The following is a 72,089-nucleotide window of genomic DNA, read 5'->3' on the forward strand; positions in this document are numbered from 1 at the left end:
CCTGCCCACATGTTATTTTCTAGGGGATGTAGGCAGGATCCTCAGAGCACTGAGGAATGGCTGAGACCCTCAGGTGAAACCTTATCCACTCCATCGTCTCTCACACCCAACTCTCATCACCACTGCAGCTGTCAGAGGCTGCCCAGCTCAGAGCTGCAGGATGAATGTCCAAAGGTACCTGGCTTTTCATATGAGATTGTTCTTTTCTTGAGCAACCACCTGGCAAAAATGGGTTCCAATGTTTACCTGGCTTCTGTGTTACTTTAATTCTTACACAACCTGGGAGGAGGAGCGGAGGACTCATGGACGTGCCTTTGTTATTGCATGAATAAAACCCTGCTTCTGTCAGTGACACAAAGGGGACTGCTGCCACCCTTATAACAGCTGCTAAGGCCAGAGGCAACATGGTTATGGGCAACCCATTTGGTTTGTTCCATGTATGGGAAGAGAAGTGGTAGCTGCCCCATCCCTGGAGGTGTCAAGGCCAGAGCCCCATCACTCAATGGGGATTCAGACAGTCTGATTTGGTGGGGGGCATCCAGCCCATGGCAGGGGGTTGGAACTGGGTGATCTTTGATGCCCCTTCCAACCCAAGCCATTCTATGATTCATCCTAAACTCCAGCTTCACTTTTTGCGGACTACTGTGGCCAAGGAGGATCAAACCCAGTCCTCATGCACAGAACCAGACACCACAGGTCAAATCTCAGCAAAAAACACTTTGTCACCAAGCCTGCCTGAAACAGCTTTTGTGGATTTAACCACTGCATAATTCCTGCTAATTAACCATATCCCTTTTGTCCTCAGGAGAGACATACCTGTACAGAAGGCATCTGGTTCAGCCACTCTGGAGCAGGATGGCAGCAACTAACTCCTATACCTTATCCTCACCCCACCTGCCCCAGCAGCAAAGATAAGTAGAGCCAACAGGATGAGGTGGTGCCAACAGGAGAGGGGCTCTTGCAAGCTGGACACTTCCAGCTGCTTTCCCCAAAGCAAAGCAGGATGTTTGCTCATACCCTCAATGCTTGGCTGTCCCAGGGCATTACACAAGACCCCTTTTCTTTTTGTGGATCGCAGCTGCTCCCCAGCAGCAAGGAATCAAATTGCCTCATTATGGTTTTAGGATTGCTAATTGCCAGTTACAAGAAACCCAGCCATAGAAGACAATGTCTCTCTCTACTCCCTGAAAGACAACACCGGCCCTGGGGATGATCTCTGGGTGCAGCAGCCCATACGCACAGCACTGAGTGAGTGATTTTTCCTGGCTTCTCCTCCTTGTGCATAGATTTGTGATGACATGGTAATTCAAGAGGCAGCAGCCTCAGTGAGAGCTGAAGAAGCCCAACTTGCACCCTGGTTTTTACATCCATTCTCACATAGCAACCAGCTCTGCTCTTTTGGGATGCTGAACCACCGCTGTTCCACAGGGCCAGCCTGGAGGAGTTGCCTCAGCCTGAACTTCTAGCCTGGTTTTGTTTGCCCTGCAGATTGCTTTCTTCACACTGTATTTGATTACCTGCCATATATTTGTGGGAGATTTCACCTTTTATAACTTCCTCATATCACGTATTCAGGATTAACACAGCTACTGCTAGAACACCCTTACGCTCGTGTTCTTCATCCTGTTTACTTTACAGGCAACCCATATATGTTTCCCATGCTCCGCTCCTGGGCAGTGCTGGAGATCAGACTGGTTTAGAAGTGAAACCACCCAACTCCTCATTGTGCACAATGAATGGCTTTGAGCAGCAGAATAAGTCACACAGCCCCTTCTTCTTTAAGACCCACACTCCTCTGTGTGCCAATTGCATGCCTCAAGCACTCCCTGTGCACAGGTCAATGGGCAATCCCAGTGAGCCCACCCTGAGCTGCAGATAGCTCAGACTGATCTCCCTTTGTGCTGTAGTGATATTACTAAATCATATTTTTATTGCTGTCATATTGGTAAAAAAAATATGCACTTCAGTACAACCATTAACCACAATTACCACTCATTTGCACAGAATCTGAAACTAGATGTGCATTTGCTCTTCTGCTATCAACCAATAAATCTCAAGTGCACGTGGACCAGACAGCAAGGCAAGCAATCATTTCGCCTGTAGCTACTTTTAGTTGTCCCAGCAAAGAGCTTTGCAAACAGCATTTTCTCCATTTTTGTTGACTGGTGGGTGCACCATCACGGCAGACAGCCAAGGTCAGCCTGGATGGGGCTCTGAGCACCCGATGGAGCTGTAGGTATCCCTGTTCACTGCAGGGAAGTTGGACCAGATGACTTTTAAGGGCTCCTTCCAACTCAAACAGTTCTATGATCCTGGAGCCCACAGCTTGTCCTTGGGCTCTGACCATTTGTAATCTCCTAGCCATGTAAGTCCTTTATGGGGCCCTGGTGTCTGCTCAGAGCTCCCCTGTGCAGTTTGCCTGTCCTCCAGGACAATGGGCATTTGGATTAAAATATCTGTTAACTTGCTGAATTTTTTACTCTCCCCTGGGCTCTGGAGTCCAAGTAGTGCAGAATTGTTTTGCAGCTTCATGCAGCTCTTTACGGGTCTGTGAGCATTCAGGCTTGGCAGGATCCAGTACGGTGCCAGCTAGCCTAAATTCAGCAGCACTCCAGCCTTGAGGCTTGAGGAAGAGGCTCTTGGAAGCATCCTACCTGCACAGAGAAAAAACCAAAAAATAAAAAACAAAAAACCTACACCCTAAGGCCATAAGAAAGGCATTAAACTGAACAAACCCTACACAAAATTCAGCATGGGCAGAGCTCAGAAAAGGGATGCTGCACAGCTCTGAGCTCCTGAGCACGAAGATACGGACCCAGGTGGGGCTGCTTGGGGGAACCGAGGTCTATAAAGCCCCGACACCCACCCATGCCGATAGGCGTGTTTCTTCCTTAGGCTTAATCACCTCATGCACACACAGCAGGCGGTGATGGTGCGGGACCGGCGTCCCCCACCCGCATCCACCGCTCCGCCCCAACGCCGGCAGCGGTCCGCGGACGCTTAGCGCCCCCTGACGGTACGGGGTGAGCCGCACAGCGCAGCGGGGCGGGGGCGGGCTGAGCTCGCGGAGATGTTTCTGTCGTGATTCAAGTTCATTAGTTCCGATGATGCCTCCGAAGGGAAACGTTCCTCCTTTCGATTCCAGCCGACTTGGGCCCGAGCCTGTTTTTCATAAGGGCCGGTAAATGCAAACAGATAGGGCTCTTCCATTGGAAACAGGCGTGAGACATAATTAAAGAAGTATGCACTGGCGTTTCAAAGAACCGTTTTCAATTACTGCTATTTCGAGAGTATGAAGGGGAAATATTTTAAACAAGACCGCTTCAGAAACAGATGATGTTTGTCATTAGTTTTGAAATAATATTTGATTATGGGATCGAGGTTTTCATTTGCCAGATCTCCCTTACATGGGCACAATGAGGCTGATGCACTATGGTGTGGGAGCAGGAGTGCAGGTCCTAGGGAGAGGGCTTTTTTTCCCATAGGAAATGTCCTCCTTCTCCCATCTCCCATTTTTCAGTTATAGGATCATTCAGATTGAAAAAGAGCACTAAAAAGAGCACTAGGATTACCAAGGCCAACCCCAATCCCCCCAACATCATGCCCACTGACCACATCCCTCAGTGCCACATCTCCACTGTTCTTGAACACCTCCACAGATGGTGACTCCACTGCATTCCATACTGACACCCATAGGTTCAGCACCACATTACCCAGTAGCTAGAGGTCAACGAACCTCTCCAAGCTTCCTTTGGCCACATGCAAAGTGGGCACATCCACATTCCCTTTCATCTTCTGGATTCTTCCAGCACTTCAGTCACTGGGGCTCCTGGGAGACCCCAAAGCCTTCATGAAGTCAGCAGCATGGGAATTGCCTGGCCATGGAGGAGGGCTCTCCACTGACATCTGCCCAGCGAGCTTGTGAGGCTAGAGCAGCAGAAATGCTGGTCCTCGACAGACCATGAGAAATCATTTCCTTGTGCTATTTACAGCAGCCAAGGACATTTTTTCCTTCTGGAAACACCGCAAGGAGGATGTTTCTCATGGCTACTGAGAAAGGGGAGGGTCTGCTCTGGGGAATAGTGTGAGCTGGGGCAGCACCACAGCACATCAAAGTGAGCCCAGGAGGCCAAACCCAGTATTTCGCTGCTCCTGTGTCAGAGTGCAGCATTGCTGGCGTCAGCACAGGCTCTCGTATGTAGGATGAGCATCAGCAGGCTGCAGGGACATCCAGCAAGTGGAGGCATCAACAGACAGCTCCTGTCCATGTTCCTGGGCCCACAGCTATTCCCAAATCCACGGCTGCTGGACCTGAGGCGCACATGATGGCTTCCCTGTCTCACCGAGGGTCAGATGATTCCTGCAGATTCTGTGCTCACCTGGTGGAGCTGGACATGGGTGGCAATGCCTCCTTTTCCATGCATGGATTTTACAGGGGCTGTAAGTGGTGGGTAAGTCAACATTTTCTCACTGAGTCACCATTGCCATTCCCAGTGCAGTTTCCCACTCCTGCTGCCCACTTCGAGGCATGCAGGGGCCCAGGCCCTTTCTCCCCATCTCCACTCCCATCCCCTTTCCCAGCTCCATCACTATTACCACCCCCAATCCCATCCCATCACTCCCCTTCAGCCTTTGGTGACAGAGAGCTATGGCTCCACCACTGGCCTATGGCCTCCCAGGTCCAGGTATGAGCAGAACACTGTGATGATCCAGCAAATCCTCCCTTTCCACACCCACCTCCCTCCCTTCTTACACCACAGCCCCTCAGAAAGGGACCATCCACCTGCATCACCGTCAGACACCATCCTTTGGCATGGTCCCAAGCTAATCCTGGTGCTTTCCAACCACTTGTAAGACCATGACAACACCACCAGCCCTGATTTCTGCTTGCCTCCTGCCTCCATGAGCCTGCAGAAAGCATCCTGCAGAGAGCAGCCACTGTGTCAAAGAGCAGAAGGGTTTCAGCTTTGGCCAAGCTCTGGCAGGTTCCCAAAGCTGGGAAGGAGAAAAGAGTTATGAAAACACTCATCAGAAGGCAGTGAGAAATTAGATGTAGGTCACTTGAACTCCAGCCCCGAGAAAAGGGGTCAAGCCCACGGGGTAAAGCACAGCTGGATGGGAAGAAGCCAGCAGAGTTTTGGAGGAGAAATGGCTTGATCTGTTAATTTGCTGACATTCCCCAGGCTGGGCTTTTCCTCCCCTCGGGGATGCAGGTCTGGCCTCACGTGCACACAACGGGATGTGGATAATGCCTCAGGGATGGGGTCTGGCCCAGGTGACTGGGACCATACATCTGCTGCGAGAAAGCCACAGTGCAGTGTGATTCTCCTTTTAACACACATTTTAGGGATCGTGTGATGCTTTTCTTACCATTTGAAGACATTTAAAAGAGCACAGGGCCTTGCTTTCACATCCTCTAAATCTGAGTGAACAAGCCTGAAATTTGTATTAACACTGACATCAAAAAACATGACTTGCAAAATTAACTTAGTGCAGTTCTACCAGTGAAGTTCTTTCCTTCTCGTTTGCACACATTTACCAGTAATTATTGCAAACACCAGTTCCAACACCTCCACTGCTGCCCCTTGCCTAACATCAGGCAGCTCTTCACAGATGCCAAACCTCCAATTTCAAAAGCAATTTGTACTTGAGAACAATTATCTCCCAAGAACAACAACTTTTGCTTTGGGCACTTTGTATATTGCAATTTTTAAATTGCTGCTACTCAGCAGTCTGAAAATTTAGTGGAGAGCTGGAGAACATAACTTCATCCGATTTCTGTCTGTAGGGAAGAGCTGAAACCAGGCATAAGGGCTGCAGTGAGGCTGGAGATCCGAGCTGGGGAGGAGCTACCGAGATATAGAATCATAGAATCATAGAATCACCAAGGTTGGAAAAGACCTAAAAGATCATCCAGTCCAACCGTTCACCTATTCCCAGTAGCTCCCACTAAACCATGTCCCTCAACACAACATCCAGCCTTTCCTTGAACACCCCCAGGCTCGGTGACTCCACCACCTCCCAGGGCAGTCCATTCCAGTGCCTGACCACCCTTTCTGAAAAGTAATACTTCCTAATGTCCAGCCTGAATCTCCCCTGCCGTAGCTTGAAGCCATTCCCTCTGGTCCATTGAAGCCATTCCTCTGTCATCACTAATGACACGAGAGAAGAGGCAGACCCCAGCTCACTACAACCTCCCTTCAGGAAGTTATAGAGAGCAATGAGGTCTCCCCTGAGCCTCCTCTTCTCTAGGCTGAACATTCCCAGCTCCTTCAGCCTCTCCTCATATGGCCTGTGTTCCAGACCCCTCACCAGCTTTGTTGCCAAGCAGATGTTGCTTTAGCCATGAGCTGAAAGAGGCAAAGGGGAGCAAATCCTCTGTGCCAGCCCAAAGTATGGCTCAGCCATTCAGATGTACAATTATAGAACCAGCTTGGTTAGAAAAAACCTTCAAGATCATTGACTCCAATCACTGACTTGACCTACAGAGTCCTGTCAGCAGCCCAAATCCCTTAGTGCCATGCCCTCACATCTGGGGACACAAGATAGAACTTCCCTCTGAAGAGCCCAAGACCCTCTACAGAACAGAGGAACCACAAGGAGCAGGTGACCCTTGGAAAGCACAGGGCAGGGCCAGATACCCAGATCTCCAGCCAGCTAGGTGGTGGAGGTTCTCCAAAGACGGCATCCCCTTGGATGCTGCATTCAGGGCCATAGGGAGCCAAGAGACACATTCAGCCTCCCTCTGCTTCCAACTTCATCTTGCCCTGGAAGGCTTTGCAACCTTGCTCCTTCTGGGAGATTTATAGCTTGGCCCCACAGCTGCACTCAGTTCAGAGTTTACATAAATGTTGGGCAAAGTCCATCGTTGACATTTCACGCCATCAAGGACTGTAACAGCTGCTGAAACAGCCGAATCATAGGGGTTCATGCCCTGGAGAAAAGGGGCTTTAAATCTTCCCCTGCCCAGCCACTGACCTCATGTCATTGGGCTGCTCCAGCTGCCGGCAGGGCTGATTCATTCTCCTGCAGGGAGATTTCCCTGGGCAGTTGCACAGAGGCTCAGCTCAGGCACCACCAGCACAAGATGCTGCCACCATGATGGAGGCTCCAAGGGATGGAGCACAATCACAGCCTCACCTGCACTTCAGGAAGCAAAGAATACCCTTCAATGTAAGGAAAAGCAGAGCCTGAGAATCAAGGAGATTCCTGCACATTGCTGTTCCCTGATGCTCAGGACAGAGACAGAAGCCATAGAACCTGTTTATGACTTGTACAAACATGATGAATGGCTGCTCCCAAAGCATTTCAGATGGGCTGCTCCTTGTCTGCATCTTCATAAGCTGATGTTTGGGAATAGTTAAAGAGCTGTCTTGACTTGGTTAACTTGATAGCCACAATGTTTCACCAAGCTGATGCAGGATTTATGTCTCAATCAGGCGATAATGTTTGGTAAGCATTTGGTTTTGGTGGAGATTTACGTCCTATCAGACATCTGACAGATTTACATGTCTGCCAGAGGTAGAGTTTCAAGAGGAGCCTACTGTGAAACACTGAGCATAGGGTCTTACTGCTGGAGGGCAAGTCCCTGTGGACACCGTGTCCTGGCCCCTGCTGTTGCATTGCCCTGCTAATGTTTTCAAGTAATAAAATGAAACAAAGTCTAAGGGAGCTGCCTGGTGACAGAAAGCATTTGCAATGTGGTTTTCTTCCTCCATCTTTTTGATGAGAACCCATCATAATCCAGCCTCAGGAGGGAGGTGATGCCCATCTCCTTCTCTTGTTCTCCCAGCAGAGCTGCAACTGAGAGGAAATATCCCTGTGATGCAAGCAATGGCCACAACAGCTTCATGCTTCAAGCAGGTACATCAGCATCTTGAACATCTACAGGTATGGCCAAAAAGTAGCTGGAGCTGATGGCTGGTTTTTGATTGATGGTTCTGAGCATGCTTTGGCACTGGAAGGAACCAGAGGTCCCCACATCACTGATTTGGCATGCTGAGCTTCAAATCCTGGCTCCTTCTCCATGGTGTTCATCATTAATGTGATTAGAATAATTAGATTAGAATCACTACTAATCAGCAAGTGCTCATTTCCTCATTACTCACCCATAACGGGACACGGCCAGCGTGCCGGCACCTTCAAGCAGTGGTTGTTTAATGACTCGTACCTTGAAGGCATCCCAGGAAAAACAAGCACGAGCAGAGTCACTCGGTGTCAAATAAACCACACATTTTAGAATTTGCTGAAACAGTGACGTTTAAGTGCATAAAAGTTCTGGAGGGGGTCATCAGATTTCAGATTTGGTTGCACAAGGTAGCATTTGGCCAGGACAAATAAAGACTTGGGTTTTTTTTCCTCTTCTACTTTAAACAGCTTCCTCCAATCCTTTCTTTGGAAAAGGAGGAAAGGTGAAATGTGGCAAGAAGGGTGCAGGGGAAACAGCTTTTCAGCCACGTTGTGCAAACTCCTTCTTTCCCAACAAACAATACTAGGGACAGGAGCCCCACAACAGTAGCTGGGCAGAGGGACACGAGGGCTTGTCTCAGTCCCAAAGCATTGCAGACCCTTCCTCAGCACCCCCCAGCACCTACCTCCTGTCCATGTCCTTCTCTTCCTTTTTCTTCATCACTTTTGCTGCCCATGGGGAGTCTGTGTTACCTGTTCACATTTAGTGGAAAACATGGCACGTGCAGTAGCTGGATGGGGGAGCAGAGCCTGGACCCACCACTGCTCTCCTGACTAGAGATACTCAAAACCGGGATGTTTTCCTGCTCAATCTACTGTAGAGAACCTGCTTTAGCAGGGAGTTGGGCTTAGTGATCTCCAGAGGTCCTTTTCAGCCCCTACACTTACAGCTGTATCTCAAGAATATAGCTGCGTGCATTAGCACAGAGCAAACAAATATCAGTTGCATGTGTACAGCACATGCAACACGCATTTCCCAAATGATTTTGGGCACAGGAACCTTCCTGCTCCTGTACAGCCCACGCTTCTCTCTGTTTGCTTCAATAAACTCAACACATGTGATGAAATCGACTTACACGCATGCAGCAACGCTGCCTTCAAAGAGAAAATCTGCAGAATGAGCCATCCTCAGGCATGCAGCCTGTGGGGCTGTGCAGGTGGGGACACACATAGCTGCATGGAGACATCTGTGATTGTCCCCTTTGTGTCGCTCCTGTCCCCACGTGGGGGCTGGAGGTTGAGATCTGCACAAAAGTGCTGCCAGGGCTCCTATCCAACAGAAGGAGTGTGAGTGTTCTGGCACAGTTAGAGGTTTAGGATGCGTTTTTTTAATTAGGAAAATAACAACTTTGCTGACTTTTCTATTCTGGTCTTGTTCTGCTCTCGTTAACTGCTCTTTTTGTATCAAGCAGCACCCTAGCCCAGGCTCAAGCCCTTATGACTGCTGATGGGAAGCATTTTGTTTCGTAACAGTGGTCTCAGCCAGCAGAGCACATGAGAACATTTTTTCATGAACATGAAAGATGCTATTTTAGAAACTGTTCTCCCCCATGTTTATGGTGCTTAGAGATGCGCCAGCTCAAACACTTCGCAGCCACGTGCACCATTTAACCCACTGGGGCCAGGCAATGGGGCGTGCAGAATTTCCATGTGCCAGATGTGTAGTGGCTGTCCCCTTGATATGTTGGATTTCTGCTGCTTATTCATTTACAGCTTAACAGTCTTTCCTCCTCTTTTGGCATCCTTTATCCTCAACAGGAAGGTCTTCTCTTTCCTGATGAGCAGACCTCATGCTCACTGCCTTTTCCACCTTGTCTCCTTTGTGGTTACAAAGCCCCATTCAGCATTGTGATTTCACATCTTCATATCTCCCCAGAAACCAGGCCTGCTGAGGTCAGCTTCAACACAAGGCTCCAGGTAGGTCTTAAAGCTCCCATGCAGTGCTGGGGATGCCACAAACCCAACAGCATTAAGGCAGCAGGAGGGTTCCAGCAAAAGCTCCACTGAGATCACTATCCACCACGTCCAACAAAAATACACACTCCCCTGTCACAGAGCTAAGCGGAGTCACCCAGAGTTATGATTTCCTTTCAGCAGATATTTCATCTTCAGGCTGTCACTTTCGCTCAGGCCATGATTAAAACAATAAACCCCAGAGAAGCCACCCTGCTCTCCGTCAACAGCTGCTTCTCCTCGCTGTGAGCCATTCATCACCAAGAGGAGAGAGGGGAAATTAAAGACAGATTATTATTATTATTATCTATAATTTGAGGCTGCCACGCTGGGTGAGTGAGCTCTCCTTGGCTAAGCCTAAGGTGGATCTGTTGGTGTGAGGGATGTGCCACATGCCAAGCACCTTCAGCAAGTCATCAACCTGGGTGGATTACTGCTGCTTACCTCTGAAATCCTTCTTGGCCATTTGTGTTAGATCCAAAACCTCATCTTGAGGAACAAAATGCCCAGTAAGTGCACCACTTTGACTACCAATGTGGTCCTCGACATCCTAACCCAACCCATTCTTCTTCATGTCTGCCATGTCTTAGCTGGGATGGCAGCATGGGACCTTCATGGCCCTAAACAAACTGGGTTATGAGGATGAAGTGGGAACCTGGTTGTCCTCTGAGCCTGCAATCACAGAATCATAAAGATTGGAAAAGATCATCAGGTCCAACCATCCACTTACCAACAATATTGCCCACTGATTGCGTCCCTCAGTGTCACATTCCCACGGTTCTTGAGCACCTCCAGGGACAGTGATACCACCACCGCCTCCCTGGGAAGCCTGTGCCAATCCACCGCCACTCTTTTTGAGAAGAGATGTTTTCTAATATCCAACTTGAGCCTCCTCTGGCACAACTTAAAGCCATCCTCATCCTATTGCTATTACCTGGGAAAAGAAGTCAAACCCCACCTCACCACAAAACATCCATGTGCCATTATGTAGACATGAAGAACCATCCAGCCAGGCTGACTGCAGGGCTCATGAAGGAGATACCTACAACTGTCTGCTTAAGAGATGCTGAAGAAAAGAACCTTCATCCTGCCAAGTTCTGGACACAAAACATCCTGCTCAGATGCCTCACTTGAGCCATGGTGATGTGTGGCTGTGGCAGACACATAGCAGCTTTCCTGGGAGTTTATTTTTCAAAGGCTCAGTGTGTTCCATTTCAGTACGGCTGGAAAATCTATTGTGTCAGTGCCCCGGCCATGCCTGTGCATACTTGCATTTTCATTACAGTATTTTTAGAGATTTCCACTCCTCGGCCTGATTTGGGAAGAAGTCAAAAATGTGAAATCTTGGACACTACCACAGGAAAAGAAACTCAATTTTTCAGTCAGCATTAGATACAGCCCTCAGACGTGGTGATGGATGTGCTGCCAGCCTGGAGAGCAGCACTCACTCCAAAGATAAGGGCCTGATGTGTCCCAGGAGGACTCTGTCCCCCAAGGAGCTGCTCCCAGCCCATCCTGCCCAAAAGCCACCCCGAAGCCCAGCGGTGCTAAGGAGCCACGCCAGCAACATGGTTTGACTGCCTGTGCACTGAGAACTCACCTACTTCTAATCTGGTTGCATTTTGGGCAGATAGAACCAGCCTTTCTGTCCACTTCCATTGCACATGGTGCACTTTGGGGTGAAAACCTCCTGGACCAGCAGCTGCAGCCAGAAACCTATTGAGCACATTTATCTAGTGACTTCCTGTAAGAGCAAAGCTCTACAGTCACTCAGCTTTCCTCCATCAGGTTGATGTTTCAAGCATTTCCACACACCCAGTAGCACTGAGTAAAGCAACAGCCTAGATTCTCACTAAAGGGTGCCTCAGTCCATGGGCCTCACCCCTAGCCAAGCATCTCATATCAGATGAAGGTCAGCCCAACACTCTGTGATGAGGCCATGAGGGGTGGATGTACTGGGATCCCAATGAGAGGTGATGTTGAGCTGAGCTCTGCTGGTGTTTCTCCTGAAAGCAGGGTCCCACATCTTGCTGAGGCGCTCAAACAACTCCAGCCCTGTGGTTGGTTTGGAAGCTACGCCACTTGCAATGTTTTGCATTTGCATCTGTTTCTTTTGATAACCAGACAATCATATGGTAGGAGCTGATGTTATCATTTCAGTATCAAGGAGCAGCTTAGCTCAAGGCAGGTTAACTGCAGATGCTCAGCAGGTACCTGCCCTCTTTAGAGGGTTCCCAGACATCAATCGCTCCTAACTTTCAGTCCAGTTGCCTTAATTCAGTAGTTAGGAGTCCATCACAGGGAAGCAGGAAGGTAGCCAATACACACTCAGGAATCCCCCCAACAACAACTGCTGTATCCCTGAAACACAACTCACCAACTCCAACCAAGCCTGATACCTTCCCCCACAAAGAAAAAAGCTCCTCCTTAGCACCTGCCCACTCCTATTTTAACAGCTGACTCCACTAATTAACCTTCATTAGCCTCTGTGCCCCTCCTTTGTTTGGCAGTGAAGCCTCTTCCCTATTGAGGTGATCCCATTTTGTCCCCCACCCAGGCAGTGAGACCAAGCACTTTTCTGGTTTCCTTACCTCCCACCCTCCTTGCCAGCCCCCCAGCCCCACCATAACAATGCCCAAGCTTTAGCCTCACCACACTCAGGGATCTTCCCATCGCCAGCCCATGCTGTGGGACCTCAGGGCAGTAACACGTCACACGTGGGGCAGCTGATGGGGACTGGGGAGCTTTACCCCCACCTTTTATTGAAAATCATTTCTATTCTAGTGCAAACACTGTACATTTTACATCACAAAGCCAGAGATAATTTACAGGATCCGCTTCCATCTGGGAGTCCCTCCCATGGCATCATGTGTCAAACCCCCCCAGCTTCATCCATCATCCATGCCATGACTGCAAATCCCATTCACAGAGAATCGGTGCCTGTTCCTGTGTCGGGAAGGGGGTAAGGCTGAGAAATCAGTGCTTGTACAGAACAAGCAAGTGTGACTCAAGATCATTTTTTCCCCTGAACCGTACTAAAATATGGCAATAATAGGGGTAACCATGGCAACGTCCTTGGAGCTGCAACCAAACGCCTCCTAAAACCCCTCAGCACTCCATGCCTTCAGAACAAGGCTCTGAATTTGCAAATCTATTTACACAGTTCAGTAACATACAGAGAAAATGTACATGATGGTAACGTTTGGCTTGACAGATGACACTGCATGTTGGCTGAGGCCATTGGCAACTGAGTACAAACAAAACCTGCCCATTGATCCAGCTGCACTCGTTTAGCAGATATATGTGAACAAAGCACTACTGATATTATGTGAACCCCTTTGTGTAAACATCCTAGCATGGGCCGTGTTTCTCTGTCCAGGAATTAGTAACACTGGTGGGGTGCAGCAGAGGGCAGAAAGGCAAGGAGGGGGTGAGCCAGGCACTGGGCAGACAGCTGAGGAGCTGCCTGTTGCACCAGTCCCTTTTCCTTCTGATGTTGCAGGACACAGTTTTCAATCATGGCTCTGTTTGTGTAGGCACAGGAACCAAGAGTGAGTTTCTAAATGAAGGCTGAGATTTCCAATAGCATAACCTGGTCCCAGCAGCTGGAACTGCATACTTGTGATAGAAATAGTTTGGTTTAGAAATGCCAGCTCCTCTGCACTATAGAAGGCCAAAAAAAAAAAAAAAAAAAAAAAAAGGGATCAAAAAGGAACATCAGGGATTTCTTAAAATCCCTGTTCAGTCTTGCTTTCTTTGCTTTGTGTTCTGTTCTGTATAGCTTTAAGTCCTGATCACACGTACATTTCTTCTTTTGTCAAAAAGGAAGAAAAAAAAGTCCACAAGCAATCACACATGCAATCACCAGCACAACTTACACCAGTTTGGATTTAGGGCTTTGTTTCCAGTGTAGCTCAAATACCTTATCTGGACTTCCGTTCATACTCAGCCAGTATAAATTTCACCTTCACTTTAAAGAGATTTATTTCTCATTTCCTGTAACGTGCTATTTTAGACTATCAAACCCCTGTGGCAGACATCTGCACATGCCCAAGGCAGCAAACACCAAGATTGGAGACCTAAGAAGTATCCCTCATGGCCGAGCTTCGTTCTCCTCCCCACATCCCTGTGTGGACCACAGATAAGCTCTGTTGAATTCAGTAGGGCAACTCCAGGGTTAGCATGGGACATGTCTCTTAGAGAAGCACTATTTGCCATAATTAAGCCCCTTCCTCACCCAAGGTTTCCAAGAGGCAGGCACAACAAGCAACACAAAAGCTTCTAAGATCTTTGCTTGCATGGAAGACACACCTTTTGGGTTGCATCTCCTCTGCTTTTCAAGGAGAGAAGGAAATACGGTTCTAATTGGCTCTTCAGATGAGGGAGGGCAGGTGGGAAGAGTAAAGGAGAGTGGTGAAGGCTACAGGGCAGGTGGTAATGATAGGTCTGTGTGTTCTCCCTGCTGAGACATTACCCATCCTCTGAGGGATTGGTGGAAACTTTCCACCAGGATGTCCCTGTGTGTTCCCAGTCACACGAACCTACCTAGTCAGTTAGATGACAAGATCCTCATCTTATTCTATCAGGATGCAAATACCCAAAAGAAAAATCTGCGTAGAATTGTGGCTTCCCTCCTGCCCCACTGCTGTAGGGTTTCCCATGGGAGGAGGAGAGCCACTGTGAGTGCTGCAGGAGGCTGTGGGGAAGGGCTCTGACAAGGGTGAAAGATGTTGTGGCTGGAATCTCAACGCACGGCTCCAGGAACCTGGATGCAGCACAAACATCCCAAGCATTTTCAATGGATTTTATTTCGTTTAATAAAAAACACCAACCAAGCTTGCATGTATATCTTATATATATAAATATATACAGTATATATAAAACAAATGCATCTGGACAACGCCTCTCCCTGTGGCACAAGCCGTAAGGCATGGAAAGGAGTGTCCTAACAGTCCTATTCTTGGCACTACAGAGCAAACCCTTCTCCATCCTCCCCCCACTCACAAACACACACTGGCTTTTCTCTCTTCTTTGGCTTTTCGAGGCGCTGACAACGTGTGTGAAGCCCACAGAGATCTTCCTTGTGTCGTGGTCCAGGCAACCTGGCAAGGATGCTCCCAGCCCATCGCGCCAATGGGCTTCTTGCAGTCAACATCAACGGCATTGCCTCTGTGGAACAAGGGATGTGGGAGGGGACGGAAGGTCAGGTGGATACAACGGAAAGCAGTGACCAAACAATTTCTTCTTCTAGGGTGAGCTGGGGTGGGGGAGCAAGCTTTGCACCTCAGCGCGGTGTTGGGTGGGAAGCAGCCGCGGGCTGAGATCAGCGAAGGTTTCTTTTTGCAGTCCCATACAAAAATGGAAAACAACAAGGGTGAGACTGTCCTTAACTGAAGAAGCTCATAGTATATTGAGCAGAAGCAATAAACCTGACAATAACAAGAAAAAAAATGGTGGCATTATCCCAAAAGGAAGGAGGAACCTTGTCACTCGAGCGGTTCAGTTTGCTCCCGCTTTGGTCCCAATATTCAGTTCTGGGTTGGGGTTGGCTTTTTTTTTTTCCTTTTTTCTTTTTTTAATATTTTTTAATATATATATATTTTTTATTTCAGCACAGAAGTTGCAAAGCAGGACGGGTGTTGTCGTATTTTCTCCTTCTGCGAAGCAGCTGCCTCCAGTCATTAATTGACTGTGGGCACTTGATTCCTCTGTAAACTATATTCTTTTGCCTTCAGTCTCAGGTTGGCAATACTGTTGGCCATATTCATGCCCTGTGCCGGGCTGGCGTTGGTACACGTGGTGGAGTAGGTGGCCATGGCACTGCAGGGTGGGGGAGAAAGAGAGAAACACTGGGTCACAGCGAGGTCCCTGCACTGCGGCACAATTCTGCATTACTGAGGTTAAACCCTGGGGTTTCCATCCCTGTGGGATGCGATTCTTACATGAGCATGGGATTGTCACAGCCCTTCACAGAACACCCTTGGAAATCTCTGCGCTGCAGCCCACTTGCTGAGGGACAGCCAAGGCCAGAGTTGTTCAAGGCAAGAGGAAATTTTCCACTTCCTATTCACTAACCCAAGAGATTTGCAATGAGGTCAGGGTGCCCAGCCTGCCAACTAGACCATTGTCCTTAAAACTATTCCCACTGGAAGCAATGTCCTTTTGATGAGACCAAGTTTTGTTTTTACTGCTTGAGAAAACACGTCACTTCTGAAACACATGTTACTTCAAAGAAGCGCTCCGGGAAAAACCCATTTCAACAGTTGTGATGCCTGTAGGTTGCAGAATCTTGGAAGGCAAAATTCCACATTTTTTTTCCCTCAAAACTTCAGCTGATCCTATAGAACAAGCCTTAAAGGCTGAGAGGAAAAAAAACAAAACAAAAACACATTTTTGCTGCTTTCAAATCACGTATTTGTTCGTGAAAAACAGTACTTTTGGCAGCAGAGGCTGAACAAAGATGTCAGAGTCCTTTCTTATCCTACAAAAAATTTGCAAGTCTGCTTTCCAGACCACTAGAAAACTTCTTTAACTCATGCGTCCCAGGATTCTGCAAAAAGAACCCATCCCAAAAGCCACCAAACTATCTGATGTGGTGCATTTCTTTATGGGGGTCCACAAATAAACACCAAATGAACCAGAGATGCCAATTTAATATGGTCAGTGCATTTAGGAGGAAACTCCAAGTGGTGTTGGTGGTGCTCAGCCTACCAAATCACCTTCCTGGGTAGCTCATGTCTGGGAAATATTCTCCTCTACCCATAGAACCATGGAATCATAGAATCTTGAAGATTGGAAAAGTCCTCTGAGATCATTTAGACCAACCATCAACCCATTCCATCATGCCCATGGACTCCCTCAGTGCCACATCTCCACGGTTCTTTAACACCTCCAGGGATGCTGATCCCCACACCTCCTTTCTTTCCAGCACCAACTTCCATGACTGGAAGAATTTTTGCAACAGCAAAGCTTCCCAGAGGTCCATGAGGTTTGCTGCATACACAGATCCAAGCTGTGGCTGCATGCTTATCCCAATGCACTGGCACAGCCTCAGACACCATGGGGGAGACCTCCCAGCAGTTTAAACCCAATTCAGCACTGCCTGAATTCTTTGACTGCCAGGAGATCCAGACCAGTGCTATTGGAAGGTCCCACCTTAGGTGATATTTCTCATTTTATAAGCAGGGAAAAGAACTTCAGGGAGGAATGCTACATCTGCATGGAAACAGAACAGCTCACACCCATGGAAATGATACTGAGGGCCATGGATATACAACTGCTTACAACTTTTGAACAGCACAAAACCTCTTGCAGGAGAGAAAACACTGAAGACACTTCCAGAGTTTCCAACATGGAGGTAAGACACTGAAATACACATATTAAAGCACACCTTTTGTTCCTATATTCCTCTAGAACAACCCAAGAAATGTCAGCCCCTCCAGCAGCCCTGAGGGCAGGAACTGTGGGGTGAGCTGCTGAGTCCCCGCATACCCCTGGGGCTCAGGGATGCTCTAGTTCTTCCATGAACTTCCATCAGCTCCTTCCCCATGTCCACCTCTGAACTGCTGACCATCCTCTGCCCCGTACTGCAGCAGCAGTAAGAGGAGGCCTATGCTGCTTGGGGCTTCCTAAGATGTATGGAGAGCTGGTAGGCACAGAGCAGCCTTTCCCACAGGTACATCTTCCCTTAGCTTAGTGCTGGAAGAAATGAGGAGAGGCAGAAGGATGCTCCAGCTTAGATAAAAGAGGAATTTTCAGCCTCGGGTGAAAACCGTCCCCATTCTTTTGCTGACATTCATAAATTTGGCTGTATTTATGACTGCTCCACTATCTCCCTTATTGAGACTCAGGTTTCCTCCTCTCCTCCCTCTCCCACAAGATTATTATTATTTTTTTTGGCGTCCAAAAACCGTATGTAGCTGCTGCCCAAGTCCTGCCTACAACTCCGAGGAGCCTCCTGCTCCCCAAAGGCCTGGGGGAAATTGCTGCTGGCCCATGAAAACCCTGCCAAAGCAAAAATTCACAGAAACACTCTCCTTTAGCAAGTTACTCCATCAGGAGCAGCACACGCAAAGGCTTCTCTTAACACTGCTTTGCTTTGAGCAGTTGTTCTAGAGACTCTCCAAGGTCTAAAGGTTGATATCACCCTGAAGTCCCCCCATTGCTCAGTCCAGATACAGAAGCCAGGCTTTGTCCTCTCCTCAGCTGCCTATTTTCATGAAACACGGAGGAACATCATGTTTCTGAGTCCCAAAATCCTCCTTTCAAATACGGCTTTCAATGGACCACAGAGTCAAAGGTTGCTGGAGTGGGAAGTGCAGGCTGACAGCACGACTGCTAGTCTTGTTTTCTTAGGAACGTATGCTAAAATATGTCTAACCAAAACATTTCAGCTTCAAAAAATAATAGTATCTACTTGGCTATCTATGCAACGCAGATCTGCAAATAGCTTTGGTTGACCTGTAGCAGAATGTATTTGGAGAATAAACACACTGATTGAAAACTTGTCCCAGATCTAACAGTAAAAACAGCACCGGCCACGCAGCTCTCAGTCCTATCTTGAAACAGCTGTGAATCAGAGGCTGCTGGGGCAGCCCAAGGAGGTGGGGAGGGGGCAGAGGGCCATGCAAACACTCTGCACGGCTGTTTTTTCACCAAACGTCCGATATTTTAATAACCCTACCGAGTTCAAAGCTTTTATGAGGCTCTGACAGCCTGGCCCAGGTGCCCATTAAAATGAATATGACTCAAGTGATGCCCGGCAGAATTAGAAAGCGGGGGAGCAGAAAGTGTCTAAAGGGTCACGACCACCTCATGCTGGGGAAACAAACTGCTCTGTTGCTCTGCCAATGCCACCCACCCCACTGCAGGGGCAGTGGGAGAAGACAGCCTGTCCTAGTTTGGTGTGTTAGTGGGAATGGCTGCAAGCTGCAAATGCCTTTGGCTGAAATGCTTTGGCTATAAATGAGAGGAAGAAGTCAAGACATTGGGAAAGTGTCGTCTTCTCACCATGGAAAGGCACTGCCAGGTCTGGACCTCACCTCAGGGGGAAAAAAAGTTTCCCAAGACTCTCCCTTCTCCCTTGCTCTACTTGTTTGCACACCCCTGATGTGCTGGGCTTCCCCTTGCCCAGAACAGCCCCTGACAGCCCTTCCCCATGTACCCCTGAAGTTACCTTTGCAGGGTCTTCTCTTAGAAGCCGTTATGAAGCCCCTCGTGTAAACAACATCTTGGGAGGGACGATCTATTTTTAAAAGTGTGAGAGGTAGAAATGAGCCACAAGCGTTCAGCAGAGATCTGGTGCTGTGACCAGAGCAGACTTAGCAGAGTGGGGAAGGACTTGTGCTTCTCTCCCCTAAGCTCGCCACCCAAACTCCTCCCTAGGATGCAATGCCTCACAGAGGAAAAGCCTTAACCTCTAATGGGGGATTTGCCAGTCAGTAGTCCTCAAATAAAATCCAGAGGATAAGGAGCATTTCTAAGACCAAACCGGTGGTCATCAGAAGCATCTTTTGCAGTTTCTGCATTGGATGAACCTAAGATTTGTTCTTCTGGAGCTACTGGGTGGGCAAGGGTGACCCCATGGCACTGAAACAACAAACTATCAAGGAAGCAAAATGTTTCCAGACCTCACTGTGCAAACAATGTTTGGGGTGCACAAAGGAGGTCAAGGCGGCTAAGGAAGAAAGGACCTGGGTTCGGTGTAACTCCTACAAGCCAGTGGGAAACTGGCTGTGACAAAGCCAGGTGAACAGAAAGAAATTCAGCCAAGGGCTACAAGAACTTGACCAACAATGAGGTCACTATCCTAAAAAACACCCACCAACCTCATTTTTACTTGCCTGCAAGTCAGCTGGCTCCCCACAAACCAACATATCCAGTGGATCTTGCATCCACAGTTCCCATCAGGTTGTGGAGAGGACAGAAGAGAACAAGGAGACCTGTGATGTGTGTGGACATCCCAGTTCCATTGAGCAGATCAGGGCTGACACATATGCATTTCTTTACCACCACTCCTTAAGCAATGCTAGCCATGGGAGATGGACATTGAACCCCAGTCTGCCACCCAAAAATACCGGGTCCTGACTGCAGGCAAACCACAGTACAGCAGTACAGCTCATTCAGATACGTGCTTGTGCTCTAGCAACTAGAGAGCAACCACTCCATGCTGACAACTCTGGGGAGGGTTGGGAGCAATATGCCTGGGATGAGTTCCCACTGCTTACTGCCATGGGACAGCCACAGAAATCCTCCTGGTCACTGCATGGTGACCCAGTCTCCCTAAGTGCTCTGCCATAACTTCTCCTGGCTATGCGCCCCATGGAAATATTTCCTCCTTGCTTCAAATTAGATGCACAAGAGAAGTGAGTGTTACCCCTTCTGCTTCCATGTACTCCTACCTGATCATAAACAGCCCATTAGAGCTATTAAAAACAAATGCACCTAAGGGCCATGTTCAGGCTGCTCTGAATCATGCCAGCAACTGGGCAGCCCCAGAGGGGTTACTGACTCACCTGTAAGGCGAAGCGGTACCCCAGGAGAGATAGTCGGTGGGTCTTGGAGCTGGGCGAGGTACTATGGGCTGCTCCACGGCGGTCACGTCCCCTGAGTAGGATTTGAGCAGAGAAGCATTCTTGCTGGCCAGCATGGCCCTCTCATTCCGGCGAAACTTGGCTCTCCGGTTCTGGAACCACACCTGGGATGGGAAGCACACAGACCAACCACCCATCACAACCAGCACTGCTGCGGTGCTTGCTCCTTCAACACACCACCCCAGCCCTGCTGGGCAAGATGGGACCCTGCAAAAGCAAGTTCTCTATCACTGGAAACTCTAACGCAAGACAATCTGTAAGTCCGCTCTGGTAGAGCTCTTGTGTAATAGATTGACTCATCATGGCCCCTGTTCTGCGCTGTACAACCCATCATGTTCCCCAATGCGCTTTCACCTTCAGGAGATGCAGGCTTGCAAGCTAAATGCTGAGCAGCTCAAATTGACATCAGCAACCTGAGCACAGCACATTCAGCATCCTAACCTTCAAAAGGCTCTATGAATACATCTGTATGAGTAGGTGGCAAGTACAGAGGCAGATCAGGCCTGGCAGCCTTCCTCAAGACATGGCATCCTTGGGACTGACACATGAGATAATCCAAGATTTGGTGACCTTACTGTCCCATGTGGACTTCAATGATATCTACTGCCATACTGAATGGCCCGATGATGCCAGCCAGGTGAGGTATGCCTACATACAGGCTGTGAGAATTACCTGAACTCTGGCTTCAGTGAGGTTGACTCTGCGTGCAAGGTCTTCCCGTACAAAAGCATCAGGGTAGTGTGTCCTCTCAAAGACCCTCTCTAGTGCCTGGAGCTGGCTGCTGTTGAAGGTAGTCCTGTTCCTTCTCTGCTTTCTTTTCTTCTTCTCTTCTGAATTCAGCTGATCATCTAGGAGAGACAATTGGAGATATGAAAGGCTAGAAGTTTCAGAGTCCATAGCAATATTGTGATCTGAATGTTAAGAAGTACCAGAGCGGACAATAGTTCCAGCATGCCATCATCCTCACTGTTTTGCCATCTCCAAAACATCCTTTCATTTGCCAGCTAGGCATGCTCAGAGGTTGCCCTTGGGGATCAGCTGCTTCAGGAAGGTCTGACATCAATTCCTGTCTACTTTGGAGAAAGATTCTCCTCCACTCTCTTGCCCTCATCTGACTTGTATGCATCTTTATATGCACAGACTTCACATGCTGCTCTTTACCCCAGCGTCCCTGAGAGCACTCCTTCCAGAAAACATTTATCGTAAATGGAGAATCTACACATGCCCACAGACCCAGTTCGCCTCCCTACCCCATTCTGACAACACCAGAGACTTTTCTGAATATGAAAAATCACAAACTGCTCCTCTCTGGGCTTCTAATTCCCAAGGAATACCCTTAGAGAAATGAAATAGATCTCTCAGGGGTAAGTACAAATCCCATGCCTGCTTTGACTGGGACACAGCATACTCATCTCTATGTAAGGAAAAGTAAGGAGCCAGCTACTACTCTGGGACTGACTATAGCCAAGGCAGTGCCACTCTCTGTAAGCCACTCTGTTTGGCTTAAACAAGAACTGCACTTGCACCCAGATAAGAGACATTGGTTTGAGCAGAGTTGGGGAGATGTTAACAAAGAGGTGTCAGGGCTAAACAAGAAACAAGTACAAAAGCCGGTTTTACTTGTATGCTCATAGGCCCTTTGCCTTGCACTTGTCCATCTTAAAGTGCCCCAGTCCCCACATTTCAAGACTCAACATGTGATGGGCCCCACCAAAACCAGCATGGCTTTCTATGCTGCCAAGCACATTGCGTGGGCAGTGGTGGAGAGGTCCTGTTGTCTCATGCAGGGGAACAGTAGCTAAATCTGGGAGGACCACAGCCAATATGTGGATGAACACGTGTTAAAATACATCAGTTATTGTATCTACAAAACACATAAGTGAATTACACTTGATGTTAATTAATATGCACCTGGGCCCAGATGACAGTGCCACCACTTAGTGTCCAAGGGCTTAAATCACGCTATGCGGTTGCAGAATAACCCACCAAACATCATTCCTTTTGCCATACCGAAATGTGACAGCTCCCCTCATCTTCCCATTCTCGAGAGGGTACGTAAGGCACAGAGAGATGCTGACAAGGAAATTAAAGTCCACAGCTATTGTCCTCACCACCTGTTTGTGCTGCTTTTCACAGCCTGGTTACAGTTCACATCTGGTTACAGTTACCGCACCTGAACGCCTTTGGAACAGCGCCTATCCATTTGGGAATAAGAGGACATTCCTCTTAAATTAAAGGAGCTTTTCCAAATTCCTGCGGGTTTACAGCCCTTCCATCCCCTCTCCAGCAACCTGACAATCCCCACCAGGCTCCTCTTCAGCCTGGGGATTCCTGGGTGCAGAAATACACCACAGCTCTCTAGTATCTGAGAGGAAGCGTTTGGAGATGAGCCAGGAGGGGACTTGCAATGGGATGTGCAAAGAAAATAAATACATGTAGGAATCCTGAGAAAGCTCCAGAGAGACCTCATTACAGCCTTCCAGAACTTGAAGGGAGCTTACAAGCAGGAAGGGGATTGACTTTACATTGTCTGACAGTGGTGGACAAGGGAAATGGCTTTAAACTAAAAGAGAGGAGGAATTTAGACTAGATGTTGGAGAAATGTTTCATTCAGAGGGCAGTGAGGTGCTGGCACTGCTGTCCAGAGCTATGGGTGCCCAAGACCATGGATGGGTCCTGGGCAGCCTGAGCCGGGGAGCAGCCAGCCCACGGTGGGGGAATAGAGGGGGGAGGGTCTGGGGGGACTTTGAGGTCCCTTCTGACCAAAGGCATTCTATGTTTCTATGATTCTACGCAGTTCATCACATCTCAAGATGTGGAAAGAGAAACTGGGAAGCAGAGGGATAGAATCAAACTGGTGCTCGTGGAGAGCATTGTGCATATTTCCACTTGTAGGGTCTGCACACAGCAGGAAAAGGAAGCCCTGCAACTTCCACCCCAGAGTGCTCATCCAAAGAGGCTCCACAGGTGAGCACTGACACAGCTATGCACCATGCAACTCAGCAAACAGAGAACCAACCTTGGGGCACAATCACCTCTTCAAATGGTACAAATGCTTCAAGTTCAGCTGCTATCGAAGTCAATGTCAACATGGACATTGTTCTTCCTTCTGAGCTCCCCATTCAATTCTCCTTTTGGATCTTAACCCTGTGTATACAGACCAGATGAACAAATCTCTGAAAGCCTTGGGAATTTCCTGGGAGTCCGCCAGGCTTTTTAAGATCCTCTCCAGCCCAGAAGACACCCAGTGGAAGGCTCTTGGGGCTGCCTGGCCATTGCTCAGATCCTGCGTGATGCTTCCATACAAGGAAACGTGAGCACAGCGCCCTGAGGGACAAGAAGTAAGCAAGCCAAAGGCTGTACAAGGCTGGGGAACAAAAAACCCTCCTGCCAAACACGTTAACACCACTTGCCTGGTTTCCTCCCGGAGCAAAGCGAGACAGTGGTGATTCACAGCTCACCTCCTAACCGCTGGGCTGAGCGGCGGAAGGATGCCGGCATTACCACAGTGACTCAGGGCCAGATCACCTCCAGCCCTGGCTGGCATCAGGCAGGGACGTGAGTCATTGTCCCGGCACCGAGCGGCAGAGCTCAGCCTGCACAGTGGGCTGCAGCTTTGAGGTCTCCCTTTGCTGCACATCTGGAACAGCGCAGCACAGCTGGATCCAAGCGATGTGGGCAGGAGGAAAAAAACTACAGAACAGCCGTGTGAGCCCAGAGCTGGGCTGACAATCAGTCCTGCTGGAACTCCTTGCCGTGTTGATATCCCATAGGACAACTAAAAACTGCTAACGAGGGAATGCAGGCACTAAACCCCACGGGTCTGCAAATGTCACCTTGCTCACAGCATTTAAGGCAGCCTTTGACATGTTGACAGAGTATTTTATTTTATTTTATTTTATTTTACACCAGTCACAGAAACATAGAATTGCTCAAGTTGGAAAAGCCCTTCAAGTATTGCTTTTCCTTATCAGGAAGGAGCCCTGACAAATGGTACCCCTAAATTATGTTGACAGCACCAATGCCTGGAGTCAGCAGAAACAGAAAGAAGAGGAAACAAGCTCTAAAGTTCTTGAGATGGGTCAGGAGCCTTTCATCAACATTCTTTTAATCAGAAATATTACAAACAGCGTTCTTCAAAGCCCTGCTTCTCGCAAGTGAGGCCCCTGAGGAGAACGAGATGCACGCTCCTCTGCTCCGGAACCAGTGCTGGATATTCTGAGAAGTTCATTTCCAAATCCCAGTGTTTCACACTGCACTGGGGGGATTTTGTTTCCTGTTTCCATATACGTGTTTTTCCTGTATGAGCTCTACGTTCATGCACTACTTAAAAATCCAAACGCACTTCTAGGACGCTCCAGAGCACTTCTAACTGCTCCCAAATAACACAGTGTCCTATCCTTTCCTCCTCACTCATCACGTCTCCCCGTGCAACAGGGCAGAACCGCTGTCTTCATGTCAGGGACAGTCACTGGAGTATCATCAGATGGGTCTGTTGTGATGTCACATTGAAAATATAACAAACTATAAACCAAACCAGAGCTCCGAACTGAATGCCTACATGTAACTTACAAGAGCAGTATTTTTTCCAACAGTACGTGCAACCGCGACAAATTTTGGATTTCCAGTTTGTAGGAATGCCTGTACATACTTGCTTTCATTCCAGGTCGGAATAAAAACAAATTTCCAGATGGGGTTTACATTGCGTGGGCAGTTTTGAAAAGTTTTGACCGGTTCTATGAAGTCTTGAAGCAGAGGTTAGAGAGCATGTATCAGATCTGAACTGAAAGTCAACAATTGGGTCTCATTAAACAAGAGACTGAGATGTCCAGCCGCAAATCACTTACAGTAAAGCAGGGCAGATCTGTCATATCGGTTATATAAAGTGTAAACCAAGGAAGGATTCCAGGAAAAAAAAAGGAATCACGCTGTAATCATTGCCTGAAAAACAAGAAGTTACCACCAGAGATTGAATACGGATTAAAGAAAACCAAAACAAATCTATTTCATGGGAGAAAACAAAGCTAGAAACTAAAAACCCAGCAACTGATAACTCCTCAAAGGTCGAAAAAAATCCCGCAAGCCAAAAAAAAAATGAAGGCTTTACTTGGAGTAGTAGGGGAGAAAGAAAAATAGAGAACAGAAGGGAGAGGAAAAATCTTTTGCTTGGGATTGAAGTTGAATTTTAAGACCTTCGCAGGCACACTTTGCAATTTTATCTGCTCTGCTTTGCTTTCGGTTCATTACATTCATCCAAAATACTGTCATTCCTAGTGTACAGGAATTGACACAAGAAAAAGAAGGGGAAAAAAAGAGCTGGAAAGGTTTAATCAAAGCTAATTCTCCTTTTGTAGCTCCAGTGTCCCAATAGATGTCCATGGGACAGTGACACGGGTGCGAGACGCATCACCCCTACACAAGACCTCAAATTATTTCAGTTACACAGAAAATTGCAGTATGTGAAGCTGTCTTGTTTGGATCACCAGGAACATAGGAATGAGAAGAGGAAAAAAAAGAAAATAATAGAAAGAAACAGATGCTGCATTTTTTAAAAACGTCTTCGGGTTTGATTATCTCATGAACTAGTCAAGTTCACCTCCTTCACAAGAAAAAAAATGGCTATTTTGTGAACAGGGTGTGGGACTTCAGAAAGGCAATATTGAATTTTTCACATCAAAACTGAGTTTTAATATAAAATAGAAAAGTGTGTGCGTTTCCAGCGTTACCCAGGGGACGACAGCAGTTCCTCTCCGAAATGTCTGCAATGTGGAACTTATCAGGGTAATTTCTAGCTGACCGCATACAAACAATTACATATCATTACAGAGCTGTGAATAGCTCTTGCATGGATTGCGTGCCTCCAGACTCCCAGCTCTGCTTGCAGGCTGCGAACTTGCTGAGGTGCTGCACAGCCCTTCACCAGGGCACTACAAGCCCAATCCCAGCTGGAAGACAGCACTCCTCTTTGGGATAGTTTCAGCTCTGGTGCTCTGCCTCTCATCCAGAGGGGATCTCACAGCCCATAGATTGTGCCATCTGCAGTTGCACGCCCATAAGATGTCCCTTCTCCCCATGTCAGTGCTCCTGTTTGCTGGACTTGGTAGCAGCAGTGAAGTTGAACAAAAAAATTGCAATTGCGACCCAATGGGAATCCAGACATTCTTCCTAGAAAGGCACGATGTTAAGCGTTTATTACTGGGAAACAATATTTGCGGGGGAGGAAGTATACATCCTTCTCCAGGATTTGGTACAAAGCCACTGAGAGTCCCCCTAGATCCCAGAGACAAGCCTGAGTTCTACTCTAACAGCTCTGCTTTGATATTTGCTAGGGTTTTCCTCCTGGGCATCCTACAGCTCAAGGCTTAGCCCAGCTCCTCTAACAAGCCTTCCCGCCGGGTCTTGGGGTCAGAGTGTTCCCATAATACAATAAGCACTGTATGGATCTCATAAGCTCCAAGGCACAGTATGTTATGTGTTTGGAATTCCTCGTATGCTTTTATACTTTGTTTTACATATTGTAATTTTTATATGCATTACCACATTGATCCTTGGAAAATTAATTTAAAAAAAAAAAAAAAAAAAAAAAAAAAAGAAAGATAATCAAAAGCAAACACATAGTTTAAAAGCCTGCCAGCGGCAAATCATGTTCTGTGAGACTGCACTTTGTAACTGACAAAGAGACCAAACCACCAGACTGTGGCCGGGATCCAGCAGGGTGAGTTTACCAGGCAGGGTGGGGATAGGATCCAGCAGGGCTGCGGGCTCCCGAGCCCCTCGTTAGGGCATCCCAATGCCGCAGGCACACTGGACCTGAGACAGAGGAGCAGAAATGCAATCACATGGATTCTTCAGCCAAACCCCATTGCCATACCCAAGGCACAGAACCCATGGCACCCTGAAGAGGCTGTGCCTCGCCAGTGAGTTGGGGCACCTTGACCTTCATAGCTCCTGTCTCATTTTGGGGTCAGAGCGGGAACGGGTGCCTTGGGCAGGGCTGAATATGAAGTCATGCCTTTGCAAGGTCAGGGTATGGCTTCCAACGCCCACATCCTCTTCCCATCAGCTCCCCTTCCCATGCCATGTGTCCTGATGTTTCAACTTAGAAACTGCACTCATGCAGCCAAGATCAAACTTCCCAACCTCCGCCCTACTCCGTCGGTATTTTCTCATTTCCAAAGCCCCTCCCTGTCCTAGTTCATTCCAGATAACATCCGTCTTTCCATCTCCCCAGCACCCTTTCTTGGCCTTTCTGAAGAAGCTCAGAAGCCTATCTACGTATAACCAGGTATCTCTGCCTCTTTAAACCTCAGTGTGCACATGGGGTACATCCACACACACACAGCTACAGAGAACACTCCTGTTAAAAGTCCAACCTGCTCTTACACACTGACCACATACCCATCCAGGACCTTCAGGCAGGAGCAGCCCAGCACCAACGTCCACATCCTCCTGGTCATCATCAACTGCCTCCAAGGCAGTGGCAATAAGCTGTCACCGGAGCTTGGCAGGGCCAGGTCATTCAGTTGCTTTCTGCACACATCCCATCACAGAAGGCTCCATATAGTCACAAGCTGTAGACACATGGCATTATTTCCACCTACTGGATTTACCTAGAGTTTCCTCTCTCAGTTAATGGGATGTACTGGAGCCAGGAGCACAAGGGTGGTTGCACCAGCCTTTCTGGACGGCACATCCCAGGGTTTTTTTTCCAAGACCCTTCCAAGCCCTGAAAGTAGTCCTCCTTCTCCTGATGGCCATGGGTTCAGCACGTGTTTGTACTCATTCAAGTGGCTGTAGAAGCCATGAAGATGGGGCCCTGCAGCCCACCTCAAACCACTCCCCCCATCCAGCACCTACCCAAACTCTGGGCAACAGTGCTTTTATTACTGATTTTCTCTTATATTTAAAAACAAACAAACAAAAAAAAAAATGTGGCAAAAAGTCCCCATGAACTTCAACCACTGACACTTTCTAATGGGGAAAGTTAAAGCAGATACATGGATTAAGAAAAAAAAAGTTTTTGCCAAGGCAGGGAAGAGCTGCTTTGGGGGTATTTTTTTTTTCTTCTCAGACCATAGATGGATTACAAATGAGCTAACAGGCATTCTGGGCAGACGACTCATTTCCAAACGCTCCAGCCGTTGCAAGAGTCTGCAAACATTACCAGGGCCCAGCAACCCACACCAGCAAAGCTTGACTCGGGCAAAGCTTCACTCGAGCATGCTGGGACCCCGCCGTGCTGAGCAGTGCCATTATCACACAGCCCTACCTCAGCAGGGTCTGGAAATTCACTTGGACGTGGGCTTTGTACGTAGGACCCGTGCGAGCAGACAATAACCTGTGGGATGCACGCCAGCTGGCCCTAGTGGTGCACAGAAAAGCTGTTCTCAATGGATATTTCATCTGTTTGTCATCCAGACATGCAGACCTTTGAGCTGCATGGCAGAGCAGGCTCCAGCTCACCTCGCCTGGCGGCCAGGGCCACTGGTGGAGCCCAGAGCACCAACAAGAAGGGAAGGCGCAGAGCATGGTGAGAATGCGGAAACCAGCTCCCCAAAGGCTGTGCTCCCCTTTCATTAGCATCCAAGAACAAATGGGTTTTGACCAGATCAGGCCACCAAGTAACATGCAAATCAGAGCGGAGCCGCTGCAGAGCTCCACTCAGAAATCCAGATTTTGACCACTAATGCATTTTATGGGTCCCTCTTGATCATGACTGGAAAAACGATGACATAAGAGGTCCAGAAATAACAGAACTTGAGCCTGGCTGTCAGCATCCAGCCCACCTGCCTCTTCCGAGCATCCCGACAGGGAACGCATTCCTCGGGTGGGGATAAAGGGCCTTTATATCCCACACTGCTCAAGAAGGCAAAGCCTTTGGAGCACTTAGGGCCATTTTGGAGTGTAACTTATCTGACACAGCAGCATTCTGCGGAACGGGACCACAGAGAGGATGCTCCAAGGGCTCCCATGAGCCCCGTGCCCCTCTCTGTGCCATGCCAAGAGAAACCGGGCTGTGCCCCGCCGCCATCCCCAGCCCCTTCTGGGCAGGGAATGCATTTTACATTAGCTAATAAATTGCTACATCTTATGTTTCCTAGCCTGCTGGAATGATGAATATTTCGGAATGTGTTTTGAATGGTTCCTTGCCAGAGTCAAACAATCATCTAGAGATTTTAAATCAAAAGGCTGAAAAATGGAAACCTCTGTCTGTCCACAAAGTTCACTGCAGTTTGAAAAGCCCAACTCCCAGCAGAGGAGGCACAATGATTGTTGTCAGAGCTCCTGCGAATTGGGGCAAATGAGTGATGTGCTGGAAACCGTGTTCCCTAACATGGACTAATAACCTTTGCCTCCAGGTGATGAATATATTAGCAGGTTTTTGCCTATTGCTGCCCTTCATCAGGCTGCAAAGTCAGATATGCTAACCTTGAGGATCAGACGATTTAGGGAAGCTGTATGGAAACACAGGATATTTCTGCCATAAATTGCTGCTCTCAGCCTGCTGCAGGGCTAGCAGATAAATGCTGCTTTTCTAGCCTAATTTAACACAATTTAAAGGCTTTTAAAGATTCTAGATAATTAATTGCGTCCACTTTTTTACTTACACTACAAGCCAGCCTCATGCCTACCTAGAATAGGAATAACTCACTCAAAATAAGACTCGATAGCCCACCCAAAGGGGCACACAATTAACACAACCATTTACACAACACAACAATTAACGCACCCATACTGCGTCCCACCTCCTGCTCCAGCCTCTGCATCCCATCGCTGCGGTAGCACAGGTCACTGCACACTGGATTGGCCATCTGCAACTCTGGCTGAGCAAGCTTAGCACTACCCCCATGCAGTGAGATGTGGTCTCCGTTGATAAAGTAGAGCAGGACACGGCCGTGTCTCATCGGAGCAGCCAGAGCTGGAGTGGGTCCAGGAAATAAGCTTCCCTCTCCCCCATGGAGATGGGCTGTCTAGACACATTGGCAAAGCTGTGAAGTCAAATTTGCAGGGCTGCATCCTTGTATACAGCGTGTTAAAGACACAAGTTCCTGTCCCCTGGCCTGTTAGCATCAGTGTTTTTTCATACTCCCTCATGTCAGTCATGTCCAGCAACGCCAATTACTTTTACTGAGAAATTCTTAAACAGAATTCTTTCCCCTAGAAAAAAACATTTTTTTCGATCAACCCACTGGCAAAACCATTTGCTGGTTATTTTGCTATGCTTATTTTCGCTAACAATTAACATAAAAATAAAATAAGTCTAGTAGAAAGCATTCTTAAGCCAAAAAACATCAGAATTCATATATAAATTGCAATGGAAGCCTGAAAAAAAAAAGTTATCCGACTAATAAAAAAATATTGAACAAAACCACTGGGAGTCAGGCGATGTTTTCCATGCCCTCAGGGCCCCACTCAATACGGCACTTAAGGGCAGGCTGAAGACCATCCCCCTCCAGCCTCCCAACGATAATGGGATGAGGGCTTCTGTTCCATGCTGGAGCCCTCCTGAAATCAGTAAATGACTTTCAGCCAGACTTAAGTTCTTGAAGGTCATTAGAGTATGTTAAACAGATCTGTTCATCGCCGGAGGCCCTTGCAATGAGCTAGAGAAACACGTGTTGGAACTGCACCTCCATGTTGGAACTGCACCTCCGTTTCCTCCCTTGCTTTGCCTCCCCCGTCCATTTAGACATCCTGCTCTCTGAGGACACATTCTGGCGCTTCATTCACAGCACTTAGAGGGGTGTGGACAACAAGGAAGTCACTTCAAACTAAACCAGAAATAGGTCATATTGCAATTGTGATCACAATCATAATTAAAACTACTTGGGCACATTGTGTAAACATACACAGCAGCTCATTGTCTGGATGCAAACAAGCAGGAGTGGGATGGGCTTCCCACTCTGCTCCACCAACTACATCCCTCAAGAGGGCTTCTGAAGCCATCCTACCCTGAGGCAAGAAAGCTCAGCTGCTCCCAGAAATCTCAAGAGCCTTTGACTTCACTTGGGCAATCTCCACCCAGTTGCAGGAATAAACACATCAGTCCATGGCTTCCTCCTCATGCAGCTCTCCATACAGCTCCTGGAAATAGGCACTGGGATGAAGGCCACAGATCAGGCCATCTCCTGCCAGACCAGGTCCCAGCCTCGTGCTGAAAATGTTGAGATGGGACTGGTTGCGTGAAGTGTAACAAAGATTAGAGCATCCAAAGAGCTACGGATCCAGCTCAGAGAGAGCTAACACAGAATGGTCTGATCCTGCAATAGGTCCTCTTTTTCTTGTGAACGCAGCTCATTAAATGTTTGCTGGAAAAACAGAAAAGCATTTTCCACTGAGAAGGGGACATCCAAGAAAAGCCCTTTTGGACATAAATTGGCAAAAGGCTGCTGAGCATTTATCTTCGGCATAGAATGTGCTCTGTCAGGAGGGCTGTAACTAACAATATGCTGAAAAACATGCCACAGACTTCCACTGTATTTTATTTGGCGCAAAGGGGTTATTCCTCAGCACAAAGTATTTGCAACTGGCATTGGTTAAACAAGAAATTACAACCTTCAAAAGATCCATTTAGCGTCGGCTGCAAAAGTACGGAATTTGCCATCGGCTTCGATGACAACAGACTGTGCTCCATAAAACACCATGAAGACGCCTGGCTACGATGCTCAGTGCAAGCTGCCAGTTCAGCAGGGCTCCAGGAGCTTCCTGCCCCTGCTCAGGAGGATGCCACCAGTTTTAGGACAGTGATATCTCTGTCCCCAAACCTCATGCAGCTGCTGACTTCAGCCACCAGGCTCAAGGCACTGCGAGCTGATTTCCACGAGAACCAGCAAAGCCGATGGGGAAATGGCTCTGGTCAGGCTGGGAAGAATCTCTAAGCCACAGCTCAAGTCAACAGCACAGACAGATCCAAGGATGTGGAACTGAATTAATAGGTCATCCGGTCACCATGTGGCACCTGGGGTAGGAAGGGGGGAGTGTCATTACCTCCAGCAGCTGCCCCTGGTGCTGCCAAGTGGCATCCCAGGACAGGAGATGGCCACATGTCCCCATCCCCACCTCTCCATGCAGAGGAAGAAGCTCTGCCAGCAAACTCCCCAGACCCCACATCTTTTTCCATTCCTATTTGCTGAGTGCTCCAGGAAAAGGAAACCTCAGAGGCCTTTCTGGTGTTTGCTTTGCACCTTGCCTTTGCGGGGTGCACATACTAAAGGGAGAGGTGACTGCCCCCCATCAGCCTAGTGCTATCTTGAATTGGCCCAGAGAAAGTAACAGAGCCTCTGGGTTCAAAATGCATCCTCACATCAGCTGTCAAAAGTGAACTCTGCACAGTTCAACCTAACTCAGTGCTCTTGCTGCAAGCCCAGTGCTCACTCAGTGAGCTGTGAAGTGCTCTGCAGGAACTTTACTGCTTCCTTCCCCAGCCCGAGCGCAGCTACAGCAGACATACAAAGACAGGGTTTCACTGGGCAAAAGCCCTTAGTTTACCTTGCTCTGGCAGGGTATTTAACCATTCACCAAATTTCTGCATGAGAAGGGAAAATGAAAGCTTTTGCACTGTTGCTGCCCAGCACTATGGTGTCTGCAGCCTTCAGATTAACCCTTGCTCCCGTGCTTCTTCCAACTAGGAGCTTTCACTTGGCTTGAGATGAAGTACAGCCTGCGAGCCTGCTCTGGGCTGGGATGGAGGAGCTGGCATCAGTTGGAGGCTCCAGGTGCCACCCAGCATCGCTCATATGGTGAAGAAATGGTCACAACACAACCAGCCTAAAAGTTCATGGGCAGAAAGCTGGATGCTCCCAGGATCTGCAACCTAAATAGGTAAATAAAAGAATGAAGAGTCATGATCAAGCAAAGACACATGGATCTGGAAAGTGTACTTGGGTCTCACTGTACCAGCATGGCACGCGTAAGTGACAGCCCTCCCATAAAGCATTTCTGACCGATTCTGGAGCCCTCTCCTCCCTTTTCATCAGACAAAAAATCATTCAGATTTTCTCTCCCAGCACAGACTTGCAAGCCAATATTGCCTAATGATTGCACTGAAATCCCATCCAGCATTTGATGGGAAGAAATGCATCAAGCTGCATGTCTCCCACTGCCATGCGCTTGCACCGGAGCGAGCGCCAGCAGAATGCCAAGGACACAGATACTGCTCCCTGCACAGACACTGCTTTTACTCTGCAGATAGTTTAAGTGCCCCTGATGAATAGACATGCTTTCATGAATCAAAAGCAAGAGGAAAAAAAAAAAAAAACAACAAAAGTCATCACATAAATTAAATCCAAGAAATATTTTGACCAAATCTGCTCCCAGCATTAGGAGGACTCTGAGAGCAGCAGATGAAAAGCTCCTATTAAGTTGGAGAATTCATCTCCTCATCCCTGCTGAAGGATGGATGGGTTGCTAAAACAAATATTACATTTCATTCTGGCTTACAGCACTCTGATCTTGCATCGCACAAACAGGGGAGGCAAAATGCTCCCAATGATCGTCATTCACACGCAGATGAATTCAGGTCTTCCTTCTTGACAGAGCTGCCATGATACACACAGGTTTCTCCCACAGACTTCTCTGCTGCTTGGATATTTGTTTTGCACTAATCCTGGCAGTTTTAATGGACCTATTACCCTGGCATGGAGTAACAAAACACTAAATCACAGAATTGTAGGGGTTGGAAGGTACCTCTGGAGACCATCCAGTCCAACCCCCCTGCTAAAGCAGGTTGCCTACAGTAGGTTGCACAGGAAAACGCCCACGTAGGTCTTGAATGTCTCCAGAGAAGACTCCACCACCTCCCTGGGTAGCCTGTTCCAGGGCTCTGTCACCCTCAAAGCAAAGAAGTTCTTTCTTGTGTTCAGTTGTGTTCCACTTTGTGGCCATTGCACCTCGTCCTGTTGCTGGTCACCACCAAAAAGAGCCTGGCCCCATTCACAGAGGTCACAGAGATTCACAGAGATATTGATAAACAGGGATCAGATCCCCATTCTGTTTTCTGCAGGCTGAACAGCCCCAGGTTTCCCAGCCTCTCAAACCATCTCCCCCTTCTTTGGGCACAGGCTGCATCTTTCCCTCATTATAGCTTACAGCCCAAGTCTGAATCCCAACATCTCTTTCCATTCTGGGATACCCCCACAGCTCTTGCTCACAGCAACACCCCAAATGATGGGTGCCTAACCGACCCGAATCACCTGCAGAGCTGCACCACTGGCACTGCCTGGAATGGCCAGGCTGTCCCAAAACAGTGCAGAACCCCTGCAACGGCCCCTGGCACACGAGACCTCCCTACTCCATGCCATGCCACAGAAAGACCTGTCATCCCCATCTTCAATGGGACATGAAGAATGAACAAGGCTGTGGGACCCAGTGCAGACAAGCCACTTTCAAAACAAAAATCGATAATAATTTAAAGAAAAAGCAGGAAAAGCTGTCAGAAAACCCCACTGAAGACCTCTAGCCTCTCTCTGCTCTCCCTCCCCGCTGCTCTCAGTCCTGGCTCAGCTCAAGGCAGGCTATGCCTTGCCACATCAGAGTGACACAGGCCAAAAAAGGGCCTCAGCCCTTTGAAGCAGCCACAACACAGGACATCCTCTCCATGGAGATGCACTGTGTGAGCCTGGCCCCCCACCACCAGGACACCAAAGCCAATGCGCAGAGTATGGTGGGGGAGAGCTAACGATGGAAGGGAAGATGCATCCCAGCGGAGTTCTGACACCAAACCCCTCTGAGATACCTTCCAAAAGGGCAGCCCAGCTGCTCCAGCTGCTTTCACCTGGGTTTCCTGAGCAATCATTTATGATGTGATGTGTGCTACATCCCTTACTGCCTCGATGGCTTTAAAGTCATTGGCCAACTTCAACCGCAATTTGAGAACAACACGAACTGCAAAGGTAACCCCTACAGCTTCCCAAATCCGATAGCCTGGTACAAATGAAGAGATCTGATGCACCCGGCTCCTGCAACCCACACCGTCCACTCACATTTCCTTCCCTTTTCCTGCTGTCTCGGCACATTCCTGTAGGCTCAGACCAGTAGATGGCACCAGAATAACAGCAAAGCCCATCTGGTTCTGCAATTACCAGCAACAACATCCCTGAATGCAGCCTGGGCAGTGGTACCAGCTCCTGCTGGGTGGGCATTTTCCCCTAGGACAGACCTCCTTTTGCACACACAGGGCACCCTGAAGATCTGTGAGAAACTCAGAGACCTTCCAACTCTTCACACCCAGGACTTACTTAGGAACTCTGTCTAGTAACATTTTAAGAGGAGCTAGATTATTTTGACCTTTCCCCTCTCCCTACTATCAATTATACCCCAGTGAAGTGCAATTCCTCCAAACTATCTTCCGAACCATTTCTCAGCACGTTTTACCTACTGGTCCTTTTAGGAACACATTTGGAAACAGCAGCGCCTGAATCCTCCTTGGCCAACAGCACACAACTGTGAGCATTGGGCAACACCTACTGGGTTGGGATGGCCCCGGCCCCTGCAGGCTGGAGGGATGGATGGTAGGGCAGAGGGTGAGGCTGTGCACTGTGAACACTGCCCAACCACCCACCTCTCCACTGCTCTTTGGTAATTCGTGGTTTCGGTGAGCTCCTCCTTGGCTGGCAACAAGTAAACACAAAATGGAGGGAAGTGGGCAGCAAGGGATGGCTCGCTGCTATCACTGCTGTCACCATTGCTCCTTGTGCTCAGTGCCAGCCCTGTGCAGCTGTCTCTGACCCTTCCAGGGAGCTCAGAGCCCCTCTGTCCCTAGATGATACTGAGTGTGCTTATCCCCCATCCCATTGATTAGATCTGCAGCTCTCCCTGTTTTCCTCATTTTACCCAAAGCCAACTGTGTTGTGATTATGAGATGCTACTCACACAGACTCTCCAACTTGGCCAGGAACACCAGAAATCTTCTGCAACCGCCTATTTTCTTCAGAGCCTCAGTCAAGTCTGAAGAGGTCCCAAAATACAAGATCAAGTTAGGCCCTTTCACGCCTGATCTTCACTCTTTGTGGCTCTGCAGAGGTTTTCCTATCTCTGCTACTTGTAACAGTGGGACTTTGGAGAGGGGATTGTCCTACAAACAAGCGTGGCAGCTGCTTCACATAAGGGCTCGAGCTACGATCAGCGATGAGGACACATTTTTTCTTTTGTTTCTCACTATGTTTTGTTCCAAACCTGTAAACAGTTTTGCACCGCGTGGATCTGCGTTCTCCATCTGGTCCTGTGATCTGATTTCCTGGCAGGAATACCCCTGACATGGAATCACACAGGAATGCTGCAGCACATCCCTCCATCTCCCAGCCAGAACAGAGCTGCTTGGCCCACTGGGGTCTGTGACCCAGCCACAGCATCTCACCCAGTTACCCAATTGCAAGACCAGTGACTTGCATCTTCCAAAAGGCCTTCCAGGCCTTTGTGGCTTGAGAAGCTAACACTCCTTTCTACTTAGTTCTAGTGACTATATCACATTGTAAAAAAAAAAAAAAAAAAAAAAAAAAAAGTATTTTCTGCCTCCTCTGAATGCTTGTCTGGCTTTTGCTCACAGCCCCTGGCTTGTTCTATCTTCTTCTGATGGATTAAAGAGAAAACAAAGAACTCTTCCTAGAGAGTCATGGAAAGGGATTCAAACCCAACACTGCAAGCGTCTGGAATGGCTCTTGTCAACACACTTGAATGAGGGAGAAAGGGATATGTAACACAAGCAAAAGCCAGCAGAGGTGGGGAAACCCAGCGGAGAGCAAAGCCTTACCGAGGCAGCCTGTGGCCAGAGAGGCTGGGGCATGGGAAGCCCAGCACTGAGAGGAAGCCACGGCTCTGCACACAGTCCTGGAATGAACACTGCAACTTTATTGACCAGCACAGGCAGAGCACCAGGCTAAGAACATGGGTGGTTGCCTGCCGAAATCCCCAGTATCACTGTAACGTGGGCAGGGACATCCAAGAGACCCTAGGGCAGGATCAGCTATATGATATTCACTCCTTCAGACGTCTGTCTTCAGCAGATCTCCATCTGGAGTCTCCACAGAATCCTCCCATCATCTCTCCCAGAGCTTCCTTACCCAACTAACTAGGGCTGGGAGGACCTTTCCAGCTGCAATACAAGTACATGCACCTGAAGATCAGTCTATACCCGCCTTGAATGTATTTGAAGGCTGTTCTCCTGTCATCTTCTGCCCTCGAGCACCTCTTTCCTTCTAGACCATGGGTGCTGCAGCTCTCCTTACTGCTTTCTATCTCTGGGCTTTTCACTTAGTTGGTGCCTTTGACACTCAGTGAGCACAAGTGGAGCCAAGCACATGAGGACACCCCATAAGTGAAGCAGAACTACAGGTGATACGAGGGGATAAAAAACATCTATCTTACTTCACAAAGATGCAGCTCTTGCATTGAGTCTGATGGTCTGATGATTCACAAAGGGCACAGAGCCACAGCACTCCTTACACCAGATTCATACTCCCCTATAGAGGCAGCAGGCTGATAGCTCCCTCACTGCCTTCTCACACGGCACTGTGCATTAAGGCTTGGGCCATGGCTTGGAGGAGACATCTGCTCCATAAGCCTCACAGAGAAACAAGAGTGATTATTTTCCTTTGGGGCGAGTGCCAATCCCTGGCTAGGAGCCACTGGTGTGGATGGGACCAATCCATCTTGCTGGGCATCACAACCAGACCTCACCCCGTGTACTATGATGCGCGCCCTGCGCCACACGGAGTAAGGGTTCACACTGAACAAGCCATTAGTCAGCGACGTGGGGTTTCTGCATTCTTCTCCAGGCCCCTCGTTTTCCTGAGGGGAATGCCTCAGAAAACCCAGTGGGGAGGAAGAGGAATTCACAGTTCCCTTCCAAAGAGCAGTCTTTTGTTTGTTTGATCATTTTTTTAAATGATCAAGTAACTTGTGAATACAATTTCTGATGATTCTCACATCCTCCCAGCTGGAGAACGGTTCATGAACAGGCTCCAAACTCTGTAAATGAGCTTGTTAGTCATAAGCCTTCAAACAGGCTTGATAAACAACTTTCAGCCCGCAGGATATTCATCAACCATCCTGTCTGCTTGGTCTCCTGACACTAATTTATTATTTACAGTGAGAGATCCCTCTCCTAAATCACAGGTGATTGTTTCTCTTCACTGATTAGCTGTTTCTTTGTGGGATTTTTTTTTTTTTTTTTTTTTTTTAAAGGAGAAACAATGAAAACCAAATCACAAACAAGCAACGCATAGCAAACTCTTACTCCGGAGCAATTCCCTTAGTTTCCATGAGACACATCAGTGTCCAAATGAAACAAACCGTAAGCAAAGATCTTTTTGGCCCAACCATCCAGACCAGGCAATAGCCAAGAAAAAGAGCGTGAACATCCCTGCGGACTGCTGGGAATTTCTGTTGGATACTGGGTGCTCCTTGCATCCTCTGGGAGAGCCCAACCATCTCATGGTGTTCAGCAGACTTGAGCCCGAAGAGTGAGGTGGGTTCAGATGTAGGCAGGCTCAAAACAGGCTCCCTGCAGGAATCCTTGCTGGAAGTTGCTCTGGTTCATGGAAAGGGATCTCCTTATAGCTAATCAGCTAATTAAGAAGGAAGGTGGTCAACTGCAGAGATGGAAGGAAATTAACTAACAACCATCTGGGGAGGAGACGTGGAGGGAAGAGATATTCCCAAATCATTGTTAAAGCCAAGCTCTTATATACCACCTATCCCACAGATCTCAAAGCCCCTTATTAAGGAGTTGGGATCATGACCCACTTCTATGGGTAGGGAAACTGAGCACAACCAGTTGAACTTGGCCAAGATACTGCAGCAAGAACACAGGAAAAAGGCATAAATGCTGCACTAAGGAATTTTGGAGCAATAAAAAACTGGGCCACGTCTACCGACACTGAGGAAGAAGAATCACACCAAAAACCATTTTCTATTTAGATTTTGGGTGCAAGCGCAGTACCAGCACAAAATCTGTACCTTACAAACCCCACCCCAAGCAGAGCAGCCCCATGCAGCCTGGGTTGTGCACAGAACAGACCAACAGCCTCCCTGAAGGGCTGCCTTTCATTTGAGCATGAAATCCAGACCTGTGGTTCCACCACCTTAGGTCCCCAGAGTGCAGAATCTCATCAGCATTCAGGTGAAGGAAGTAGGATGCAGAGATCAGTTCCAGCCCTGTCCTGAAAGCTTTTGTTTCTCTCTCACTGCAAAATCTCTGCCACCTTTGCTCACCTATCCTCAAGCACTTTGGAACAGACAGGCTGTACTACCAGCCTGGGTGTGGATATGGACTTCCCAGAGCCAAATTGAGCAAGCATGCTTAGGGAAGAGACACAGAACATCCACCAACTCCTTCTAGCACTGTCAACATGAGAGCGACCCATCCCAAGAAAGGACTTGACGCTGGGCTCACAAACCTCTGTGCTGCTCCCTTCATGGGAAAGAGTCACCAAGGTGCCATGCAGAACCGTTACAGCCCAGCACCTTTCCTCACCCAAGTCCGACCCATCCCCGCAGAATCCTGTCTGCTAAGCTGAAGCTGAGAAGCAGCAGCTCTTCAAAAGCTGCAACCACAATTCTTTTTCTTAAATACGGGTCATATTAGTGATGCTTCCAAAAAGCAGATGATTTCCAGAAGCGCTGAGCAGGTCTTTACAGCTTCACCAGCTCACCACCCTCAAACACAATGGAAATAAGAGCAAAGCACAGACTAGCATAGCTCCCCATGGGCTAAAAAACCTCCTTGATCATGACTGGTCTGGCATCTACATGGGCTACAAGACAGGGCTGGGAGCAGCCTGGACCCTTCCCCACAACACCAAGGCACCCTGCTTTGTTCCCAGTGCTGCCGCTCTCCTCAGATCAGGATGCCACGTTCCCTCTCCATGCTGGAAATTTCATCTTGCCCCCAGACACACAGGGCCAAGGATAGATTTGCTTTTCCTTTGGTCAAGGAGGCCACCGGAGAGCTGGTGAGCTCCTTGTCCCCGGGTCCTGACGAATTCCAGCTCTCGGTGCAAAAGCAGTTGTGCTGCCTGAGCAGCCCGTGGCAATGAGGAGAGGGCCTCGGGCAGAGAGCGAGTGGCTCTTTGGACACCCGCCCTGCCCAACAGCCTTGCTGACTGACTGCAGTTTCTCCTGTCAGAAAATGCCTCCAGCCAGAAAACGGGGAAAATTTAGGTGGAATATAACTGTACACCACGATAGGATGTAGTGACTTGTTAACAGCACAGCTGGCTCTCCTCACCTCTCTGCTCTCCTTCCCTTCCAGGAACACACGGCACCACGAGGTCCCGGGCACAGCAAATCCAGACTGTCTGGGACAGTGCTCTAAGCTATAACCTTTCCTTAGCCTCTGCAGTGAGAGAGGCGCCCAGAAAGCTACGTAAGCTGAAATAGATGAAGGCTGGCTTGCTCATCACGCTCTCCTCCCGGCTTCGGCCCTGCAGACGCCAGGCATTCCGCTGCAGGAGGCCATCCCAGCTCCAGCACCGCTCCCAGCCCAGCCAGCGTCCTCCGGATGCTCTCATTCTGGGGAAATTTGTCTCTGAGTAACGCTGCAGTGGTCCCAACGGACACGCAGTAAGCTCAATCCCCACATCAGGGCGCCTTCCATGGGGGCCCAGCAGAAAGTGCAGGAAGAGAAATGATACCTTCTGTGGCTGTGGTAGAGCAGAGGCAGGCAGGAAGGGAAATGGCAGGACAGGCACACGTCACACACCGATGTACCAAGGGACAGCCAGCCAACTGAGGTGCTGGAGGACTTCAGAGCCCTGGCTGTCACAACATGGAGTGACAAAGCACAAACCCCTGCAGACCCAGCAGAGCGAGTGGCAATGGGGTCTACATTCATAGGCTTCAAGCCATAGAGTCTGTAACACAGTGCTGTTCAGAAGGACTTTTCTGCACAGCCAGCGAGAGGTTGAATTCATGCTCCTGCCCCTCAGGGGAGCATCATTGCGACTGAGGGTATTTCAGAGATGGCAGCTCTCTCAGCTCCAGACATCACATCCCACATACACCAACCACGCAATGCACCATCCTTCAAAGAACCAGACCTACGCTCTGTGCTCCACCACCCATGCACAGGTTGAAACCTCTGTAATCTGAGTGTAAAGCCACAAGGACAGTCCAGACAAAGCCAGAACAGAGCCCTGGACAGCAGCTCCTCTGCCAGGCCATGGGGATTCTCACTTTGCTGCAGAGAAAGGGAGCAGGGTGGGGAACCAAAAGGCAGTGATTCATCCTCCCCAAAACAGAGGCCCGAGGCTGGGATATTGTGTCACTTGGTCATACTCGTGATGTGCTTCATTATGCAACGGAGGCCCAGCAGGAGCGCAGCTCCCTCAGGGCTACTTCATACAGGTTTCCAAAACAATTAAATATACCATAAACAACTTGTGACCGAGAATAAACACCTATAATCTCATCAAGCCATTCTGGTGATCTCAAAAACCATGGGAGTATATTCAGTCACCAGGGGGAAAAAAAAAAAAAAAAAAAAAAAAAAGGAAAGACCATTGCCTTGAAGGAATTATGGCCATGTAATTCTGTGCCTGCCTTGTCAGAGCACTCAGCTTTAAAGCCTGCCAGCTCCTCCTGCTCATGCAGCGCCCATGCTCTCTCTCACCCCAGGCTCCTTACCATCACTATTTGGGTACGCGTTGCACCAGTGCCAAAATGCACAAGGATGGTGCCCCTGAGTACAGACAGCAGCGCCTCATCCCTCCACAGAAATATTCCACCGGCCTCAAAAAAAGGGTTTTTTTTTCGCATGACTCAAGGCTGCTGGTCAAGCCTCTAAACGCTAATACTCATCAATTGGCATAGGCATAAGCAGCCCATTGAATCGCATGCTATGACCTGTGTGAGTAAGGACTGCCCAAATTAACCCTGAGATAATATTTTCCCATGCGACTGTTTTATACACCACCAAAAAAACAGAAAACGGAGCAGTTAACAGTGGAAACTCAGCACAGATGACAGAAAGCTGATGTTCGTTCAAAGCCTGCTGGAAGTTTAGATCAAACCTTTAAGCTTCTTTTTTACGAGATGTTTCAAAATCTCATTTTCATGGCATTGTTTTCATTACGTCAGGGGAGGGGGGGGGAATTAAAACAAAAAGAAGTAAAAACTTTCAGCGAAATCTTTTTCAAATTAAGGAGTTGGAAGCGTTCGCGGATGGGCTGCAAACACAAACGCCATCAGCAAATTAGGAGACCATGAGAACCAGGAAGCAAATCTGATTGCGATAAAACAAAGTGAAACACACAAATAAAAGCCTGGTTTTGTCCATCTAAAGGAGGGCAGTGCAATCAGCACCCTCAGACACACTCAGCTCCCTCCTTCACATTCACATAGCTTTCCACCCCTCTGTTAAAAACAGTAAATTGCCCATTTTTGTCCATTCTTTTCATTGCTTTCGTTTCATTTTTCTTCAGGACTCTGCATGTGACAGAGTTGCACTCCTGTCTCTTGTAGGCAGCCAGAAGACAGACAAATCTACATGAAAAAAAAAAAAAAGCTTTTCCAATTTCAAATCACAGCATTCAAGGATGCAAGAAAAAAATATCGAACAGCAGGCAATGCTTAACCAAATAATCACACACCAACCGGCCTGAGAGCAAAATGACAAAGCAGGCAGGCTCTAGGATGCCCGCCGCACTGCTGGTGTGCACAAAGATCAGTCTTGCAAGAATCAGCAAGCTGCTCTGTTTCTTTCAGGCAAACGGCCCAAAGGAGTGCCTCAAAATGAGCACCCATCCCCAGTTTTTGCATGAGTGGATGGGAGGGGAGGGCTGGGTTTGGGATACTCATTCCTGGTGGCACCGTGGATGGATGCTCAGCGCTGCTGCGTGGTTCAGGCTTCACTTCGTTCATTTGCGAGGTGAGCTCCTGCCTCCAGCCCATTCTTTGACTATCTCAGTCTGAGCAGCTTCTGGGAATGAAGGCTGCATTTCACAAAAGAAATAGCCCTTTAGAGCTTCAAGAGAAAGCAAGTTTGTAAAAAACCCCACAGCCCTGCTGCTTTCTCCCCATATACCTCGGCAGCGCCCGAACCGCTCTTCCCATTACAAAGCAATGGCAGAGCTCTTCTTCTCCTTACAACATTCCCAATGGTTTTTGTTTTTGTTTGTTTTTTGTTTGTTTTTTTGTTTTACACAGGGTGGGGAGGCACCACAACACCAGATCAGCAAGAAAAGGAGAAACAATTCAACATACACACAAATCATGCTGCACTTCCTGCAGCACCTGCACCTGCTTTAATTAAAAAGGGGTTATTAACTGCACAAACAGCCCGCAGCCGGCAATGAGACACGGAGGCAGAGGGCAGGAGCCCAGTTGGCGATGGAATCATTCCTGCCCTTGTTCATCCCTGCATCCCCATACCCAGCGAGCTGCCTAAGCACAACCCATCCCCAGCAGCCTGACGTGGGCTGGAAGAGAAGCACAGCCCCAGGCTGCCACCCCATTGTATCCAAGAAAAATTAAGGGACAGTAATAACCCCAACATGCAGAAGCTGAGCACGTCCTGGATCAAAGTGGGGTTTATTCATTCCTCACGAGAGAACTGAGAGCACAACCAATTTTTCTTCTGCTGCTCGCTCTCCACACTGTTTTACGAGCCGTCAACAGTCACACTCAAACAAACAAACCAAAAAAGATGGCAAACATGCCATCTCCAAAACAAACTGTTAGCTCCGCAGCCTCATGCTTGGAGGACTCATCCTGCTCAGGACCACGAGCTCTGGGAACCCACCATCGGGCTCCTGCCACCACCAAAGGGCACTGCGTCCCTTTGCTGGGAAGCCCTGGGAGCCCTCCCTGCTGAACTGGGACGGCGTTTTCATCCCAGCTTCAGTTGGTCTCAATGCAAACCTTGCTAGCAAACACAGTGCAGCCGTATCTTTCGGGTGGTTTTACAGTGAAGAGGAACTCAACTCCCAGCTGCAGGGCAGTGGCACGGATGCTCACCATCCAGCTTTTCAGGTTTGCGGAGCTGCAATTTGAACTCGACGCAGCGATGGTTTTGCAGCACCACTGATGAAATCCTGTTACACATTGACAGCTCTCCCCACACGTATTACGATCTGAGCTATTCACAGAGATGCCGTTTTCCCTTCTTTTCCAATAGGAAAAATGTTTTCCCCTCAACCCCTTCACAATGAATTAATGGTAATGTAGTTCCCCCAGCCCCACAAGTCTGGATAAAACTTTGTTATCTCTGTGTCACCCAGCACTTTGGTTCGCTGCTACAGGTCGGGGCAAAACACAACAGCAGGCCAGCCGGCTTTCCTCCAGATTAGAAGAACATTCTCAGTATGCTGTAGACATCCCACAATATCTCCAAGCAGCTTTTCCCTTCTCATCCTCAGTAACACAGAATAACAGAGCTCGGCGTTGGCTGTTCTGCTGAACCAGCTCTCATTCTGCACTGTGCTCTCACACAGCCCTTTCCTGCACACACAGCAGAACACTCTGCAGGTGGGGAAACTGAGGCACAGATCACACTGGGGCTACTAAACACATCAATGAAACAGCCACGCAGCCCAGATGACAGCTCTGCCCAAGGAGACAGAGAGGATTTACCCACGCTATTCTTTTCGGCTTGCTTTAAAATACTTCTAAAACTACCTAATTCGCTGCAACGGCATCCAAGCTTTTACGGCATTTGGAGAATCCCCGATTGACTTCGAGGGGCAGTTTGCCCCCTGCTTGGCATTGCTGGATGGGCAGCATATCCCTGGACTGGGATATGGAGTGTTCAACGTTCTGAGAGCAACGTGGGCAGCAGGGGAATGCAGCCTCTCTGCTCCGGGCTGAGCTCAGCAGCGGGAAGCACCACGAGCAACCCGGGGCCCAGTTAAATACCATCAACGAAACTGGGGGCAAAAACAAGGAGGGAAAAAAGAGCTGTTGGCAGAACTCGTTGCTTATGTCGGGGGCCGCCCGGCCGCAGCCTGGCAGGACAGGAGTCGAACCACAGGACAACGGCGATCGCTGCCGCCCTGACCCACTGAACGCACACTTTTAGGGCCAGAAATGCGTTTTGCCGGCTCTCAGGAAGGGACGTTTTTAAAGCGGTTTTTCAGCGGCGCTCGATTCGCTCCTGTCCCCGCCGCAAAGGAAAAGCCGCCCCGGGACGCTGCCTCTCCGCCAGACAGAAGCGGTCACCGCAGTAAAGCCCGGGGGGGGGGGGGGGGGGGTCTCACGTTGGGGAAACGCCGTTTTTTGGGCGCGTTACCCCTTCGTCAGCCCCGCCCGGGGAAGCCGAGAGAAGCCGTGTCGGGGCGGCGGGGGGGGCTGCGGGCCGGCTCCGAGCACCCAGCGGAAAGTCAGCGATGGGCCGGGGGGGCACAAGGGGAGGGTTCCCTACAGCCGGGGATGGGTGGCGGTGCCGCTGGCCCGGTCCGTGTTAGCACCGTGACGGTGCCGCTCGTTTATATACGGCGGCTGCCAGCGAGAGGCAAAAAAAAAAACAAAACAAAGCCCCAAAAACAAACAAACAAAAAAAACCCCAACAAACAAACCGAAAACCAAAAAGGAACGAAAACCGTGATTTTCGTTTTCCTTTCTCGTTCTTTTCGCCTCTCGCTGGCGGCCGGACCGATCTCGCTGGCGGAGGGGGGGAGTTCTCACCGGGAGCCCTCGGAAGGGATCCCGTGTCCTTGGCTGCGCTCTGCTCCCCGCAGCGGCTGCCGCCTGACCCGATCCACAACGAAAACCGCGTCCAGGGCGCATTTCTAACCGAAACGAGGAGGGGAAAGGCAGAGGGACTTGCACACCTACCTCACCCCAGTCCTCCGCGGCTCTCCCGTAGCACAGCGCTGCGCTTGGAAAATACCGCGCAAGCCTGTGCGCATTCCCCGCTGCCCTACTGCCGCCCTTTAGGACGGGCTGCCCTGCCCCATCCCCTGCCCCGCGCCTGGGGGCTGCAGGGGCCCGCAGCAGGCGGCTCGGCGAGAAGCAGGGCTCGACGAGAAACGAGGCTCGGCAAGGAGGCTGCTCCGTTTTCCGACCACGCACGGAACCACGGCGCTGCGCGCAGAGCTCCAAGCTGCGGCCGGCTCCGACGGGACGGGCGATGAATGGACAGATAGACGGGTGAAGGATGGATGGACGGAAGCACGGATGGAGAGATGGATGGACGGAGGGAGAGAGGAAGGAATGATGGATGCTCTGCCCCGACCCCGTCCCACTCAGCCCCGCGCTCAGCCCCGACCCTGCCGCGCCGCTCCCCGGTTCTGCTCGGTTCCCCAAGCGGCGGCGGGCTGTCCCCGCACTTACTGTCCTGCTGCGGAGTGTCGCTACCGCTCGTCAGCCCGGGGGACTCCAACAAGCTCCTGCCGGGCTCGCCGCCGCCCTCGTCCCCCTGCGCGGCCACCATGTCGCCCGCCTCCTCCAGGTCCAGCAGGTGACTCACGGAAAAGTTCTTCTTGGCTTGTAAATTGTCCAGGCCGGCAGGGCCGTCGAGGCGGGCTGGCAGCAGGGCCTGCCTCTCCATGGCGTGGGCATAGCTGGACGCCATGGTGCCGAGCGGGGGCTTTTCTGCCCTCGCCCCCCCGGCGCCCACCGCCCCCGCTCCCCCCCCAGCCGCCGGCCCTTCGAGGGGGGAAGCGCACGGCCCGAGGGCGGGGGGAACGGGGACCCGACGGCGGTGGGGCGGCTGGAAGGAAAGCCCAAAGGAGAGCGGCTAGGGCCGGCCTTAAAACATGCCGGAGGGAAGAGAGAGGCCGGCTCGGGGCGCCGGGAGCTGCCGCCGGCCGGGAGGAGAACGATGGCTGTGGGGCGGCTAGGGCGGGTGCGCCCCGTCCCTCCGCCTCCCCGCCCGGCCGCTCCGCTCCCCTCCCCTCCCTCCTTCTCCTCCCTCCGCCCCTCCGGCCCGCACTTCAAACGGCGGGGGCGGCCCGCCGGGTACCCGTGGAGGGCGGCCCTGCCGGGACGTGGCACCGGAGCGGGGCCCCCCACCCCCGGCCGGGATGAGTGGCGGCTGCGGGGGGCACCGGGCAGAAGAAGACGGGGGAGAAGCGGCTCTCAGTCCTCTTTAGAGGGATGCGAGGATGGGGGGTATGGTCAGCGGGAAAAGGGTGGGTACGGCCGTTGGGGGAGCAGAAAGAAAGGGTGAAAATGAGAAATACAGTTGAAAGAGTAATAGGAATGGGAGAGAGAGGGGAAAAAAAGTAGAGGGGAAGAAAAAGTGCAACAAAACTAAGGAACAAGGCAGGCGAGAAGTAGCAAAAGAAGAAAAAAAAGCAAAATAGAAGCAGGGAAAAAAAAAAAAAAAAAAAGCCAACAACAGTCAGACCAAAAAGCAAAAGAGCAAAGGAGACTGAAAGATAGGAGGACCCTCAGAGCTCTGCAGCCAGTGAGCCAAGGTCCCAGCAGGTCCTGGTGACGCAGACAAGCAGAAGGACAGGCAGTGCTCAGCCTTTACAGCAGGGCCCGAGGGCAGCATGGTGGGTGCAGAGAGGGGTGCTGGCACGCTTCACCGGGCCCCCAAGACCCCACATCCCAATAGCTGCAGCATGGGATCGGCGCTGCCACAGCCAGCCCAGAATTTCCATCCCCCCTGATCTGGGGAAAGAACATTTGATGCCATCAAAGGGCTCCAGATTGAAAACAGATGTGCTTCCCCGAGCCTCTCCATGCATTTAATTAAGGCTCAGGCATGGAGGAGACAGTTTCATCATTAGTTTGCTTTCAGGCCCCCACTCCAATCCCAGTTTACCCTTTGCTGTCTCAAAGACCCAAATGAGTGTGGCAGGGCTCTGTTGTGCTCAGCTTGGGGCAGAGCAAGGCTGCCCAGAGCAGACAGGGGGGCAAAGCTGTGCACATATGTGTGGGTATACTCACACCTAAAATACCACACGTGCATCTTTGTGCCAACAGTAGTGCCTCACTGCATACTAGTGTGTCCCTTTTTGGGATGGGTATTAATATAAGGGACCACTTCTCAGGCAGTTTTACCCTCTTTCTTTTCATTCTCCTAATCAGTTTTGCAGCTGACCTGACAGCTATGCTGGGGAACCTGAACACATCCATCCCCTTTGCACTGGTGTAATGCTGCAATGGGATGATATTAGCACGGTGGCAAAGTCTTTGACTACAGCAAATGAGAATGAGCCCAAATGCAGCAGTCACAGTTACAGAAATGAAAGAAAAGAGCTGCTTACTTTTGGAAGGCCTCAGGTATGCAGGGATCTCCACCAAGAGATGCCCACACCTCCACTGCCAATCCTTCAGTAAGGTCTCAGAAAGGATGGATCCTGGCTCCATACCTTCTGGTCACTCAGGTTCATTGCACACACCTGAGCTCCCCTGGGTTGGCCCTGCCTTTCCACCAGGTGCTCAATCACTGCTTCAGGCTGTGACTTAGCATTTCTGCTACAACTGGGGAGAGACTGCTCTGACCCCCAGGCAGCCCCAGCAGAAGCCACAGAACGTGGAAGAGCAACTCTTTATGCTTCCTTCACTGATATTCTCACAGATATCCAAGGAAAGAAGCATCTCCATTTATTTTTCACATGTTCCTCTGCTCAAGGGCATCCCTCAAACAAATGTTTCTTGGCTTCAGGATTTGGGAACCCAACCCAGTACCAGCAGGTGCCCTGGAGTGATGATAAGTGAAAGCATGTTGGTACTCCATGAGTGCTCCCCATAAACACATCCTCCACAGAAGAGTGACACAGACATAGCAGCAGCTCAGAACCAGGATTAGTGCGTTCTGCTCCAGAAGCTTTCATCTATGGGAAGAAATCCCACTTGGAGATGGAAGGGTGCTCTGTGTATACTCAGTGTAGCAGGGTATCCTATTATACTGGCCATCAGGCAAACCTTGAGGGAATGGCTAGGATAGGAGAAGGCACATTCTGACGTGCAGGAAATAGGTTGCACTCAGCCCCAGTTGTAGTTTAGCTTCTTAGCTTCTGTGTTTGGGGATGCCAAGCAGCTGGAGGGCTTGAGGCACATCTTTTTGTGGCCTATGAGACCAGGCTTTCAAAGAGTCCACCTGAGGCTACTTTGGCCAGCTGTATTATCTCTGTGTTCAGAGCCTGGCACGGATCATAACCCGGATAAGATCAGACAGGCAGGAAGCATTTCCCTACCAGACTCATCTTGTGATAGACCAAAGCATCCCCAGAAAACCACAAACAAAAGACAAGCAACCAGAGAGATGAGGATGGGGAGTGGATGAAGGACATGTTCTGAGCTCCTGGGTGAGCTATTGCAAATCTCACACTGCTATTACAATAGGAGTAGGATCACCTCCACAGGACAAGCATAAAAACATGCCCTCATCAGCCATTTCATTTAACTTGATTCAAAGTTTAAGATTGTCACCTTATGTGAGTGCTCAAGGAAATCACCTCTGTGTCCCTCTCCAGGAGAAGAGGATAAGGTATTTGCTACCAACTCAGACGCTTCAGTTTCATCCTTTCTGAGTGTCCAACGGCCAGGTGTCATGCACTTTTTCTGGATAAATAGGCACGAGCCACACTGCTGTCTGCTGAGAACTCAGCACATCTGATCTTATTGTCAGATGGGGAAACTGGTGCACAGGAAGTTTGTCCTTGGCAGCAGACCCAAAGGGAGGTGATAGGATACCACAGTTCTCATAACCCCAACTGGGTTCTCATAGCCGCAGTTGGGTCCCATGCTCACCACCCAGAGCCCTGCCTAAAAACCTGTCTTCCTACCTTGTAGCCACCTCAAAGGACATAAGGCAGAACCAAATGCTATGATTTTCTTCCCTCTCTTCCCAGTTGCATATCAAGAAAGAGAGTCTCTAACTCAAGCATCCATCCTAATTCCTGCAGTTTCCCATGAAACCCAGAACCTGGCAGTTCCTGTGGCTCTCAGCTCCAATAATATGGGCTATCCAAGTGTGGTATAAACCTTCAGAAATGTTTCCTTCACTTTTGCACGTGTCCAAGCAGGGATTTCCCAGCACCTACAGCCATAACCTCGGTTAAAGTTCTCAAGCAGACAAGCAGCTGGAACATACCAGGACCAAAATATACAATGCCATTTATTACTGCTCCGCAGTCCTTAGCCTTGACTGTACAAGGTGCTCAGCCCCTGTGAAGCATGCAGGTGTCCTCAGTGCTGCTCTCCTGTTGTTGAGATGGGTGACTGAGCAGGCAGGAGGCTGCAACAATGTTTGTTCCTCTTCTACTGACAGCCACTCTGCAGAGGGGTTTCCCTGAGATAGACCTTCCCCCCAGAAAATTCAGCTCCCTACAGGCAAGCCAATGAGAGACATCACATCAGGGCAGCTCTCTGCCCCTGAGCCTTTTTGGGCTGCAGCCACATGGTTCCATCCCATTCCATTGCATCCCATCCTATCCCATGCCTTGCCATGCCATGCCATGCCATGCCATGCCATGCCATGCCATGCCATGCCATCCCATCCCATCCCATCCCCAGCAATATCTCCAGTGCTGGGCTCTCCTCTGCCAATACCCCGGTGCTGGGGAGCCAAAGACAAAACCCTCTTTGCAGCTCTGTTCAGGGCTGGATGAGAACAAGGCTGAGCTGGGAACAAAGGGCACCTGCACAAGGACATGTGTATGTGTATCGCCTTACACGTGTGTGTGCACACATTGCCAGCCTGGAGGCAGCCCTCTCTCCTACAGACCCACAAGACTTCTGCTACACACTTGGGTCAAATCTACCTCTTTTCCTCCTCTCCTGCCCATGCAGAGCTGCATTATTAGATCTGTGGGGACCAGGTAGTCGACGGTCATTTTAAGCTGTAAACTCAACATCACGGTTTCTTTTAATCCCAAACATCTTGATATCATCTGGAAATGCCATGAGCAGTTTATAATTAGGGTTTAGCATGCAGATTAATACCAGCAGCTCCAGGGTGAACAGACCATCAGAGTCTAATCAAAGCTTAAGTGGGGCAGCAATTTAAAACCAAGATTTATTATTCCTCTGCATAATATTTTGAATCAGGGGCTGAGTTCACATCACACACAATCATTCCTGGAAGCACTATCACATCTCCAGCTAGACCGAGGTGGCTTGTTACTGGTGCACAGTGGTGATAACCATCAGGCTTTTGGAACTTGCTTAGGGATCGCAACATTGGCACTGTACACGATTTAGGTGCAGAAACACCTGGGCTGATGTTTCCACCGGCAGGGCTCTTTGCTTTGTAAAATCTGCCCTGCCCAAACCTCCCATAGCCAGTTTGGGATGAGGCCCTGCCCTTGCCTTGTCATTTAGAAAGCAGAAAAGGATGAGGGGGCAGGCAGAGCAGAGATTTGCTCACTGGTTTGTCTGTACAACACTCCATTTTCAGATTTCGAGGCAGATTGAGCTTCAACTGCTGCCACCTCACTTTCAGCAGAGATGACAAGCAAATCTACCAGCTGGAGATGGAGAGAACTCATTTCCTATTTTTCTTCTGTAAGCTTTCCAACAAGTGGAAGAGAGGCTGGGAGGGAGGGAACCCCCTCATCTCCGGCCTGCAAGGACTGTGGATCTGAGCTGGAGACAGCTCTTCACGCCGTGCCTTTGCCCTTCCTAGGGTTGCCAGCAATGAGAACAATGCAGTGCACCACAGCAACGTGAGCAGGCAGTGGTCTTTTCAGATTGTCCACCCAACCCACATGGCTATGCTGGGGCACTGAGATGGCCACCAGTCAAACAGGGCATGCTAAACTGGGCTAAGCTGAGCGTTCCCAGGGGCTCAGTGGAACTGGCTGCAGAGCTCCCTGCAGAAGGAGCCATGGGTTTGGATAAGCCAGGCGTTTAAGCGGGGTTTTATTACCAGGCAGGGTAACAAAAGCACTCAGAGGTCACCCGGGAACTTTAATCAGCACCAAGGGTCACTGGATACCTGGCCTAGCTGGGCTGAGGGCAGGGCCCAGGGCACTCAAATAAATAAATAGATGTATTGAAACCACCTCCGCTCTTCCAAACCATCGCCTCTCTCTCTCTCCCCCTATCCGTGCACATTCTAAAGATCTGCGCTCTTTACAGTCAGACGCTCGAATGGCCCTCATTTCCCCAGCAGAAACTCCGAGATCTCCTGCAAATTTAGCAAAGACCTTTATCCACAAACTTTTCTTTCTTTTTGGTAAATCCCTCGCTGCTGGAGATGAAAGTTCAGACTGCTGTGCTGCTCTCGGGCTGGATATCAGATATCCCTAACTCCGCAGAGAGAAAGCGTCCCACCAGCTTCTCTCCCCTGCAGGAAAAAAAAAGAAAAAAAGCCTCCCACAATCAGAGTCTGGGCAGACAAATTGGCACCACTCTTTTCTGCTTTTCTGCCTCCTGGAAGAGGACTAACCCTTCGGAGCACAATCACAACTCACAAATATTTGTGGGTATTATATTGCAAGAGGGGGGAAAAATGCAAAGGAAGGTAACTGTTAAAAGCTTAGTCCCTCTCCCGTGGAAAGCAGCTTTATGCATGCCCATAAATCTTCTTTGTAAGTGGTCATTAAAATTGCATCTTGTTTAATTTTTTTTTTTTTTTAATCTCGTTTAAACACTTTTTCTCATCTTGCAAACGAATGATGTCACTGGCATTCAGTAATGAGCTGAAAACAGTCAGCTTTCTCTTGTTTGGGGGTCTCTCTCCAAAAGCAAATGTTTCAATACCAGCCTGGTAATCCAGCCAAATACTTCAGCATGTGCTTAACAACAACTTGCATTTAAGTCCCTCAGGGACATCTGTCCACACTCATCTTCACGCACAGATGACGTGTTTAAAATGAAGGCTGCACTCAATCTCTTGGAGGATGAGGTTTCCTAGAACTGATTGCTGAGCTGTTGAATTTCTTATTCCTTGGGCAAAGTGATCAAAAATGCAGTAGGAACCCCAAAATTGCTGTACGTGGGTTCCCTGATAGTGGCCGATCTCCTCTCTCTTTCTGCAGCCTTGTGAGCCTTGAGATGGACATCCTCAGGGTTTCCCGCACCTATTCTTTGTGCCCATTCCTCTCCAGATGCCACCAAACAGGATCGCCACCAGCCTGCTCTGCCCTTCGCTTCTCACACGTGCCTTTGAACCTTGTTTGCTTTTTGGGTGCGTGGCTGAGGTCTTTCAGTTGCTTTTTAATTATTATTATTATTAATATTTTCTTGGAAACCATTCTAATGAAGCAAAAGCAAAACCAAAGAGCAGATGGCGCAAAGGAGGGGAAAATAAAAGCAAAACTTGAAAATGAATAATTGGCGTGGTTTTAATTAAAAAGCCATTAACTGTTTCGGGGTGAAGAGCGTGATTTTGACACCGTCTGAACCCGGGCAAGAGCACGTTGAGCTCTTCTCCATGCTGCGGGTTAACAAAATGGGAAATAAATACACCCCAGCCACTTGGAAAACTAAACCATCTTTAGGGCTCAGCTGTAAACTTTCTTCAGCAATTTATTAGAGCTCCAGAAAACACTTGTTGAGTAGCCTTGGCCTGTAATAAATATCAGTCCTTGTTTGTTTGTTTTTGCAATGGGAACAAAACCACATCTTTTTCTTTCTAAAGTGGATAATTTAATTACATGGCAAGAAACACATTCATTGTCCAGAATGCTCGGAGAAGATTGCCGCGAAACTTGCTGCTCAGCCGAGAGGGGGACAGAGCCACTGATAGCACAGCACTGTCAGGGGAGGCTTTCCTGTTGGCACTTGTGCTTCTTCTGGAGGTGATGGTGGCCCTGGGACTGCCACCACCAACTGCAGGAGGAGACAGGGTCACAGCTCAAAGGAACCGGAGCATCGGAGGGGCAAGGCAAACATGAAGAGGAAGGAAAAAAAGAGAACAGGGAGCTTGATGATCTTTCTGGTCCCTTCCAACCCAAGCCATTCTATGATTCTGTAATGGGTGAGGAAACTGAGCTGGAGCCCTCTGTCCTCAGCCAGATGTCTGCACTTCTGTCTTCATCATGTGGATGGGCAATGAATATTCTATGAGAAATGAGAGTGCTTGTGAGCATCCCTCTCCCTTGCTCAATAAAGAAATCTGACGGTTGTCAAAACACAGACCCTCATTCCTCCAAGCTCTTCTTGAGCAGCACCATCAGAGTGCTGAGGTGATTAAAGCCCTGCTCAGCCCTGCCATAGGAAGAGAAGGAGCACCCAGCTAGCTCCTGCAAAGACAGCAGCTCCAACCCGAGGCAGTGTTACCTGGTTTGTGGCCAGTCAAGTAGAAATCAACCATTCCTGTCCACATAGCTACATCATGCTGTTAAACAGCCAAAGCCTCTTCCCTTACATGTCTCAGAGGGAGATGAATTCCATATGGCTTGCAGAGAGAGCATGGGCCAGGGTGGAAGGAAGGACAGAAACAGCATTTCTCCAGGACAGAAGACAATGGAAACGTTTCCACTGATTCCAATAGGTTCTGAATTGGCGGCTGCAACCAATTTGCCTTCTAAATGGACTTCCATATGCCTAAAAAGTCCCACAAGCACTGGAATTTGTTACAGAACAAACCTGTGCTTTATTACTCTGCTCCCTGACTCCAAGCATTTCTCCCTTTACATTCCTTGGTCGGCCATTGCTGGGGTTCACTTTTGAGAAAGATATCAACATTTACAGCAAACATTTTCCATGAAACAGAGACAAGTGTCCCTCTCTGTCCCCAGCATATTCCATTTTCCCCTTCTCCAAAAAGAGCTGAAATTTTATTTTGCCCTCTTTGTGACTGGCACCTTTAATGGCTTTTCTATTTTCTTCTTTCATCATATAACAAAACATTGGCTGGAGTAGACCTTTCATCAAAATCAGTTTTGTAAGGAAAGAGAGTCACTTCCCATGACATCTGTACTACATGCTATGCTTACAGAGATTTAGGAGCCTATGTACCATTTTCAAAAGCAGTCTAGGCACTAAATGGGGCATAGGCACAAAGTTTCCTATCTTTATCCCAGTAACATCAACAAAGGTTCAGCACTTAGATACTCTTTATCTTATCCTGAGGATTCAAAGAAAGCCAGGCTTTCTACAGTGCATTGAAAACAGGGCTTAAGATCAATTGAATTTCTAAAACCTAACAGAATTTTTAGAAGTTTCTCCTAATACTATATGGAAATGGCCAAAACAATCACAGTCTTCAAAATCGTCTACCAAGTGAAAATAATTTCTATGGCCTTGCAAGAATGAAAACCCAGGAAGACAGTTTCAAAGCAGCTCCTCCAAGGAACATCCCATCCCTAAGGCACCATTTAATCCACAACTTTAAGGAGCTTTTAAATTTTCAGAGTATTTTTTCATCAATTTAGCTTAAGTGTGTTGTTTCAATATGAAATCTCAAACGCTTGGATTTCTTCTTCCTTTCCTTGAAGCTGATACGAATTCACAATCATTTTCCAGCTGACCTCAAGCACAATCTCCAGCAGATGAATAATCTGCCTTAAAAAAAAAAAGAAGGCAATTGTTCTGTTTTAAGAATGAGGAAAAAAACCCATCTGTGATTACAAGGGCTCAGACTGAATGATGATTGAGTATTTGCCCCGATGATAGAGAACGAGCAATAAATTTTGCTTACTTTACATATATATTTATACGTATCTGAAATATATACACACGCACATGCACACAGCTCTTTCCTCCCAACATGAATGTTTTCAACACAGAAGAAGTAAAGAGAAGAGATTTAGTGCTGATTAGAACAAAAGTCGCACTGTACCTTACAGATTTCGGCATGTCTCATTAAAACCGGGCTTGAAATATACATATCCTTTAATAAATAAAGCTTAAGGTACATAAACACTGCAGCGGATATAAATTATTTTAACCAAAGTATGTAGGGGAAAAAAAAAAAAAAAAATTACTGGAACACCACGATCCAGAGCATTTTACAGTAAATTGGACTTCATCAGCGGTTTTGCATTTTTATTTGATTTTGGAGTTCCTCCACTAAAGCTGTAAGTTTTGTAGAGTTTATTTCACACCTTGTAATTTAAAATGTTACACTCCATCGAAATGCCTCTCCAAAAAAATAATAAAATAAAAAAAAAAGGACCCGAGTAATTAACGTCTTCGGGCTGAACGTTCATTATATCCCACTAGTGTGAAAATTCATAAAAATAAGACGTGGGATTAGGAGCTTAGCAGCCTCACACATTTGCAGAGCTGCTGCATTGGCAGATCCCCCTCTGCCCTTTCAGAGCAGAGCGCTCTGCTGGCTGCGCGCGGTTGTTTGGTTGGATCATCGCGACCATCATTATGGAGTGCCTGAAAGGAAACCTCACGTCTTGTGCTCCTTTTTGTTCTTGGAAGCGGATCGATAGAAGGAGATGGGGCTATTTCAGCCCTTGCTCTTGTATTTTCTTTGTTTGGTGTCAGGATGTGCATTAACTCCTGATGGAGACAATGGGAATTTTGGCTACGCGCAGCAAGGGGACTCAGGATCCCCTTGGAAAGGAAGCAGGGCTGGGACTTTGATTACCCAGAGCTGAATTGCTTCCTTCATAAGGATGGCCTGGGTTCTCCTCCCTGGTTCCAAGGAGGTGGAACAGCTCCGGGCTCAGTCACAGGCTCCGTTCTGCTCTCGACAGATTCACAGATACAGCGGGTGAATTTGTGCAGTAACTTTGACCAGAGCTTCACTTTGGAGTGACATAAACCATTCCCAAAGTTGGGTTGAGTCGGACAAACACCTTTTGCCAAAAAAACAAACAAAACCAACAACCCTAATACAGGAGGCTCTTTTTCAAACTTCAAAACATTTCAGTCCAAAGTGTTTTCAAAGGAAAGAGGTTGACTTCACATAGGTGTTTCTGAAACGAGCCTTTTGGAGGTTTTATTGAAAAACCTGACTCTAGAAAAAAAAAGTAACTGTAAAACAGAACATTGCGTTTCAGATCAAACACCATGTCCTAGATTGACTCACTATTTCTGCTTTTTTTTTCTTTTTTCTTTTTTTTTTTTCTTTCTTCATGTCTATGTTGGTTTGAAACAAAGTGAATTGCTTCTTTCCCTTGTCCTTCCCCCCAAGTATCTGAACATGACCATGGTACAAAGCATCTTTCATCCACTGAAGTTGCAATCATTCACTCCAGGACATGGCAAGCCAGAAACATTAAGGAGTAGATGAACACATCTCTCTCTGCAGCTCTGGTTATTCAGTTTCCTTCTAAAGTCGGCAATTGCTATTGTGCAGAAGCCTGTTCCAGATCTGAGTTAATCATTCCTCAATAGCAATGGTGAGAACTTCCAGCCCAAGATCAAACCATACTCTGTGCTTTCCAACTTCCACTCATAGAGATCTGAAGTGAGGAAAATGAAATCTGCAACAGAACATACTCTTGGGCAGAGGAAATGACTGACTGCACATTGCTGTTGTCATCATGGCACGTGGCTGTGTGAAGCAAAAACTTTGTCCAAGAGATCAACTACAGCATCTGCCCTGGGAATGAAGTTGTCAGCAGCAGCTGGGAGAAACGATTTTGGCATTCAAGTATTTTGCCGCTTTCTGATGTTTAAGGTCATATTCAGATTACCTTTCTGCCAACTGCTTTCTGGCTGTAAGATCACCCACACAGGGAAGGGCTTTTTGAAAAGATCTCAAAAGAATCTCCAAACTTGATCTGAAGGCTGTCTTGCAACTCTAGAGGGCTGTTCTGCACTTAGAGCAAAGCACCTCTGCAGTAAAGGACGAGTGGCTGCTAAGCAGACATCAGGGCATCTCAGATGGGTGGAAACCAGGAGATCTCTCAGAAAAGTTACCCTTCAGCTTGATGGAGAAATCTGTCATCACGTACTCTGGCTGGCAAAGAAGTGATAAAATCACAGCTTTGGGACATGGAGCGGTTCTCTCAAATTTAAATCAGATGGAAAGAGAGACAACTTGTTTTCAAAAGTAGCTTGGCTCTCTGCAAGGATGATGAGTCTTCTCATTTTTTTGTAGTTGCAAATCAAGCATGCTTAATGGTTTGAACATAACACTCAACAACCAGCATACTTTCATTATGAACATTTGGTGCATTGCAGCTCTGTGCACCCATGAGCACAACAATGAGGAAACCTGGTGCTGTCGTCCATGCGTGTGTGCAATGATTCAGAGCTCTACTTGCTCTGAAGCTATCTGCATGAGTTGACGCACAAGCATGAAGATGAGTCACAGATGGCTTGATCAGTGCTGGAAACTCAGTGCAGATCTGAATGGGTTTTGGATGCTTCCCACCATGCATGCTTTGCTTTCTGCCTCACTGCAGAGCCTGCTGTGCAAATGCTCTAAAGGTTAACTTGGAGAAATGGTTGTGCTTTGGAGAAGAGAAAGAACTGTTCTCTTCAAACTCAGTTAATGGGGCAAGAAGACTCAGGTTTAAATTGCAGCAATGCAGATTCAAGCTAGACTTTGAGGTAAACTGCTCAAAGACGCATTTTCCATCACCACAGTTGGACAATTATCTGACAGGAAGAATGGATGTACATGTGGTTATCAGCTAGAGGACATCTAAAGATCTTTTCCTGACTTTGTGATTCTCCAACAGGAGGTCACCCTACTTGGCACCTCAATCTTGCCTGGCATTGAAGGTGCACCCTGAGAAAACATAGTCTACCAGTCAAGTGCACACACGGCGATTACTGAAGGAGCAATCTAAGAAATCACTGTAACACTAATGCAATCAGAATTCACATTTCTTCATGGAAGCACCCCCATAAGTGGCACGTATAACAACTACACAAGACACAAGGAAGTTTTATTTGATGGCACCCAGGAGAGGATTAAAACTGCTGTGAATTTATGCAGCAAACACTGATGCAGTATATACCCCTCTGCCTCACCAAATTTATCCTCTGACTTGTTAGGGGGTAACTTCAGTCTAACAGAATTTATGCCAGATGGGGTATCATATGTCTTCCGGCAGTCAATGTACAAGATGAAGCCAATATAAATACTGTGTAGCATGTTCTAGCTAATTCAACACAAAGCAACAGTGTGCACACACCTGATCTGGATCATATTTGTCCTGTCAGGTAATTTTATAAGACACGGAATGAGTGTTAATGATGTGGGAATCCTAACTGCATCTATCGCCCTCTCAGATGCTTGGCTGTCAAGCCTCCACCCAGTGTTTCCTGCTTAAAAAAAAAATAAAGAACAACAAACTTCATGCCAGTTGAAGCTCACATGCACCCTTCACAGATACTAATGAAGTCCCAAGAAGTTATTCCTGATGAATTTTCCCACTCTCAAGCAATCAAACTGTATGTTCAAACCTAATTCGTAGGGAAAGGGATTTATGCCTTTTGGCAGAGACGCACGAAACAACATTGATGCTCAGCACTATTACATAGAACTATATAATAGAATAGTCCCAGCCAACAGCACTGAGCAGCAGATGAGCCCTTGCTCTTGGTCTCACTCAAAGGCAAAGCTGTTGCATGCCTGTAACCCAGCTAGGAGAGCAGCATTGAATTCCCCTGTCCTTCAGAATGGATGTTGTACCTTACCCGAAACACCTCAACAGTCCTTGCATGCATAAGAAGCCAATCCCAATTCTCCTCCCTCTCCAACCCATGTCCCCAGTTCTGTGGGATGTTTGTCCCTGCATTTCACCTCTCTGCTGTGCCCTCATCCTCCAAAGAGGGAAAAAGCCCTAAGTGGATGAAGGGAAACCAGGGTGCAAGAGACCCTGAGAAAATTTCCCTAGAGATATTCAAGGTCAGGCTGCAAAATGCCTTGGGCATCCTGATCTAGCTGTGGTGTCTCCGTTCATTACAGCAGAGTTGCACTAGTTAGCTTTCAGAGGTCCCTTTGAACTCTAAGGGTTCTATGATAAAATCAACTTGAGGCTAGATGACCTTGAAGGAGTGAAGAGGAAAGGAAAAATCAGAGCATGAGGACTTCTCAGCCTTACCTTATGCCGCTGATAGCAAGGCTACACCTAAAGAAACGACTTGTTTCTTCTGGTTGGAGTGACTACAGAGGATCGAGTAACAGGCTTCCATCTGGGCTTTGCCAATGACTGCTTCAGCACTGATGATAAGAAGCAACCTCATTAGAAAATGAGGAGGCACAAACTTAGCAGAGGAGTCTGGGCAGCTATTGCCAGTGCCTCTCTTCTATCTTCATAGATTTATAACTACAATAGGTGGGAAAAGGAAAGTGAAGAAACCCAAAAGGTGAAGAAAACCCATCAGCTGTTCTTCAGGTCCAAAAGAGAAGCAGGAATCTTCAAGGCCAAGCAGGAGTGGGAAACAAAAGCTCTGAGTTGAATTAGTCATAAACAAATCTGTCCTGTAAGAGAAGCCAAATTTCTACCTTGCATGGATTCCTGGTGCTCTGGTGTGCAGCTGAGCCCCTGCAGTCCACAGGCTGGATGTTTTAGTGCCTAGCTCTTTTTAACTGGCACATGTTAAGAGCTTTGAATTAACAGGTGCATAAAAACTGTCAAAAAACACTTAGCTCTCAAGACAGTCTGTCGGTTGTATTAAAAATATGGTTTTATGTAACCACATTCTCTCAACACTTGCTGGGTATTACAGCATGGGAAAGTCACTTGCCCTTTTCAAATGAAAGCAGCAATCTTTACACTCTCCCACTGAAGAAGAAAAAGGAGGGAAAAAAAAAATAGAGAGAGAGAGAGAGAGAGAGAGAGAGAGAGAGAGAGAGAGAGAGAGAGAGGAAAAGCCTACAATTCCTCTGATCTTGTAAGGGAATTTCCACCTTTGGTGGGGACAGCAAGAGATTTCTTCCAGTAAAATAGGACTGGCCTAAAGATCCAGAGTAGAAGTAAGCATCCCAGAAGGTCAAAAAGCCAGTGCCTCGTAGCCTTACTGAGCTGGAACTGGGGTACTTCTGACAACTGAATGGAGGATGTCTCACTCTCTGTCTGAGGAGATGTTATCTGCTAAAATCAAATAAACAACAAAGATAACAGAGGCTCAGAGCTAAAAAAACAACAAACCCAAAAAACAACACTACTTGTGCCCAAGTTTCAAAGAGGTTTTGAAATGGTTTTAGTTCTCATTCTCTCCTTAGTCACCAGTTCTGAATATCTGGGATCCCCAAAACAAAAGCATCAGGTTTCCAGAGTAGAGACACTTGTAAGATACAGGTCTAGAGAATTTACAGAACTCTCGAAAGCATTTGTGAAATCACTTCCCTTTTAAATATGTGGCAAATATATTAAAGTGGGCTTTGGATTAAAGTTTTATTGCCTCTTGATAAAAGCCATTTGCACCTTTGATGTGTTTGTGGATGGCAGCCATCCCAAATGCCTTCTCCAGGCCTCACCCCCATCAGGAAGTCTCCTCTTGGCTCTCTCCGGGGTTGCCCAGATGGGTTATCATCTGTCACCTCTCCAGAGGTAACCAACTCAAAACAGCCTCCTCTGGGGTCACAGATATGGTAAGCGAAGGATTTCTGAGAGCAAGGGTGTAACAGTGAAAAACAGGTAGCCTGAAAGCCTGGGAGTGGGAAGAACAGTGGGAATCTGGGCTGCTGAAGCTGCCTCTGAGTTTAATTCTATTGAGTATTAATTCTGTGAATCAAAGTACTTGCAGTATTACCATGCACTCACCAACCTTCTGCTCAGATCTGGTTAGATGCCTAGCTTGCAGGACAGATGGATCCAGAAAGTTTCTCAGCAGCTGCTGGAAAGAGAAAGCAAAGCAGGTTGAAGGAGAAAACCTGGTGGATTGGGAAGGTTTGAGTAATAAAAAACTCCAGCGATGTGAGCAATATGGACAGAGGGGACAGACTAGGCACTGAAAAGCAAAACTTGATTCCCCTATACGAAAAGTAGATTCAGCTTTGTGGATGCCAAGGCCAAAAGGCAGCATCATAAGTGTCCAAGCATGATATCCTGCAAATTCCAAGTCAAAGAAATCATCCTCCTACAGCTTCTCAGGTTCTGAAAGGGAGAGCATCACCCCCAAAAGACTCACAGAGGGTCTGTGTCATTGACAATACCAGATTGCTGAGCAAGGCCAGGAGTATGAGTCTGCCTGCTTGGCAGTGCTGGCTTTCTGCAGACCTGGTTAGCATCAGTGAGGCTGACGGACACTCCACAGTAGTTAGGAGGGGATGCAGTAGGATGTCACGAAGAAAAGTACATGGCTAAATATTTTGATTTGAGGAGTGCAGAAAAGAAAACACGTGGTATTTTAGCAGACATTAAAGAAAAAAAAAGATCTGGATGCAAGAAGAAAATCCTGCAGAGAACCAGGCCTGACTTTTTAAACAGCTGCAAGATGTTCTTCTTGGAGAATCAGGGAAGCATGCTAGAAAAATGTTGGAATGGACCTAGTTCTTTATGAGCACATCCTTATGCCAAACAATATTATCTTTGCCATGAAACTAAGCACCAAGATGTGGGACCAGCTGCAGCTCATGTGATAGTGAATACAGAGACACAACCTCTAGGACACCACCAGCATGGAACTTGCACAATCAGCAATAAGAGTCAACAGTTAAGCAGCTACAGAACTCACCAAAACGTGATGCAGGGATTCGGGTATTACTGAGAAACCTAATCCAGATCCAAATTGGAAAACTTTTAAAAAAGATGATGTCTGAATTCTATTAACCCATCCTTGGGAGAGAAGAGCTGTCTGTACTGGAAAAGTCATTCGAGCCTACAGAGACATGACTGTTTCACTCTAGCTCATGTTGCAAACACTGAGAATACTGAGCACAGGCTCACAGCATGGGTCTGCAGAGAGCTTTCAGAGCTTGTTGCCCAAACTGACAATCTGGGGGACAGCCAGCTTGTGACTCTTCAGTCATACCGTATGCAGCCAAACATTTCTAGCTGGGTACCCCTTGCTGGGCTGATGGCTCATCACCCCGTGGGGATGGATAGCCCAACGGGTTACATTTTTTGCACAGGAAAAAAAAAAAAAGAAAAAAATAGGGGGGCAAGATAGCATGGCTTGCTCAGGTATCTGCAGGATACCTAGCTCCATCTCTTGGAGGAATCATACCAACAGCAAGCTGCTGTTACCCCCCTGCCTAGGCTCTCCAAAACATCCACAGATCAGAGCAAAGACCCATTGCTCCTCACTGAGGAAAGAAATGCTAGAGAGACACTCAAAGGGTCAGATTCAGCACTGATGACATGAGAGGATTGCACCAGACAATCACCTGTTCAAATGCATCACCAGCACTGCTAACTGCTTCAGCAAAGAGCAAGGATTTCTGCCTATGGAAAGTCACTCCTCAGTTCCACCTCTATTACACAAAGCAATCAAGGTTGGTTTGGGTGTTTTTCAGCTCCACCTCTCAGGAAGCCCATTGCTTCAGGCCATGCTTGGGCTGGGTGAACAGCATTCTGCTCCTTTATTCAGCTATCTTTGCACATCCTCTCCCCCACTCTGCAAGATGCAAGAGACTGAAGAGGTATCCTTAGCACTGCAGCTCTCACACTGAATTTTTTATATCCATTCCAATGGGATTTCAAGGCACAAAACAAGTCCTAGGGTTTAATTGTTTTCTGTGAGGAAACTCCAAGTGTTTCCATGGATGCCTGCTCAGAGGGATCCCAGCACTCCACCCAAGCAGGGCTGAAATGTGCCAGCAGAGCACCCATCCCCTTTCCATTATCCATCAATCTCTGGAAAGCAGCACAGTTCTTCCACCGAAGAACCTGGAAAGGGAGTTGTGGCTTGGAGAGCACAAAGTGCTTTCCAGTTCTGGGTATCACTCTGAAAGGCATCTCTGCTGCTGTTACATTTTCTGTGCTTGTGCCTCCAATCATTGTTTCCTACTCAACAGGACAGTGCCTCCCCTCTCTGAAGGATGACGCCAAATAGATCTCACTAAGACCAATTTCTCCTAGTTATCACTTCTCACACACAAGTGCCAGGTATAAGAACCAGCACAGACACTAAAACCCACTGCTTGGCTCTGGCAGCGTGGAAAAATAAAATCACCAGCAGATCAGCCAAATAACCAGGTGGGAGCAGTAAGGACAGAGGCAGGAGAGACAAGGTACTAAACCTGCCCAATGCTCCCAAGCGCCTCGTTATATTGATTTATGTTTAGCTAATTGAGAAAATGACTCTAACTACACAATCCAGGCCCTAATTCAGAAAGGCCCAAGCTTTTTAGTGTCTCTACCTGCATCTTAAAAGGCATGATTTAAACCCTGCAACTAACAGGCTGCCAAAGGCAAGGATTTCAAGGATCTGATGTTCTGTCATGCCGAGGGGGTGAGGCTTAGCTAACCTCTCTTGTTACTTGGTCTTTCCCCACTGACGTACAGGTTTGCTGCTGGGACATAAATCAGGGTAAATGATGAAGGAAACCAGTCTCGTGCCCCATCAAAGGAGCCAACACTCGCTTTAATAGGACCATGCAGACAGGCCTAAATAGGGCACTTAACAAGCATGTGGTTTCCATTATACCAGCCCACATCTCTATGCCCTGCCTGCATTGCCACTGGCAAAAGCCTTTGTCCCTTGTACCCACACCTGCCTATATGCACAGAGTTAGAAAAAGGACTGTGATACAATACCAAAGTGTCAAACATACCATTTCTGGGCTGAATCAGGCCTGCAGAAAAAATTTATCTAGCTCTCAACCACAGTATGAACCTTTGCACACAGCAATGGCATACCTTAGAGGAGAGCACAGAAATGTCTCAGCTCGTATTATCCCAAGCCTCCATGTCTATACAGAATCAGAATCGTACCGAACTAAGACCAAGAGCTACTCACAGATCCCACACAAGGTGAGTCTGATAAAGTAACAGGTCTCAAAGTAACAGGTCAATCCATATCATCAGGGTTTTCATTCAAGTTTGAACCTTTGTAGAGAATGGAAAGTCTAAAGATCCTACAGTCCTAAGCAAAAAACGCAAAGCAGTGGGTGCCAGCACATAGGGCAATTTGGAAGTGCTCTATCCCTATCTCTGGATCTAGAACTTCTGAATAGGGTGACTTTCCTATCAGCAATCCCATCTAGCATGTTCTTGATACTGCCAGTCAGGAAAAGCAGTACACCAACTACTCTTGCTAGTCTATCCCAGTTTGTCCTCATTCTCTTTTGGTGGGATATGGACTCAAAGCAAAGACTTCAGAATGTTGCAGAAGGTATTAGGGAGAAACATGGCCGACTGAGAACTTAAATCTCCACCAGACAGCTATTCTAAGATGAAGCCTCTCAAGAGCTCAACTTAGCTGGTTGGATATACAATCAAACTGGGGACTGTCCAAGTGCTTTACACCACACACTAGATATCCATAGGAACCCTAGACTGCTGGAGTTAATGCAATTTTGTCTGAGCCGTGACCATCTGTGCTCACTTAAACATTTCTTGATAGAGGAAGGAGCATTAATCCCAACATCCTGGCCAAACTGCAACATGAGCAATTATATTGTACTCCTTTAACACTCTCACAGTAGCATACATTAGTGTTTTCTACTTCTTCCCATAGTGGAAATTCTGTAGCCCAACACAGAAATGGCTGCACTGCCACAGGAGAAACCAAATCCCCTGTGCTGAGCCCTACAGTGGTACTGTCAGGTATCACTCCATTTTCCCTGCCATGGTGTTCAACCCCAGCACGTTTCATATTCAGACTTCCACCTGCACAAACAACTGGCCCTCACTTAAAAATCTGCCTACCTGCTCTTGGCTTCATCTGAATTTTGCAGTTCTCCACTTTTCTGAAGAGGTGCAACACGCTGAGTGGACGGTGCACCTGCCTTTGATGCATTCTAACAACAGCAGAGCCAAACATAATAAAACATGTTGACCGCTACTGAGGTAGAAAAGGCTTTTGTTTGGAGAGCTTCAACTCCAACCGTTCTGTTTTCTTCAAGGAAAAAAACAAGAAAAAAACCCCAACTCCTCTGTTGCACCAAAATCATCTCCTGGCATTTCTGACCAGCACACATGTTGTTACAATTATGACTGGACTGCTTGGCTCCGGCATAGGGGGAATGTTAAACCGGCACACTGGCACCCATCAAAACATTTGCAAATTTCCAAAGTGGAACTGACACCATGGTAGTGGTTTATATCACACGTCAGAGAAAGGCTTCATAACTCAGATCAAACAATTTAACTCTTCGGCTTCCTGCCTAGAGAGAGCAACCAAATGCTAGGCTGCCTATTGTTATTTCATGTGGCCGCTTCATATGGCATGCAGCCAGTTCACTTCATTTTGCAAGCTCAGAAGTTAAATACAGAGAGAACTGGCCAGAACTTCGATGAGAGACTAGTGAGAGAACAGAAACTGCTGATTCTAACAATAACATTTTCCCAAGAGGCAGAAACACCAGCACTATCAGCATGGTACATGAGAATTTTCCAACTTCTAAGCCTTTCTAATGGACATAAGCTTACTCCGTTTCAGAAAACTCATGTTCCTGAGTAGTTATCAGAAAGATCTTTGGATTTCCAGTTTTCCACCTTTTTTGGTTTGAGGCATTCAGACAATAACCATATTGGTAATAACAACAAGGTGCAATCAGTAGGTCTATTTCAATACGTTAGCATAGCAGAGACCCACAAATTATAAGCCAAAGTGTATGCATTTGTACCTTGTAAACACCATTACAATTCAAATCTTGTCAGATGCTCTTCTTTATGCCCCTCGATGAGCTGAATATAACTGTAATGAGGAACAGACTTACCCAGTAAGACTTAGGATTCTCTCGAGGAGCAACTAGGGACAGCTGCAAAGGATGGAAACAAGAACAGTACAATTAAATTATTATTGCACTTACCAGTAACCAGCTTTGAAAACCATAATCAGGTTGCTACAAGCTGCTCTGTAATTGCAGACAGGGCAAAGGAAGTCTGCCACCATTTTTTTTCAAAATGCAATCAAATACTTGGTTGTTAGGCCAACTTTTTTTTTCAGCGAAATATCAGAGAAAGAAGTCTATCAGCAACACAGCAGAGTTTCCTGTGCATCTCAAAGGTTGTTTTAGACTTTCCCAACTTTAATCAGTCCTAATCATGAGAGTTTTCTCTAGAAATATTTATCCTCCTTTCCCCTGTGTATGGGAGGCACCAGTAGCGATTTTTCACTGCTGTCTCAGACCACAGACAGAAGACAAAACTCCTGCCAAGTTGTATCCTGCCACGTCTTTGCCCCATACATTTTCATACACTGGGACGGCCTTCTTCAAGGTTTTACTTTCACACAGAGCAAACTTGCCAAGGGACGTATCTGATTCTGTCATTTATCACCTCCTGTGGAAAAACAGTCTTGGATATGGGTATTAGTATCAGATATCAAAACTGAAAGCAAACACACCACGTAGAAGATGCACTGATTTATTAATAGAATAAAAATGAAATGTAGTGACATAGTTGTTTCCACTGTTAAAGCCATAGAGACAATTAGTGTCCCATTTATACACTTGATGGCATCACTCAGTAACTCATTCATAAACTCTGACGTGTTCAGGTCAGGTATTACAGAAAACATTGCCACAGTGAAAGCAGCTTTCCTCTGTTACAAAGTGGATAGCTACAGTGTCCCCAAGGTTTGCAGCTGCATCAGTCTCTACTGGAGGCTTTCATATGTCCTCTGTTTCAATTCCTGAGACTTTCTCCACCTGGAAGAGTTTTCTAAAGCCTTTCAACAGCAACAGAGGGAAATAGCTCAACTTCTTGTGGGGTACAAACCCACTCTTCAGGCAACAGAATGCATTGATCATTACAGGAAAATGGGCTCCATTCCAATATGCTGTGGGAATTATTCATTGCAAGGTCCCTGCTGATTATTAGTATTTTGAGGCAACAGTGATAGAGGAAAATGTTTGTAATGGAATACTTTCAATCATAATTCTGTTTTCTTTGTTTCTACTTCTGCATCATACATTCTGCCATGTCTTAAATTGTCACCCATTATTTTTGTTAAATCATAGCAGCTGTGAGTTCATAGACAATTCATTGTCAGTATGGAGCTTTGTGTGATATAGCACTATCTGAAAGAAAAAGGAAGCAATACATAGAAAATATTACAATTAACTTTGCAATTTCTCCCAATATACGATTATCCCTTAAATCAGGTACAGGAAACAGTATAAGCTATGAAGATAATTAAAATATACTCTTGAGTTTCACTGGATTAAAACCGTTGAAAACTTATCCCTTATGGATGCAAAGGAAGATAAAAATCATATTGCATCTGTCAGGGGACAGAATGTGTCTAGAAACAGAGTAAGTGGCAAAGCCTTCTCCTGTAGATATGTATCTCTTGCACACTGTTTGGAACAGGTATCTGTGATACCGCTATGCAGAAAAGCCCTTGGAAGAAACCCTACTGTTTGCTTCCAAGTGTCATATGTGGAAGGTACAACAACCCATGAGGAGCTGGGCATTAGAATTTGAACCTAAGAGAACAGAATGATAAGGACAGATGGTGATCTCCAAAAGAGATCTTCCTCAAAAAGAATTTAAAAAAAAATCCTCTAAAATGAAGTGCATATTACTGGCACCGCAGAAGCCCAGAGATAACATACAGCCCACAAGCCTGCAGAGAGTATCACATCCATAACCAGCTGGCTGAAAGTAGTAGTCATGTAGCAGAGCAAGCTGGGGAGTCTCCTGGAGTCACATTTACTGCCTGAGTCTGGTTGTCCATATCAGAGAGGGATTTGGTACTGGAGTTTTCAGACAGCACCAACTGTTCAGACAGAGCAGGAGAAGCAGCAGCGTGGTTAGCATGCTCACTCTCCTTTGTTGTAACAGTGGGAGCTGAGTTTTCTTTAGCTGTCCCAGCACGATTGTGTGACTGGCTGGCTTGTCTCCCTGCTTCTGCCTCCTGCTGCTGCAGCATCCGCTCCACCTCTATCTCAAGTTCCAGATTTTCCTCATCTGCCTCCACTTCCAGCTGCTGCATTAACTCCTCCAGCTTCCTGGCCTTGCGGAGCTCGTTCTGCTGTATGATCGTGCACAGGTGCTCTGTGAGGTGCTCCTTGATCTCTGTCTTGTGTTGGAGGTCCAGCTTGGCTGCCACGTACTCCGACTCAGCCTTGTCGTACCGCTTCCTGCAAAGTCAGCATCATTTCTCGTGGGTTAGATCTCAAAGCACTTTGCAATCTGCCACACGGACAGACACTTTAAGCATCCCTGAAATGCATCATGCCAGCTGTTTTATGATATGCTGCTACTCTAGTTTAAAGGGGGGGGGAGGAAACAAGTACAAATGCTTTAAGCCATCTTCTTTTGACACATTGGCCTCCATTGCTCCTACATTGCAAGAGTTAATTTGCTTGTCTGAAATACAGAGATTGAATTGCAAGCAAGCATTTTTACCGCCAGTTTTAAGAGATGCAACACTAGCAGGAGAAAGAAACCCTCAGAAGTTGTAATGTTTTCACACTTCAAATGAACAACTATCCAGCAAACTGCAACACTGTAAAGCAGTTTTGAGTTTTTTTAGTCCAACCGTCAGCACAACGGATACAGATGCTATGAGGGTGCTATACATACTTGCACTTGGATCTGATCGAGATGCAGACTCCTCTGGCCACCCAGATACACATTCTGAAAGTCACGAACTCCACAGATCAACATAGCATCTGACATCAATAGTGATCACAACTTTTGTGTGGCAACAGATGTAGAATTTCATTGCAAGCATTCCCCCAGGACATACCTCCTGCCAATCTGTGTTTCCTGTCATGGCAAATATAGCCAAAAGGAAATATTCCAAATATTTATTGAGGTCGACGTATCCCGGATATGCAGCACTTTAATGGTTGGTGTCCATGTTAGTGGTGTATCTCCAACTACATTCATTGAAACTGTATATTAATTCAGCTTAATTATTAGAGACAGAAATGCAATCTTGCTCATCAGGAATGAGAACAAAACAAGAAAGTCAAGATTTTCCTGGGTCAGGTATCCAAAATGGAAGAGCCAACACTATGCTGGAAGCTTCTGTACAGTCAAACATTTGGGCCAAAATCACATATCTTCTCCACACCATAATTATTAAAATTCCATTCCACAGTAACTGTCAGATGCCATCAACCACGTGCTCAGAATTATTTAACACTGCACTTCTTGACCCAGTGAAAAAGATTGGGTTTTAGCCCAAAAATAGAAGCTAAGGACTGAAAAAATTGCTTTCAAAACCACCACTTAAAAGTAAATCAGCTTTGGCTCATAATGTACAAAAACTACAGCACTGCAATTATGTAACTCACGCTTCCAAATCTCTCCCTCACAAAAAGATTTTACTAAGTCCATGAAAATCACTGTTTCAGAATTTCATCTCCTTTGTCCAACCAATATCCCCTCTGTTACCCTCACTATAAACTGCTTTCCAAAAGCTGGAGCTGATTGTTACATTCTCTTTTGCTATTAAGCATTTCAAAGAGACACGTTATTAGAAGATTTGGATAAGGACATTTGTAAGAGTGTTTAGCAGTTTCAGAAAGCAGAGTTAAGCCAAAAATACAATGAAATGTTTCCCTCTCGAGGATAAGAAATTCAGCATCCATACACACTCAGCTACTGAAACTGCAGTTAACCTTAGATATTTCAAATGATAATCATGCAACCCAAATTCTCATTTTTTAAGCTATTACTGGTATTTTTTGAAGACTAATTACCACACTTATTAGCCTGTGGTCGACATACAGCAGAATTCTTAGGTGGAAATAGACATTTCACACATTGAATCCTGAACCAAAAACCTCAACCAAACATTTCCATTTTATTCAACGACTACATAAACATGCTGATGTTTATCTACTGATGTTGTGGTTTACCCACAGCTAAAAGGGTGTTCCGATTAATTTCTTGCACTTAAGGAACTCATCAGAACCAGAGTGATTAAAGGCACATTGCGAAGGGGGAAAGCTTACTTTTTCCTCCCAGTTCCAAAAACACTTCAGCAGAATTCTGTTTTAAGCTTAATTGGTCCCATAGATTCTAGCAGGACCAGACCTGTCATCAAAAGTCAAGTTTCCCTGAAAGGAAATTTAGGATTTTTGGAAAAGATCTCTTTTCCCTAAGAAGAAACAATAAAGCAGGGCTTAAGGACAACAGCACAGTTAAAGCAGTAAGTATGCCTCACAACAGCACGAAGCTGGAAGGCATAGTCTGCAGTCAGAAAACAAACCTCAGTTTCCAGATTTCAAGGGGAAAACGAGGAAATAAAAAGCACACTTTTACCTCAAGGTTTCTAAGCAGACAGTCTGAGGGGCTTTACATATGCATTATTACAGCGACCTCACTCCATTACTGCTTCAGTGAGTAGAAACAATATTTGCTCCCTCTACTCAGGAAAGGCTGTTCCCTCCTCCTCCCTGCCTGGCACTTACCGGGCATAGGAGTAGTCCAGGCTGGCTTGGTCAATGCGGTTCCGCAGGATGCCGATGTCAGCAGACACCATGTCATCTAAAGCTTGTAACTCCTTCTGAATCCTTTTTAGCTTCACTGTTTCAGCTTGAGTTCTTTTGGATCTGCAAAAAGGAAGATGTTTTCTTTTTCTTTGCGAGCCTCTTTTCTTGACATAATGGGCTTCATTACATTTGCAAAGCAACTACTGTCTTTATGAGCTACTCAGAAGGCTACTCCTTTATGGTTTCAGACTTCTGATCTTACTTAATATCCACAGGGATCTAAAATGTCTGCTATTAAAGGACTACATCAAAATTACGTAATGACTATACTGAAAGTACCTAAAATGGATTGTGTTCCTTCACTGAGGAAA

The 72,089-nt window shown here is 47.6% G+C and overlaps 2 protein-coding genes across 3 annotated transcripts in view; both read right to left on the minus strand.

The window, feature by feature from the left end:
• Window positions 1-15,602: 15,602 nt before the first annotated feature.
• On the minus strand, window positions 15,603-47,019 carry PRRX1 (paired related homeobox 1; the record flags this gene model as incomplete). 2 transcript variants are annotated; one of them, XM_079535408.1, is made up of 4 exons in its annotated part: window positions 15,603-15,741; window positions 20,436-20,617; window positions 21,186-21,361; window positions 46,779-47,019. In XM_079535408.1, 4 exons carry the CDS (start codon window positions 47,017-47,019, stop codon window positions 15,603-15,605), a joined length of 738 nt encoding a protein of 245 aa, XP_079391534.1. The 2 variants fall into 2 exon arrangements, with proteins under 2 accessions (XP_079391534.1, XP_079391535.1); XM_079535409.1 differs by lacking the exon at window positions 15,603-15,741 and adding an exon at window positions 19,114-19,165.
• Window positions 47,020-68,939: 21,920 nt separating this feature from the next.
• The window catches only part of GORAB (golgin, RAB6 interacting), a gene marked incomplete at both ends in the record, with an annotated part of 7,523 nt that continues 4,373 nt past the window's right edge, over window positions 68,940-72,089 (minus strand). The window contains 2 exons of the mRNA XM_079536389.1: window positions 68,940-69,411; window positions 71,698-71,838. Of these exons, the coding sequence (XP_079392515.1) occupies window positions 68,940-69,411; window positions 71,698-71,838 (613 nt within the window). The remainder of the gene's footprint in view (window positions 69,412-71,697; window positions 71,839-72,089) is intronic.

This window comes from Tetrao urogallus (assembly GCF_951394365.1).
Source record: "Tetrao urogallus genome assembly, chromosome: 5".
Taxonomy (NCBI): domain Eukaryota; kingdom Metazoa; phylum Chordata; class Aves; order Galliformes; family Phasianidae; genus Tetrao; species Tetrao urogallus.